The 72,089-nt window shown below is 45.1% G+C and overlaps 1 protein-coding gene across 1 annotated transcript; it reads right to left on the bottom strand.

The window, feature by feature from the left end:
• Nucleotides 1-14,914: 14,914 nt before the first annotated feature.
• Nucleotides 14,915-49,619, bottom strand: LOC116985493 (NFX1-type zinc finger-containing protein 1-like). Its single transcript, XM_033040261.1, is given in 14 exon segments — nucleotides 14,915-17,047; nucleotides 19,143-19,238; nucleotides 20,192-20,302; nucleotides 21,492-21,637; nucleotides 23,485-23,639; nucleotides 26,740-26,879; nucleotides 27,832-28,070; nucleotides 28,800-28,959; nucleotides 39,975-40,109; nucleotides 41,633-41,781; nucleotides 42,605-42,733; nucleotides 45,877-47,121; nucleotides 47,124-47,444; nucleotides 49,604-49,619. Coding segments are annotated over 14 exon segments (5,175 nt in total).
• Nucleotides 49,620-72,089: the final 22,470 nt, after the last annotated feature.

Below are 72,089 nucleotides of genomic sequence, written 5' to 3'. Positions count from 1 at the left end.
CATTGGGCATTGTGACATCACACAATGGAACGTTCACCAAGTGCTTGTGCTCCTGCAAAGGCATATGTAAATGGATCCATTCCGATTGGACATCTGTGAGCATCAGGCATTGTGACATCACACAATGGAACGTTCAGCAGGGGCTGGGGCTGAAGCTGAATCTATGAGTGAGAAGCCAGTTTAGTTTTGAAATATTTGGGGGGGGGGGGGGGAAGGATTTGATTAAAAACATGTACTTAAACACGACGGAATGTAATGAGGAGCGGATACTTAGAAAGAAAAGTGAAATCTCTACCGAAATGGAAAATATGTCGGCGATTCTGCGTCCGGTTTCGGAGTTGCAGGGAATCAATGGAAGAAATGTGGCCGGAAGCCAGGCCGGAAGCCGTACATGTAAATGGATCCATTCCGATTGGAATTCTGCGAGCCTCGGGCATCGCGATTGGACGTCTGCGAGCATCGGGCATTGTGACATCGCACGGCGGGAACGAATCGAAAGGCAGGCAGGCAGCCGGACGGATGTCGGACGGATGGGGCGAGAGTTTTATAGAATAACTATGGCAACGATGTCTTTGAGCATCGGGGCTTGTGTGGGTGATAAGCCAGTTTAGTTTTGAAGTATTGGGGGGGGGGGGGGGGGGGTATGTTATCCATTAAAAACGTGCGCTTAAACACGACGGAATGAAATGAGAAGCGCATACTTAGAAAGAAAAGCGAAATCTCTGACGAAGTGGAAAAGCCGGGGGCGGTCCTGCGGCCCCCAATAGCCCCCAAGGGGGGGGGGGGGGGGGGCCTCACACACACTAACCACCCCCACACACAGAGTTTGAAAAGTGCATAAAGACCGTTCCCTACCTGTAGCCCCCAGGGGAGATTTGGTCGTCGAAGTCGGGTCCCTGCCGTCTTAAAATAGCGTATCTTGAAGTCGTCGAAGTCGGGTCCGTCTCGGCAACGCGTGGGGGGGGTGGTGGGGGGGTTCGCGGTGCGGCATCACACACACGAAGCTTCGACACACACAGAGCCTTAAAAGTGTAAATGCCCGACCTCTTTTCCGTTTTTTCTCTAATTTAATTAAGATGTGCAGGTGGTGTTCTTATCGAGGTTCAGGGGTGAATGACGTAAATATTTTCACACAATATGGGAACATCTCATGTTGTCTTGAAGGCTCCTCGGCCCACATCTGACTCTCTGTACTGTCACTATGGCAACGATGTCTATGAGCACTGGGCATTGTGACATCACACGATGGAACGTTCACCATTGGCTGGGGCTCCTGCATAGGCATATGTAAATGGGTCCATTCCGATTGGGCATCTGTGAGCATCGGGCATTGTGACATCACACGATGGAATGTTCAGCAGGGGCTGGTGCTGGTGAGGCTTGTGTGGGTGAGAAGCCAGTTTAGTTGTGAGATTTTTGGGGGGGGGGGGGGGGGGCGGGTAAGGTTTTGATTTAAAACGTGCGCTTAAACACGACGGAATGGAATGAGAAGCGCATACTTAGAAAGAAAAGCGAAATCTCTGCCGAAGTTGAAAAGACGCGGGCGGTCCTGCGTCCGGTTTTGGAGTTGCGGAGAATCAAAGGGAGCGCGCCAGCAAAGGGAGTGGGCCAGGCTGCCGGACGGACGGCCGGACGGAGTTCCGTTTCGGAATCTGGGGCGAGAGTTTTATATAATAATAGATAGATAGATAGACTAGACCAAGTGCAGACCCGTTGGGTCTGTTTCCCCAGCGGCGTTTGCGGGGGGGGGGGTTGAGAAGAGGGGAGGGAGGGGAGAGGAGGAGGAGGAAACGGGATAGATTTGGGAGGGAAAGGAGAGCGGGTAGGGGGTGAGAGATGGGGAGAGATGTCGGGGAGGGGGTTGGGGAAGATGGGGAGGAGGGAGAGAGGTGGGGGAGAGAGGGCAAAGATTGGGAAGGGAGAGTGGAGGGGAAGGGGGAGAGAAGTGGAAGAGTGGGGAGGGAGGGAGGGAGGGGTAGGGAGAGTGATGTAACTGCCTTCTCTCCATACCCCTTGATCCCTTTAGCCAACGCAGCCGTTCCCTACCCGTAGCCCCCACTGGGGGGGGGGGGGGGTTGGGGGCGGCATCACACACACTAACCACCCCCACACACAGAGTTGGAAAAATGTATAAACACCGTTCCCTACCTGTAGCCCCCAGCGGAGACGTGGTCGTCGAAGTCGGGTCCCGGCCGTCATAAAATAGCGGGGAGCATTATGGAGTATGGTGAGCATAAAAAACTTAATGCTCACCATACTGTAAAATCCATCTACTTGGAGTGCATTGGCCAAAGTAACCCCCCCCCCCCCCCCTATATAGGAGGAGGAGGGGAGACCTGATAGAAACAAATGTAGGGAGAGATAGATCAGCCACAATTGAAGGGCCCAGTAGACTTAGAAACATAAAAACATAGAAAATAGGTGCAGGAGTAGGCCATTCGGCCCCTCGAGCCTGCACCGCCATTCAATATGATCATGGCTGATCACCCAACTCATTATCTTGTACCTGCCTTCTCTCCATACCCCCTGATCCCTTTAGCCACAAGGGCTACATCTAACTCCCTCTTAAATTTAGACAATGAACTGGCCTCAACTACCTTCTGTGGCAGAGAATTCCACAGATTCACCTGTGTGAAAAATGTTTTTCTCATCTCGGTCCTAAAAGACTTCCCTCTTATCCTTAAACTGTGACCCCTTGTTCTGGACTTCCACAACATCGGGAACAATCTTCCTACATCTAGCCTGTCCAACCCCTTAAGAATTTTATAAGTTTCTATAAGATCACCCCTCAATCTTCTAAATTCTAGCGAGTACAAGCCGAGTCTATCCAGTCTTTCTTCATATGAAAGTCCTGACATCCCAGGAATCAGTCTGGTGAACCTTCTCTGTACTTCCTCTATTGCAAAATACTGCTGATAGATGCTGCTGCACCCGCTGACTTTCTCCAGCATTTTTGTCTACCTTCGATTTTTCAGCATCTGCAGTTCCTTCTTAAACATTGTACTATTCAATATCTATGTTCTATAATCCTATAAAATTCTCCAATCACAAATCATCCAAAAGGCCAACGATTGCCAGTATGTGCATGATTTTATTTTATTTGTGCATTAACAATTGTACAAAAGTGGAATCGTAAAGTTTGTCATTACCTTGGGAAGGAGATTTTGGACTTTATTTTCAGGAGCATGTTTTTTTTTGTATACATGCTACCATCTCCCTTAATATCTCCTTTTGATTTGTAATACAGTTTGTCTCCAGCATTGGATGTGAGAAATGTGAGCAATGTTCCCCACTTAAATACATAGAGTACTGTGAATTTGGAGTGCTGTTCTGGTCACCCAGTTATATGATCAATGCCATTGAGTTGGAAAGCGTGCAGAAGAGATTCACTTGGCTCACAGGTTTGAGTTTTCGGGAGAGGTTGGATAGGCTGGGACCTTTCATTTGGAGTGTAGGAGGCTAAGGGGTCACCTTATTGAGGTGTAGAAGATCATGAGGGGTGGGGATAAAGTGAACACTCACAGTCATTTCCCCTGGGTGGACGATTCTAAAAGTAGAGAGCTTAGGCTTATGGCGAGAGGGGAGAGATTCAAGAGGGACTGAAGGGGGCAACGTTTTCACTCAGAAGCTTACAAAATTCTTAAGGGGTTGGACAGGCTAGATGTAGGAAGATTATTCCTGATGTTGGGGAAGTCCAGAACAAGGGGTCACAGTTTAAGGATAAGAGGGAAGTCTTTTAGGACCAAGATGAGAAAATCATTTTTTACACAGAGAGTGGTGAATCTGTGGAATTCTCTGCCACAGAAGGTAGTTGAGGCCAGCCCATTGGCTATATTTAAGAGGGAGTTAGATGTGACCCCTGTGGCTAAAAGGATCAGGGGTTATGGAGAGAAGGAAGGTATAGGATACTGAGTTGGATGATCAGCCATGATCATATTGAATGGCGGTGCAGGCTCGAAGGGCCGAATGGCCTACTCCTGCACCTATTTTCTATGTTTCTATGTCTATGTTTCTATTTCTTGAACAAACTTCCAGACAAAACCATAGGAGTGGAGGCAATTATGACTTTTAAAATATATTTGGACATTTCTGTAGATTGGAAGGGTTTAGCGAGCTGTGAACTAAATATATGCAAATGGAACTAGCCCTGTATGCCAACTTAGTCAGCATGGACAGACAAGGCGTGCTAAGGGGCTTGTTTCCGTGCTGTATATAGGTCGAGAGTCATAGAGTCGTGCAGCACAGAAACAGGCCCTTCAGCCCAATTCGTCCATGACAACCAAGATGCTCCATCTCAGCTAGTCCCATTTGCCTGCATTTGGCCAATAGGCCTCTAATCCTTTCCAAGCCATGTACCTATCTAAGTGTATTTTAAATGTTGTTATAGTATCTGCCTCAACTACCTCCTCTGGCAGCTCTTTCCATATAACTCCATCTTCTGAGTGAAAAATGTCCATATGCCTCCCAAAACAGCTGTATGTCATGAGTTTCATTCCGATTTACTGCTGGGTCAATGATTCCATCCCTTTCCCCTCTCAATGTGTAAAGCTGAATTAGGCAGATCCACTAGTCAATCTAAGCTAGGTTTCCAACTACAAACATTGTCCAATCATTCTTTGTTTTGCATACCATTCACAAGGTATGCAAAGATTCGCCACATAGGGCATTGACACAGTTACAAAGTACTTATAAAGTTCAGTCTGAAGAAGTGTTTTGGCCCGAAACGTTGCCTATTTCCTTCGCTCCATAGATGCTGCCGCACCTGCTGAGTTTCTCCAGCACTTTTGTCTCCCTTCGATTTTCCAGCATCTGCAGTTCCTTCTTAAATACAAAGTACTCATTATAGGCCACAGTGGTCTCTCTTTGTTCCCAGCAGCCCCCACGCTGGGTCCCCCTTCGTTCTTGGTGCCTCCCCCCCCCCTCCATACCAAGGGAAATAAATTAAGAACATTTTATATTTGTCAAATTAAAACCACTTTGGAAATACATAAGCAGTATTAAAACATCTTTTTACGGCTTCTTAAACAACGTTTGCAGACTGACATCGGTCTTTGATACATCTAATTTGTAAACCTGGTTTTTATACAAGGTTTTGGACAACAGTGCCCTCTGCTGGATAGATATCTTCCTGCAATTGGATGATTTCAAATTAGAGTTGATAAATGTTGTTTGATTGTAATGTATTGGCAAACACGTCTTTCCCCTCCTCTCAGATAGTTGATGAGGTAATTGTGGCGTACATCTACCTAATTTGTGGTTGAACAAGTTATCCTAATGCCCCTGTCCCACTTAGGAAACCTGAACGGAAACCTCTGGAGACTTTGCTCCCCACCCAAGGTTTCCGTGCGGTTCCTGGAGGTTGCAGATGGTTGCTGGAGGTTGCAGGTAGTGGAAGCAGGTTGGGAGACTGACAAAAACCTCCAGTAACTGCTCTGTAACTATCATCTGAATATCAGTGAGGAGGCGTCTTTTATTGGTTCCAAAAGAAAATATCTCACCATTACAACAGTAGATTGTTAATTACTTAATTACTTCAGAGTTTTTGTCTCCCACCTCTTTAACTGAAAGTTACTTCAGGTATCAAGAACTGTTTATGTTTGTGGTTCCCACGCTACAAAAGCTTCTCGCTGTACCTCGGTACACGTGACAAACCAAATAAATAAATAAAAAGCTAAATTGGTGTCATATTTTCATAAACACGCATGATCCGGACTTGGAGACGACCCTCGCTAAATCTCTGCCAGGGGAGAGAGGGTGGGTGAAATCTCCCTCACTAGAGTAGGAGACTGGAGATCCAGTTGAATTGAAACATTGTTTTCTGCGTCAGCTGTCAAGTCCATGGTGCCGTTGCCAACTGAATAGGGATTAAATAATTAAGACCGATTTGAGCCTCTTGTTACATATTGTGCCAACAGCTACAATTCAATGGGGGCACAGCGGTAGAGTTGCTGACTTGCATCGCCAGTGTCCCAGGTTCGATCCTGACTATGGGCGCTTGTCGGTACGGAGTTTGTACGTTCTCCCCGTGACCTGTGTGGGTTTTCTCTGGGTTCTCTGGTTTCCTCCCACACTTCAAAGACATACGAGTTTGTACGTCGATTGGCTTGGAATAATTTTAAATTGTCCCTAGTGTATGTGTGTGGGATAGTGTTAGTGTGCGGGGATCGCTGGTTGGTGCGGAGTCAGTGGGCTGACTCTGTATCGCTGAATAATCAAATTTGTGATTAAATCTTGAGCGAGACAAAAATTGCCGGAGGAACTCAGGGGGTTCTGGAGGGAGTGGACAAATGATGTTTCAGTTTGGGACCCTTCTTCTGAACGATGGAGTCTGAAGAAAGAGCCAGACCTTAAACATTGTCTGTCGATTCGGCCACAGTTGCTGCCTGATACGATGAGTTCCTCCAGTACTTTGTGTTTTGCTCAAGATTCAAGCATCTACGTGGTTTTGGGCATCTCCATTGCGACCAAATATCATTGTTCTGCAATTGCAGTTTAATTTTACATTGATGCGAAATAATTGTATACTTGAAGTAGAGATGAATATTAGCCATGCAAATATTGATTTTGATGAAACAGGTTTGGGGGGATTTGATCAGTGAGCTTTATTATATGGCAATGGAATAAGTTTGCATTTCTCTGGTCCATTTATAACTGACATCTACATTCCAAAATGTTTGGTTATTAAAATTAAGAATTTAGTTTTAAATTATGCAATGGCTCTGTATAGAAGAGAGATCGAGCAACTGTCCAGATGGTGCCAGCACAATAACCTGGCCCTCAACACCAGCAAAACCAAGGAACTGATTGTGGACTTTGGAAGGAGTAGGATGGGGACCCACAGCCCCATTTATATCAATGGGTCGATGGTTGAAAAGGTCAAGAGCTTCAAATTCCTGGGCGTGCACATCTCTGAAGATCTTTCCTGGTCCAAGAACACTAATGCAATTATCAAGAAAACTCATCAGCGCCTCTACTTCCTGAGAAGATTACGGAGAGTCGGTTTGTCAAGGAGGACTCTCTCTAACTTCTACAGGTGCACAGTAGAGAGCATGCTGACCGGTTGCATCGTGACTTGGTTCGGCAATTTGAGCGCCCTGGAAAGGAAAGACTACAAAAAGTAGTAAACACTGCCCAGTCCATCATCGGCACTGACCTTCCTACCATCGAGGGGATTTATCGCAGTCGCTGCCTCAAAAAGGCTGGCAGTATCATCAAAGACCCACACCATCCTGGCCACACACTCATCTCCCTGCTACCTTCAGGAACAGGAGCCTGAAGACTGCAAAAACCAGGTTCAGGAATAGCTACTTCCCCACAGCTATTAAACCTGGCTCAGACAAAACTTTGATTATTAATAACCAATTATCTGTTATTTGCACTTTATCAGTTTATTTATTCATGTGTGTATATATTTATATTACGGTATATGGACACACTGATCTGTTTTGTAGTCAATGCCTACTATGTTCTGTTGTGCTGAAGCAAAGCAAGAATTTCATTGTCCTATCGGGGACACATGACAATAATCTCACTTGAACTTGAACTTGAACTTGTATCCTGGGGTTAAACACTGCAAAACTGATATACAGTATGGAAACAGGCCTTTTGGCCTGCCAAGTCCGCACTGACCAGCAATCCCCCCACATTAACTCTATTCTACACCCACTAGGGACAATTTACCAATACATCAAGCCAATTAACCTACTTATGTATTTGGAGAAATTAATGGAACTGAGAAGCAATACGTTCTCAAGACTTCATGATCTGCATGTTCAGATCCTGCATGAAGTAGCTATGGAGGTAGTTGATGCACAACTTGTCATATTGCAAAATTTCACCAGGTTAAGTTTAATTCCCATAATCTGGAAGGTAAATGTAACATAGAAACATAGAAAATAGGTGCAGGAGGAGGTCATTCAGTCTTCCTAGCTAGCACCGCCATTCATTGTGATCATGGCTGATCGTCCCCAATCAATAACTGCCTTCTCCCCATATTGCTTGATTCCACAAGACCCTAGATCTCTATCTAACTCTCTCTAAAATCCAGTGACTTGGCCTCCACTGCCCTCTGTGGCAGGGAATTCCACAAATTCACAACTCTCTGGATGAAAAAGTTTTTTCTCACCTCAGTCTTAAATGACCTCCCCTTTATTCTAAGACTGTGGCCCCTGGTTCTGGACTCGCCCAACATTGGGAACATTTTTCCTGCATCTAACTTGTCCAGTCCTTTTATAATTTTATATGTTTCTATAAGATTTCCCCTCATCCTTCTAGATTCCAGTGAATACAAGCCTAGTCTTTTCAATCTTTCCTCATATGACAGTCCTGCCATCCCAGGGATCAATCTCGTGAACCTACACTGCACTGCCTCAATCACAAGGATGTCTTTCCTCAAATTAGGAGACCAAAACTGTACACAATACTCCAGATGTGGTCTTACCAGAGCCCTATACAACTGCAGAAGAACCTCTTTACTCCTATACTGAAATCTTCTTGTTATGAAGGCCAACATTCCATTAGCTTTCTTCACTGCCTGCTGTACCTGTAAGCCAACTTTCAGTGACCGATGTACAAGGACACCCAGGTCTTGCTGTACCTCCCCCTTACCTAACCTAACCCCATTGAGATAATAACCTTCCCCCTTGTTTTTGCCACCAAAGTGGATAACCTCACATTTATCTATATTATACTGCATCTGCCACGCATCTGCCCACTCACTCAACCTGTCCAGGTCACCCTGCAACCTCCTAACATCCTCTCCAAAGTTCACACAGCCACCCAGCCATCCGCAAACTTGCTAGTGTTGCTTCTAATTCCCTCTTCCAATCCAATTTTCAATTTCAATTTTCAATTTTCAATTAAAAAAACTGTATTGGCATGATAAAAACATTGTTATATTGCCAAAGTATAAAACATGACATGCATATTTAAAATGCATAAGTATAAATACAAGTATACAGTGCATGGATAGATATGTCCCTGTACATAAACTCGCAATAGGCCTATAGCCCTTTATTGATTGCTACACGTTCTTGCAGCTGTAAGCAGTACAACACAATAGCAAGTTTAGCAATTCAATATTAATTTCTTGGTGTCAGTTAATGTCAATTAGTGTGTGCGTACATATGTGCATGTTGGTCATTCACCGTCTCTCAGGTTATGGCATGTGTTACGTATTGTGCACCAAGATGTGCCGTATTTCCTTCGCCAAGGATTATTCTTAGTTTTGATGTATCGTCTCGTTCTTTAAAATCAGGGGTTGCCTCACTGAGTTTGTCAAAGTATGCTTTCCTTTTTTTGTCAATTTTTTTTGCATTTTAGGAGGAAGTGCACCTCTGTTTCAACCTCATCTGTCGAACAGTGGCCGCATATTCTGTTTTCTCTTGATTGCCAGAATCTCTTCTGTCTTCCTTTTTCAACTGCCAAATAGTGGTCACTTAACCTGTATTTGGTGAGGGTCTGTCTCTGCTTTATGTCTCTAACAGTTGAGAGATAGTCTACCAATTTATAATCTCTTTTTAGGGCACGGTAACATTCTAATCTGCTTTGGCTTTTGTTTTTTTTATCCCAATGTTCCAAATATACGTTTCTTTACATTGTTTGGTAATTTGTTTCACTCTAACTGGTGATTGGGGGCCAGTATTGATATGGGGCCGGTCAGGGTTTAACTGGATAGGGTTTAACTGAATAGGGGTAGTTAGTCTCAGTACCAACTGACAAAGGGAACTCTTTTCTGGGCTCCCCTCTTGTGTTTGAAGGGCTTTAAACTGGAGGGTATCTGGGAGGCTAGATTTAAGGTGATTCCAAAAATTTAGTGCTCTTTTCTGGATATTTATTATCAGTGGGTATGTGCCTAATTCCGTCCTACATGCGTTTGTTGGTGTTTTCCTTTGGATACGGAGGATGGTCCGACAAAATGCCGCATGCAGGGCCTCCGTTGTATGTTTTTCCAATTTACTATAACTATGGTGACTGAGCGGACTGAAGGTAATACTTCATTACCATAAAGCGCAATAGGCTGGATTACACTGTCAAATATTTTAAGCCAGATTTTAATTGGAATTTGGATGTTGTAGAATCTTCTTTTTATTGCGTACAGAGCTCTTCGAGCTTTCTCTTTTAGTGCATTCACTGCCATATTGAAGTTCCCTGATGCTGAAACAGTTAGACCAAGGTAAGTATAGCTCATAGTGTGTTCGATAACAATATCATTGAGAGTAAATTTGTATTTATCTTCCTGACATCTGGGTCTTTTCTGAAAAATCATGATGTTGGTTTTCTTTAGATTTACTGCCTGGGCCCAATTTTGGCAGTACTTATGAAGTAGGTCCAACTGTTGCTGCAGTCCCTGTTCTGTGGGGGACAGCAGAACCAAGTCATCCGCATAAAACAGGGATTTTACCTCTCCGTCCAGAAGACAGAGGCCCGGCGCTGTGCTCTGATCCAACTTTACTGCCAAATCGTTGATATATACATTAAACTGTGTCGGGCTCAGATTGCAGTCTTGCCGGACGCCTCTTCTCTGGGCGAAGAGATCAGTGCATTTGTCCCCAATTTTAACGCCACATTTATTATTCAGATACATTGATTTGATAAGGTCATATACCTTTCCTCCTATACCACAGCTAAAAATCATTAATATATATGGTAAACAGTTGCGGCCCCAACACCGAGCCTTGCGGCACTCCACTGGACACTGCCTGCCTTTCTGAAAAGGACCCGTTCACTCCTACTCTTTGCTTCCTGTCTGCCAACCAATTTTCTATCCACGTCAACACCCTACCCCCAATACCATGTGCTCTAATTTTAGTCACCAGTCTCCCATGCGGGATCTTATCAAAGGCTTTCTGAAAGTCTAGATACACTACATCCACTGGCTCCCCTTCATACATTTTGCATGTCGCATCCTCAAAATATTTCAGAAGATTAGTCAAGCCTGATTTTCCTTTCATAAATCCATGCTGACTTGGACTAATCCTTTTATTGCTATCCAAATGCCCCATTATTACTTATTTTATGATTGATTCCAGCATCTTTCCCACCACCGAAGTCAGGCTAACTGGTCTGTAATTCCCCATTTTCTCTCTCGCTCCTTTCTCTCGGAGCTTCAAGCTGTGAGCGCGTTGCAGATTTACCATCCCGGAGCCAGCCGGGGATCCTTTGCCGAGGATCATCACAAGAACTCCGACCGTGGGGTCTGTGGACTTCAACACCATGAATCTCGCAGTTTTGGGTATAATGTGGCTGACTCAGGAGCTCCAACATGGAGTGTTCCAATCCGTTCCGACGCCGGAGTTTCTATCTGCCCGACGAGAGGGCCTGGACATCGGAGGAAGATGACTGAACTTTATTGCCTTCCATCACAGTGAGGAATGTGGATTCCACGTATTATGTTAAATTTTATTTTAAGTGGGTATTGTGTTTACACTTAGTATGGCTGTATGGTAACTCAAATATCACTGTACCTTCGTGGTGCATGTGACAATAAATGTGAACTTGAACTACAACTGGGTGATAGGCTGGGTGAGTGGGCAAATGCATGGCAGATACAGTATAATGTGGATAAATGTGAGGTTATCCACTTTGGTGGCAAAAACAGGAAAGTAGACTATTATCTAAATGGTGGCCGATTAGGAAAGGGGGAGATGCAACGAGACCTGGGTGTCATGGTACACCAGTCATTGAAAGTAGGCATGCAGGTGCAGCAGGCAGTGAAGAAAGCGAATGGTATGTAAGCATTCATAGCAAAAGGATTTGAGTATAGGAGCAGGGAGGTTCTACTGCAGTTGTACAGGGTCTTGGTGAGACCACACCTGGAGTATTGCGTACAGTTTTGGTCTCCAAATCTGAGGAAATATATTGTTGCCATAGAGGGAGTGCAGAGAAGGTTCACTAGACTGATTCCTGGGATGTCAGGACTTCCATATGAAGAAAGACTGGATAGACTCGGCTTGTACTCGCTAGAATTTAGAAGATTGAGGGGGAATCTTAACGAAACTTCCAAAATTCTTAAGGGGTTGGACAGGCTAGATGCAGGAAGATTGTTCCTGATGTTGGGGAAGTCCAGGACAAGGGGTCACAGTTTAAGGATAAAGGGGAAATCCTTTAGGTCCGAGATGAGAAAAACATTTTTCACACAGAGAGTGGTGAATCTCTGGAACTCTCTGCCACAGAAGGTAGTTGAAGCCAGTTCATTGGCTATATTTAAGAGGGAGTTAGATGTGGCCCTTGTGGCTAGAGGGATCAGGGGGTATGGAGAGAAGGCAGGTACAGGATACTGAATTGGATGATCAGCCATGATCATATTGAATGGCGGTACAGGCTCGAAGGGCCGAATGGCCTACTCCTGCACCTATTTTCTATGTTTCTAACTGCTGATGGTAGTAGCATAATGAATTCTGATTCTGAAGTGTACAGACACAACCTATCTGCTCGTTCAAATAAATGCCTCAAAACTCATTGGCCGGCGGTTCATTCTACAGCAAGACAATGATCCCAAACATACTTCCAAAGCAACAAAGGAGTTTTTCAAAGCTAAAAATCACCCGATCTGAACCCTATTGAGCAAGCCTTTTATATGCTGAAGAGAAAACTGAAGGGGACTAGCCCGTTCGTTGTTTCGACTTTTTTTGGTTTTTGTGTCCAAAAGTATGTTTTAGTGTTTCTCTGTATGTCTTGTGTGGTGGAAAAATAGGGGGAAACGGTTTTCAGGCATCTACCTTGACGGTGATGCGACTTTCTTCCTTGTCACTTCTTCACCCCCGATCCTCGTGGCCTTACAGCTGGTTTGGTGCGGCCTTTCCCAGAGTCGGGCCCAGAGCTTCAACGGTGGTGCAACAGGGACAAGAGGCAATAGGTGCAGGAGTAGGCCATTTGGCCCTTCGAGCCAGCACCACCATTCAATGTGATCATGGCTGATCATCCCCAATCAGTACCCCGCAGTACATCGCGGACCCCCTTACAGGGGTCGCCGGAGAAACGATCCAACCGCTGGCCTCCGACCTACAACATCTTGGAGCCTCGGTCTGTGTAGCTTCTGGTGGCAGGCGTGGAGCGGACCTTTCATCGTGGAGCGGGTGATGCCTCGTCAGAGGTCGCCGGAGAAGAGCTCCGACCGCCGGCCTGCGACATCTGGAAGCCGCGGTCACCGGTAGGGAGATGACCGACGGAGCTCCAGGCCGTGGGGTGTGCTCGACCTGTGCCGACGTCGGTGTTCCGACCAGAGGGCTTGAACATCGGGCCATCCGTAGTGGCGACTATGGAGGGTCAGGTTCCCGACCACGAGTGAACAAGGGAGGAGGAGGACTGTCTGAACTGTACATTTCACTGCACCTTATGGTGCATGTGACAAATACATTTGAACTTGAACTTGAAGACAAGCATAAGCTCGAGATGGCTGCAATACAGGCCTGGCGGAGCATCACCAGAGAAGGCAACTGGTGATGTCCATGAATCGCAGACTTCTAGCAGTCTTTGCTTGCAAAGGATATGCAGGAAAATACTAAACATGACTACTTTAATTCACATGACATTGCTGTGTCCCAAACATTATGGTGCCCTGAAATGGGGGGAGAGGGGAACTATGAAAAAACACTGCTGTAATTTCTACATGGTGAAACCAAAATGTATAAAAATGGCCTTTATTAAATTCTGACAGTGCACTTTAAACACATATGATTTTTTTCTATTACTAATCTCAAATCGTGCAGTACAGAGGTAAATAAATGACAGGTCTTTGTCCCAAACATTATGGAGAGCACTGTGAGCCTATTCTACATTGAATATGCAGTTTCGCTTAAGAGTATTATATTAATTCTTTATTACAGCTCCTGAAAAACCTGAATTATACATCAATTATATTTTAACTTCAAACTGAGCACATGGCTCTTTCAAACAGAAAAGCATTTTTTTTGCAAAATTACAAAATTGGAACAAGAGATATTGTCTGAAGGCTTGTTACATTTGCACATAGAAAACTCAAAATATCTGTATATTAAGAGACATTTTATTTCATCACATTCTCAGTCAGTGATGCTGAATATCAGAAAAGAAAGAAAATCCACCAATGGAACAGCTAAAAAACAATGTTTATGTCATGTCAGCAAAGTGCTCTAATTCGGTTAACATTTTGCACTGAGCATTATTAATAAACAATGAAGTGGCACGTTATTGCTTCAACCTTGCACTATTTTTGACCAGTTGCTGCCTGGATTAGAGGGTTTCGGCTACAGGGAGAAGCTTGGATGGATGGAAGTCAGAGTTTGAGGGGGGACGATAGAAGAATATAAAATTATGATAGATAGGGTAGACATTCATAACCGTTGTTCCAGAGTGGTCAAAGACTAAAGAATATAGCTATTGGGTGAGAAGGGGAAAATTTAATGGAGATGCGTAGTGCAAGTTTTTTTAAACACAGAATGGGGGGGGGTTGGGGAGTGGAACACATTGCCAGGGGTGGTGGTGGAAGTAGATAAGATACTGGTTATTCATGAAGCTTTGAGATAGGCACATGGAAGTGCAAGGAATAGGGGGATACGTAACATGTACAGGCAGGTGAGATCATTGTGGGCCAACGGACCCATTCCAATGTTGTACTGTTCTATGTTTAATGCAAAATGGCTGCCAATTAACCCACAATTGGTTGTCCTTTAATTATTTTGCAACATCGCAGACGAGCACACAGATTTGCTCAACCCACTTGAGAGGTTATGCAAACTCAGCTGATCGTAGCTCCCCCACCTCCTCCATTGGCTGCCTGAAACCTCATTCTCAGAGGCAATTCTGGAAGTTTCCATCTACAAAGCTGCAACTTCTCCCCATGAATCCCAGAATTATAATTGAACACTTGCTGAACCAGATGTTATAAAATGTTTAATTTGTCCAAGTGACTGAGTCGGACTCAAGTTGGGATGCATCATATCAGATCGGCATATTTACTCTTCAATCTGTTAATTCTTTCTTCCTTCCTTGCTTTGTAATTTACAACTCCTGTAAGAGTTTCCAGAATGGTTGCGGTGCTGAAGGGATTGCTTTGCTTTGGATTTTGAATGAAGTATAGTTTGTTCTGTTGTTTCAGTGTGGTGATCTCTCTTTCGATGTCTTCAAGCTCTGGACTGGTGAACTGAGATCTCTTTTTTGTAATCTTCTCTACTAACAGGTCAATTTCGTCTTGCATCCTTTTTCTATGATAAATAACCAGTTCTCTTTCTTTGGATTTCAGATTGGCAACTTTGGATAGGAGGTTAATCTTATGTCCAAGGGTGGTCAGCTTATGCAGACTTATATTGGATTCTTGTAGATGAGATTGTAGCTCCAGGGTTTCCTGAGGATAATATTCATATAATTCTTCCTTTTCTTCCAGAAACATTTCAAGGCATGCCCTGCGGCATCTGACCTCTTTCTCATCTCCCATGATCTTGACTTTGAGACGCTCAATCTTAGCCAGAACATTTTTAATGAGGGTCCCGTAGCGGACATTGTTATGGATTGGGGTCAAGCATTTGGGGCAAAGAGGGAGCTTCGATGCTGAGGATTTGTCGGCTTTTGACTGTTGCATCAATGTGTCAAACTCTTTCACCGCAAAAATGTGCCGGCAGTCTTGCAGCTGCAGGAACCTGGTTTCAGGGTCGTCTTCCCCACCAAAGAATATCTTGGTGACTTTCTCCACGTGGCACACGCGGCACTTATTGGGGCAGGGCTCTCCGCACAGGCCGATGCAGGGATGGCCGCAGTCGAGCGTCAGGTGGCAGGGCTGGTCGCAAGGTGCCCGGGCACAGGGCTCGTGGCACAGCCGGGTGCACTTGGCATGGGGGCAGGCCCAGAGGCAGGGTTGCTGGCAGGGTTGGCAAGGCTCGCCGCAGCTGCTCGGGCACCTGCCGTGCGGGCAGCAGTTGCCACAGGGCAGGGCGCAGGGCGGGCAAGCAACACCGCAGATGCCCTTGCACGGGTGGGAACAGGGCAGTGGGTGGGCGCAAGGAACGGTGCAAACGGCGTGGAATGGCAGGCCACTGCATTCGAAGCAGCGGGCTGCGCAGGGATGATCGCAGGATAGCGGCGCCCCACAGATCGCGAGGCAGGGCTCGGGCTCGGCCTCAGCCTCCTCCCGCTGGTGACACTTTATCATTCTCGTGTGGCCGCACGGCAGTGCCATCTCGACCCTGCTGGGGCACTTCTCAGTGCAGTTATCCCCGCAGCAGAGCAGGCATCGGTGGCTGCAATCCAGGGTCTTCTCGCAGGGCTCCTGGCAACAGAAGCGCTTTGGATTCACAAAGCAGGGCACCTGCTGTCGGTGACCACACCCGGGGATGACCTGTTCCACCTTCACCGTGCAATCGCCGCAGGTCTGCCAGCAAGCTTTGTGGCAGGGGTGTCCCACTTTGCATTTGGTCTGGCAAGGTCCCGGGCACCGGTACTCAACATGCTTGGGGTCAAAAGGATGGCAGGGCAAAGTGCACTTGTGGCCACACGTCAAGCTGAACTCACAGGGCACCAGGCACCCGCCTTTGGGAACCTGACTGAAATCCTCAGCCGTGGACACGAGGGTGTCTGTTCCCGGGTGGTTCTGGCAGCACAGCCGCAGCGAGGGGCCAATCTGGTTGTTCTCACGGAGTGTCCCCACAATGTTTGCCCACAGAGGGACCTGCTTTGCCAGCATGCCCATGTTGCCGATGCAGTAGAAGCCCTTCTTCGCCCTCGACAGAGCCACGCAGACTCGATTTGGTATCCGCAGGAACCCGACCACGCCCTGCTTGTTGCTTCGAACGAGAGACAGAATCACAATGTCATTTTCTTCCCCTTGATACTTGTCGACCACGCAGACCTTGACTCCATCCAATATCCTTTTGGGCATTATATTCCTCAAGCAGAACAGCTGACCAGAGTATGTGGTAAGGATGGTTATCTGTGATGGCTTATACTCCTGCTGGATGAAATATTCGCAAAGTAACTTGACAAAGTTCGCTTCATGGGAATTTTGGAAGCTTTTTCCTTCCTTGATATTGTCCTCTGGCTCCTGGTGTTCAATGAAGTAGAGGTTTGTGGAGATTCCCTGATTTAAAACAAAACACACAGTTAAGGAATCTTGATAATAAGGAGGGATTTAAATTTTGGGCAAAGCACAATGAGCTGGAGGAACTCAGCGAGGTCAAGTAGCATCTGGAGAGGGAATGGGCAGATGACAGCTTGGGTCAGTACCCTTCTTCAGACTGATTACCATTTTGGATTTGGTTATGTGGATAGATTCATACGTCTGCATTTTTAGCTAACACCCATTAATACCACAAAGACTGCAGGGAGGATCCAACGGAGATTTACGAGAAAGGTAACATGGATTAAAAAGATGTTTTATTCACAATAAATGGGTGACATTGAAATTTTTTTTTTTCAAATCCAAGACTCAATTTTGAATCCAAGATCTTGAAGAGTTAAGGGCCTGTCCCACCAGCATGCGACCTGCATTGAATTTTTTTTTCGATGTCACCCATTTATTGTGAATAAAACATCTTTTTAATCCATGTTACCTTTCTCGTAAATCTCCGTTGGATCCTCCCTGCAGTCTTTGTGTTGTTAATGGGTTTTCTCGTAAACATGTTCCCGATGTTGGGGGAGTCCAGAACCAGGGGCCACTGTTTAAGAATAAGGAGTAAGCCATTTAGAATGGAGACGAGGAAACACTTTTTGAGAGTTGTGAGTCTGTGGAATTCTCTGCCTCAGAGGGCGGTGGAGGCAGGTTCTCTGGATGCTTTCAAGAGAGAGCTAGATAGGGCTCTTAAAAATAGCAGTCAGGGGATATGGGGAGAAGGCAGGAATGGGGTACTGATTGGGGATGGTCAGCCATGATCACATGATCACACTGGCTCGAAGGGCCAAATGGCCTACTCCTGCACCTATTATCTATTGATGCTGTCTGTATGGAGTTTGCATGTTCTCCCTGTGACTGCATGGGTCTGGGTCTATGCTGAATCTCTTAACGAATGTAATAAATAGAGATTGGCAATAGTTACATATTGATCAGAGGCAAGAAAAAAGGTTTTCAACTCATGTAATAGGACTATAACATCCAATCCAGGAGATGTCATTATAGAACCCTGTTTGATTCTGCTCTGCAGTCTTAATGGGGATTTGATGCTCAATTCTCTGGACCCGATCTCTCAGAATCAGAATACACAAAATAAAGCTGGGAAACAAAGACCAGGATTTGAGTATAGGAGCAGGGAGGTTCTACTGCAGTTGTACAGGGTCTTGGTGAGACCACACCTGGAGTATTGCGTACAGTTTTGGTCTCCAAATCTGAGGAAAGACATTCTTGCCATAGAGGGAGTACAGAGAAGGTTCACCAGACTGATTCCTGGGCTGTCAGGACTTTCATATGAAGAAAGACTGGATAGACTCGGCTTGTACTCGCTAGAATTTAGAAGATTGAGGGGGGATCTTATAGAAACTTGCTAGAAACAGGCTAGATGCAGGAAGATTGTTCCCGATGTTGGGGAAGTCCAGAACAAGGGGTCACAGTTTAAGGATAAGGGGGAAATCTTTTAGGACTGAGATGAGAAAAACATTTTTCACACAGAGAGTGGTGAATCTGTGGAATTCTCTGCCACAGAAGGTAGTTGAGGCCAGTTCATTGGCTATATTTAAGAGGTAGTTAGATGTGGCCTTTATGGCTAAAGGGATCAGGGGGTATGGAGAGAAGGTAGGTACAGGATACTGAGTTGGATGATCAGCCATGATCATAATGAATGGCGGTGCAGGCTCGAAGGGCCGAATGGCCTACTCCTGCACCTATTTTCTATGTTTCGATGAACTGCAGATGCTGGTTCAACAAAAATAGATACTAAGTTTTGGAGTAACTCGGAAGGCCATGCAGCATCTCCGGAGATTATGGATAAAAGACATTTTGGCTCAGAACCCTTCTTCAGACTGATTGTAGTAGGGGGGAGAAAAATGTAAAAGAAGTAGGGTCGGGTCAAACCTGGCAAATGATATGTAGATGCAGATGAGGGGATGGGGGGTTTTGCGGGGACTTGCATCATGATGTGGAAAATTAAACAAATCTTTTTTTTAAAAATATGCTCGTGGAGGTTAACAGTACACAGCGACTCAAATCCTAACTATTTTAGCATATTAGAATAAAATAAAAATACCTTAATGTTTTCATACTCCTTCACAGACTCAGTGTTTTTCAGTTTGTCATAGATGTGTGGTGTTATCAGTTTTGCGATTTCAGGGCGCATTCGATGCTAAACAGGAAGACAAAGCAAGGATATTATTTTTAAATGCCGACATGCATAAATCAATAAAGAAGGATAAGGGGAAACTAAAACACAAAGCTGTTGATATTTAAAGATTAAAAGCTTGTGTATTGAACATTTCAGAAATATTCTGTCAGCTCTATCCAGCCCTCTCCACTCTGCAACTTAAAACACTTGTGCAGGAAGGTGAAGTGAGAACACAACTTGTAGCCCTGTCCCACGGTACGAGTTCATTCCAAGAGCTCTCCCGAGTTTAAAAAAAATCAAACTCGTGGTAAGCACAGAGAATGAACGTAGCGGGTACGTCGGAGCTCGGGGACGTCTCTTAGCGCTAACGGCAGGTATTCGGGAAGACTTTTTAACATGTTGACAAATGTCCACGAGAGCCCCGAGTACCGACGAGTGGCCATTACCGTAAATCTCGGAGTTCGAATCAGGGCAAACTCGGGAGAACTCTTGGAACAAACTCGTACCGTGGGACTGGGCTTTTAAAACTAACTGGTTTTCTCACTTTTTCAACTCTGATAAAGAACCATTGACCCGACACATTAAACCAGTTTCTTTTTCCACAGACGTTGCTTGGCCTGCATTTTCTGCTTTAATTGCATACCAAAAGCATCCTTTGACTCAAGTAAGAAATAACCCTACAATTTTATAACAAGCCAGCACAATTTTGATTTGACACTATTTTGATTTGGTACATGGGACCTTATCAAATCCTTTGACTCAATGTCTCTCTACCGCTCCCCACCCACTCACCCCCTGCTACAATCCGTCCCAGACCCCTTTTTAAATTGAAAACATGGCAAGGAAAGTTAAAGGAAGAAAGACATATCAATAGTTTAATAGCGAGGGGAGAAGCAAACATTTATCACAAGGTTGAATTCAAATATATTCGCTTAATTGCCATACAACAGAAACTGCCATCATGAGAAACTCACTTGGTAATCAAGTCGGACAAAGGGCACTTTCATTCGTATCAGCCGCTCAAATAAGGAGACTTCCAAGTTGAACTTTCTTGCCAGCTCATACACTGTTGCACTTGGACGCAGCTAAAAATAAAAGATGGCACGGCAGTGAGTCACCGAATGTTGAATATGCAGTGCAGTTTCAATTTGTGTGTTTGCAAAATGTTGCTAAACCCAGGTGAATAGTTGTGTGCTAGCCACAGAAGCAAATCTATAATCACATATTACAATCATTATAGACTCCGTATAGACTCGGCTTGTACTCGTTAGAATTTAGAAGATTGAGGGGGGATCTTATAGAAACTTACAAATTCTTAAGGTGTTGGACAGGCTAGATGCAGGATGATTGTTCCCGATGTTGGGGAAGTCCAGAACAAGGGGTCACAGTTTAAGGATAAAGGGGAAATCTTTTAGGACCGCGATGAGAAAAACATTTTTCACACAGAGAGTGGTGAAGCTCTGGAATTCTCTGCCACAGAAGGTAGTTGAGGCCAGTTCATTGGCTATATTTAAGAGAGAGTTAGATGTGGCCCTTGTGGCTAAAGGGATCAGGGGGTATGGAGAGAAGGCAGGTACAGGATACTGAGTTGGATGATCAGCCATGATCATATTGAATGGCGGTGCAGGCTCGAAGGGCCGAATGGCCTACTCCTGCACCTATTTTCTATGTTCCACATACCTAGCACCCTTTGTTTAAAAAAGTTGCCCCTCAAACTCCAATGAAATCTTCCACCCCTCATACCCATGTCATCTGGTTCCTGATTCCCCAACTGTGGGTAAAGGTCTCTGTAGTAGTTGCTTCGTACATTCATAGGCCCGAGTATTGTGTTGAGTTTTGGGCACCATGTTATAGGAAAGATGTTGTAAAGCTGGAAAGGATGCAGAGAAGATTTATGAGGATGTTGCCAGAACTCGAGGGCCTGAGTAGGGGAATCAAGAGCCAGAGGACTTGAGTTGAGGGTGAGGGGGGAAGATTTAATAGGAATCTGAGGGTTAGCTTTTTCACACAAAGGGTGGTAGGTGTATGGAACGATCTGGCAGAGAGAAAGTTAGACAGGTACATGGATAGGACGGGTTTAGAGGGATATGGGCCAAATGCAGGTAGGTGGGACTAGTGTAGATGGGACTTGTTGGCTGGTGTGGGCAAATAGGGCCTAAATGCCTATTTCCATGCTGTAAGTCTATCTATCGTCAATAGTGAAGATGGTTGTGAAGAATTGCAGCAGGATCTTGATCGGTTGGACTGGTGGGCCTTAACCACAATAATTCCTACCTGCTGATGGTCACCAATTAAAATGAGATGTTCACAGGCAGAGCTGAGAGTGGTGATGATGTGGGCTTCCAGGACTTCAGCTGCCTCCTCTACAATGACAATCTTTGGTTGAATATCTTGCAGCAGATTTCTGTATTTTGCAGCCCCTTCAAAAGAAAACAGTGGACATTCTTTTAATAAACCACTCTGAAGAAGGGTCTCGACCCAAAACGTCACCCATTCCTTCTCTCCAGAGATGCTGCCTGTCCCACTGAGTTACTCCAGCATTTGGTGTCTATCTTCGCCTTTAATCTCTGTCAGAGGAGTGGTGGAAATAATTTCCTTTGTGTGGGTAGTTTTTCAGCAGGAATAAGCTGAAATTATTTAAAAAGTTACCCAAACTCGTATCCCAAGACGCTGTGGGGCACTCAATCACATGATGAACTTTTAAAATAGCTGTATATTGAAAAGAGATATTTTACCATACTAATCATATGCTGAATGATCATGGTCATATAGCAGGAATCTGAGGAAAGACATTCTTGCCATAGAGGGAGTACAGAGAAGGTTCACCAGACTGATTCCTGGGATGTCAGGACTTTCATATGAAGAAAGACTGGATAGACTCGGCTTGTACTCGCTAGAATTTAGAAGATTGAGGGGGGATCTTATAGAAACTTACAAAATTCTTAAGGGGTTGGACAGGCTAGATGCAGGAAGATTGTTCCCGATGTTGGGGAAGTCCAGATCAAGGAGTCACAGTTTAAGGATATGGGGGAAGTCTTTTAGGACCGAGATGAGAAAAACATTTTTTCACACAGAGAGTGGTGAATCTGTGGAATTCTCTGCCACAGAAGGTAGTTGAGGCCAGTTCATTGGCTATATTTAAGAGAGAGTTAGATGTGGCCCTTGTGGCTAAAGGGATCAGGGGGTATGGAGAGAAGGCAGGTACAGGATACTGAGTTGGATGATCAGCCATGATCATATTGAATGGCAGCGCAGGCTCGAAGGGCCGAATGGCCTACTCCTGCACATATTTTCTATGTTTCTATAATAGGTTGAGCAAGTTGAGGATAGTACAATAGTTATGTCAATTTATCACAGGTGACATTTTCAATTGTCAAATTATAAGGGATTATGAAACTGATCATCAGGGAGAGTTCTGCACAAACTCACCTAAAATTTAAAAAAGTAATACATAGAGGAAAGCCTTTAAGGCAACAACCGTCAAACGTAATCACCAGTACATAAATAGGTTAGGACTTCATCCCTTGGTGCACAGGGGATAATAGATGTGTATAAGATCATGAGGGGAATAGATAGGGTTGATGCACAGAATCTTTTACCCAGGGTAGGGGAAACCAAGAATCAGAGGACATAGGTTTAAGGTGAGAGAGGCAAGATTTAATAGGAACCTGAGGGACATCATTTATAACTCGCACGGTGGTGGGTATATGGACAAAGTAGTTGAGACAGGAATTACAACAGCTTGTAAAAGACACTTGGACAGGTACATAGATTGGAGATGTTTAGAGGGATATGTGGCAAACGGGACTGGCTTAGATGGGGCATCTTGGGTGGGATGGACAAGTTGGTCTGAAGGGCCTGTTTCCCTGCTGTATATGACACAATAACTCTATGACTGACTGCACAGTGTTAAGTTCCGCTTGCAAATCTACAGATAATTAAGTGGTAAACACCCTTCAGTAAGACTTGGAGAGACAATTAGCTAGAAATATTTCCCACACACAAATGGCAACCCAAAGATCAACTCAATTTAAAAAAACGGACCTACTCCTCATAACATTTAAATAATGGAAAGTGAAGGGTATTAATATATAGCATTGTCTATGATGTCCTTACAGAAAGACAAAAAATATCACATCAAAATAACCTTAAAAGATAGATGCATTTTTTTGCATTTTAATGCAAATAATAAATGAAACAAATTAAGAATTTCATTTATAATATCCAAAAAACAAGCAATCCAGAACTCAGAACAAGCTTTGTGTACCTGTGGTGGTCATTCCAACAACTTTTGACTGTCGGAGTATCATTATTTCTTCTTGTGTTCTCAGCTCTGCAAGACGATTGACGATTTCCTGGTATTTCTGCTCATACTTCAATATTTCATGTTTGATTTTAACTTGGTACTTTGACAACCACAACCTATAAAAAGATCACCCCATCACACCAATATCCAGACAGATATAACTGATGAGCACGGCCCTAGTTCACAGGCATGAATTTGAAATTTGTGCTATCACTCCACTTTACTATGTTAACCATATAACCATATAACCATATAACAATTTCAGCACGGAAACAGGCCATCTCGGCCCTACAAGTCCATGCCGAACAACTTTTTTCCCTTAGTCCCACCTGCCTGCACTCATACCATAACCCTCCATTCCCTTCTCATCCATATGCCTATCCAATTTATTTTTAAATGATACCAACGAACCTGCCGCCACCACTTCCACTGGAAGCTCATTCCACACCGCTACCACTCTCTGAGTAAAGAAGTTCCCCCTCATGTTTCCCCTAAACTTCTGTCCCTTAATTCTGAAGTCATGTCCTCTTGTTTGAATCTTCCCTACTCTCAAAGGGAAAAGTGGTCTCTCTCTAACTTCTACAGGTGCACAGTAGAGAGCATGCTGACCGGTTGCATCGTGGCTTGGTTCGGCAACCTGAGCGCCCTGGAGAGGAAAAGACTACACAATGTAGTAAACACTGCCCAGTCCATCATCGGCTCTGACCTTCCTTCCATCGAGGGGATTTATCGCAGTCGCTGCCTCAAAAAGGCTGGCAGCATCATCAAAGACCCACACCATCCTGGCCACACACTCATCTCCCTGCTACCTTCAGGTAGAAGGTACAGGAGCCTGAAGACTGCAACGACCAGGTTCAGGAATAGCTACTTCCCCACAGCCATCAGGCGATTAAACCTGGCTCGGACAAAACTCTGAACATTAATAGCCCATTATCTGTTATTTGCACTTTATCAGTTTATTTATTCATGTGTGTATATATTTATATATAATAGTATATGGTCACACTGATCTGTTCTGTAGTCAATGTCTACTATGTTCTGTGTGCTGAAGCAAAGCAAGAATTTCATTGTCCTATCAGGGACACATGACAATAAACTCACTTGAACTTGAAAAAGTCACATTTCTGATATGCAACGGGATATAGAACCAATATCTGGGGGCGTATGATTTCCAGATTTCCGACTGTCCTGCACATGGAAGTAAATAAGAGTACTGCCTTTTCAAACAGTGTCACACTGTAAGATGCAATTATTTACCTTTTACAAGGAACTCGGTTGAGTGATATATTTGTGGACTTGTGAATTTACTGGAGAGTTCTTTTTAGAAACATAGAAACATAGAAATTAGGTGCAGGAGTAGGCCATTCGGCCCTTCGAGCCTGCACCGCCATTCAATATGATCATGGCTGATCATCCAACTCAGTATCCCGTACCTGCCTTCTCTCCATACCCTCTGATCCCCTTAGCCACCAGGGCCACATCTAACTCCCTCTTAAATATAGCCAACGAACGGGCCTCGACAGCCCTCTGTGGCAGGGAGTTCCAGAGATTCACCACTCTCTGTTCTATTTGCTTGGATTAAAAATGGCCCTCATGGTGCAATTAGAATTTGGTGCATGATGTCTTTGAAATAACTGACACCATGATTTTCATTGGTCTACTGGACCAAGTGGGGGGGGGGGGGGGGGGGGCGTGGAGTTGGAGCTCACCTTGGAGACAGGCGCCCTCCAGAGCCAATCACCCCCCACAAGGAAAGTTATGCAATTTATGGAGGCAAACAATCATCCCCACATGGGGGGCAGCTGAGGGGGGGGGGGGGGGGGGGCAAGAATCAAGAGTGTTTTATTATCATATGTCCCAGTTAGGACAATGAGATTCTTGCTAGCTTGGCTGTAGGGATGAAGCTGTTCCTGAACCTGGACGTTAGTTTTCAGGCTCCTGCACCTTCTTCCCGATGGCAATGGTGAAATGAGTGTGTGGCCAGGATGGTGTGGGTCTTTGATGATGTGGGCTGCCTTCGAGCGAGGGTGGTGAAATGAGTGTGTGGCCAGGATGGTGTGGGTCTTTCATGATGTGGGTGCCATTTTGAAGCGGGGGGGGACGTATAAAACCCAGGGGGGGGGGGGGTGGTGTGGTGAAATGAGTGTGTGGCCAGGATGGTGTGGGACTTTGATGATGTTGATTGCCATTTTGAGGCAGCAGGGTGGGGGGGGCTGTGAATAACCCAGGGGGCGATGGTGTGGCACTTGGCAACTTGAGAGGCCATTGTGATTGGTGCACTGAGAGTGGCATTGTGATCTCATCATTGGAAGCTCCTGGAAAAAAAGGCTGCCTGTGAGAAGCTGCAGTTACCGTTGGCAACGTCCCATTGTGATGTCATTTGTAAATGAGATCCATTGTGATTGGACCTCTGCGAGTGGCATTGTGACATCATCATTGAATTCTGCTGGAAAAAGGCTGTCTGTGAGAAGTGTCTTTTGGCTTTATGGTTAAATTTTAATCATGAATAACTTGCGAAATATAGCATGAAATGTGAAGGGAACCCATTTATAGCATCGTCCGGGTTAACGCGAGTAATAATCTGTAAACATTTCAACTGTAGCAGGTAATGTTTTGACAAACGTAGAAAAACACATACGGAAACACACACACACATACATACAAGATGAGTGTTTATGCATATATATAGATAAATGTCATTTAGGAAGAGAAATGTATTGTTCTTCGCCAATCTAACTTACACATGACATCTGCCCCAATAGATAGGCATGGGGCTAACTCCAAAATAAACTAGTAAGCCACTCAGTTGTATAGGTATTGGTGAGGCCACCTTTAGAATATTGTGTTCAGTACTGGGTTCCATGTTATAGGAAAGATGTTGTCAAGCTGGAAAGGGTACAGAGAAAATTGACAAGGATGTTGCCAGGACTCGAAGTTCTGAGCAACAGGGAAAGGTTTAGTAGACTGGAACTCTATTCCTTGGAGGGCAGGAGCACGAGGGGTGATCTATAGAGGTGTATAAATATAGAATGTTCCAGTATCCTTCCACACTCTACAGACGCTCAGGTTTGTAGGATAATTGGCTTCGGTAAAGATTGTAAACAGTTCCTAGTGTGTTGGATGGTGCTAGTGTACGGGGATCGCTGTTCAGCGCAGGCTCGGTGGGACGAAGGGGCTGTTTCTGTGCTGTATCTCTACTAAACCAAATGATCTAACCTGTACAGTCGCCAGCGATCAACCATGTCAAGATCCCAGATATTGACTCTTTTTGTGGCTTCATCTTCTGACATGATGTCTGTGAGTTGCAACTGGTGATTCGTCTTTCCTTTCATTTTCGCCATGCTTTCTTTGGTGACCTTTACAAAACAGAAAAAAAGGGACTTGTGAGGTGATCATTTTGTCAAACAATGGCCACACATTTAGTTTATCTTATTATTATCATGTGTACGGAGATACAATGAAAAGCTTATGGTTGCATGCTATCCAGTAAAAACAAACTGTACAGTAAACCCTTGTTATTACAGATCTCTTTATAGTAGATTTCAGTTATAGAGGATGTATCTGCAAAGCTTCACTGCCAGGCCAGACTGCCTCCCTGACCCCTTTTAGGCCGGGCCGCCAATGCTACTCTCGGCTCAGCCCGCACAGCCTCTCTGCTCGTTTCTAAGGCGGACCTACCAACCTTCACCACCAGGCTGGGTTGCTGACACCAGCCTTCACCGCCTCTTCAAAGGTCAGACCTATGGCCACAAATGCTGGCCCACACAGTTCCCTCAGCCATTTCATTGTTATCCTGGACAATATTTATTTGCCTGCCCTGCAATACTAAAGCTGATTCTCATCTTATTCTCACAGCAATGTGTGTTTGAAGGACCTCGACCCGAAACGTCACCTATCCATGTTCCCCAGAGATACTGCCTGACCTGCTGAGTTCCTCCAGCACTTGTTGTCCTTTCGTGTTTGAACTCACTATGCTGAACTTGCCTGCCTCCTTTACCAGAGCATAACACTAACAACATTGTATAATTGCTAATTATAATTAGTAATTATACAAATTTGCTGCTAATTAGCGACTACAGTTGCTAATGTAGCTAATTATAGTTGATTATAACTACCCAGCCCCCCCCCCCCCACCACAACCGGGCATTGGAGGAACAGACCCAACGGGTCTGCACTTGGTCTAGTATATATTATAACTCTAGAGAGCATATGTAGCCTCTCCCTCTACATGACTTTCCTTAAAGTGCAACATTGTGTGTCAGCTGTTTGGCAATGTCCACGACCTACAAATGAATCCAAAAATCATACCTGCCATTCACCACCATCTTGGTTCTTAGACTGGGATTTCAAAGGGGGTGCATCCTCGTTGGGATTGAATGCCAGAAATTGTTTTTCCAACGAAGCCCGGCGTGCACGTGCATTTTGAATTTGTTTCTGCAGGTCATCCTCATCAATCATTCTCTCCGCTTGTATCAGTTCCGCGTCCACAGTCACCTTAATCAGCTCATCATAGTCACCCCCCTCATCAATCAGGTCACTGAGGTTTCCTGCAATCAGCAAAGATTAGCAGGATCAAACTTTTAGTGGGGAAACAAATTATTTGATAAAACTGAAAAAAAGTTCACTAACCGAGGAGAAAACAACATTGAGAGATGTTTATATGTAGGAAGGAACTGCAGATGCCGGTTTAAATCGTAGACAAAATGCTGGAGTAACTCAGCGGGATGGGCAAAGAAGGAATGGGTGACGTGAATCTGTGGAATTCTCTGCCACAGAAGATAGTTAAGGCCAGTTCATTGGCTATGTTTAAGAGGGAGTTAGATGTGGCCCTTGTGGCTAAAGGGATCAGGGGGTATGGAGAGAAGGCAGGTACAGGATACTGAGTTGGATGATCAGCCATGATCATATTGAATGGCGGTGCAGGCTCGAAGGGCTGAATGGCCTACTCCTGCACCTATTTTCTGTTTCTATGTTTCGGGTCTTCAGACTGATGTCGGGGGAGAGGGAGGTACATGGATGCATAAGGCATGAAAACAGGATAAGGGATGAGGGATGGAAAATGTACAATAGATCTTTGTTAGCAGGGAGACGGTAACAACAAAGCAAACAAGAGATAAAATGTACTCGGCAGACATGTTTATAATAAATGCATTTAAAGAGTTTCAATAACTTCCATGATTAACATTTTTCTACTTATAATTCTAGAAACACTATTGTTTTTAAGTTGTATTTTGATCAGAATTACAATCTTGTTCAAAGTTGGATGTTCTATTTACCTAGGTCTCCCTCAGTAACACTTGAGGCAGTCTCATCCCAGTCATCTTCTGTGGACTGTTGTTGTGTCGCTTTGGTTGCGAAATAAAATTCGTGTGCTGAGGTCAACTTTAACCATTCCAGAATATCATATCTCTTCGATGGATTATATAGAGAGCCCACCTTAAAACATAAATCATCTCCTTATGTTAACACTTAATTTCCCTTTCATTTTCCCCCTGATTCGGGAGGCCATTGGGTCCATGCTGGCTATCAGACATTCACATCCATCCCACTCCACACTTATTCTCCTCTAACCTATTCTCCCTCACATGCCCATCAACTCCATTTTGATTTTCCTACCACACTCGAACACCAGGGACAATTTACTGCAGTCAATTAGTTTTATTTTAGGTTAGTAATACAGCGTGAAATAGGCACCGAGTCGCTGCCGATCACCCGTTCACACAACTTCCATGTTATTCCACTTTCCTTACGCATTAGGCCAATTAACCTACAAACTCGCACATCTTTGGGATATGGAAGGAAACCGATGCGGTCACCGGGAGAACGTTCAAACTCCACACAAACAGCACCCGAGGTCAGGATCAGTCCCGGGTCTCTGGCACTGAGGCAGCAACTCTACCAGCTGTGCCACTGTGCTGCACAGTAGCTCTTCCCACTTGGTCACAGAAAAAACATACAAACTCCACAAAGTTTTCAGTTGTCTCTGTACTGAAAACATACAAACTTTCCGTTGTCTCTTTACTGTAACTTTTCATTGTCTCTGTACTGTACACTGCACAATGACAATGAAGATTTAATCTGAATCTGAATCTGACATACGACAGCTCCTGAGGTCTGGATCAAACTCTGTGGCTTGAGCTATAAGCCACAGCACTACTTGCTGAGCCAGTGTGCCATTCATTAGCAAATATCTATATTACTGAAAGTCTGTTATTGACCGGTTTTGGCTTTCTGTGCTGTGATTTCCGAGAGTACGCCGCCACCTACGGCCGTCATTTTTGGTCACCTCGCTCAGAGCCCCCCTCCGCCGCATGTGTGCCGAGGATTTTTCCCGTCGATAAAAATTGACAGAAATATTAATGTTTTTACAAAATTCCCCATTCTCTCTATTGCCCCTGCTGGAGGGAGGGGGAAGGACTATAAAACCAGGAAGTGGTATGCCTCAATCAGTCTCTGCAAGTGGTGTGCCTCAATCAGTCTCTGCAAGTGGTGTGCCTCAATCAGTCTCTGCAAGTGGTGTGCCTCAATCAGTCTCTGCAAGTGGTGTGCCTCAATCAGAGCTCTGAATGACCCTGACAAATGTCTACTGCACTGTGAGTACCCTTAATTTGATTTGAAAATAAAAATATGGTTAGTGGTAAAAAAAAGCACTGCCTGCAAATGGTTGTTTGTGTTTGGGTTGAAGTAAAAAGGCACTCTCTCTCTCCCCCCCCCCTCCCTCCTCTCTTCTCCCCCCCCCCCTCTTCCACCACCCCCCCCCCCTCTTCTCCCCCTCCCCCTTCTCCTCCCCTCCCTCTTCTCCCCCCCTTCCCCCCTCTCCTCTCCTCTTCTCCCCCCTCCCCCTCTCCTCCCCCTCTTCTCCCCCCCCTCCCCCTCTTCTCCCCCTCTTCTCCCCCCTCCCCCTCTTCTCCCCCTCCCCCTCTTCTCCCCCCCCTCTTCTCCCCTTCTCCCCCCCTCTCCCCCTCCCCTCCTTCTCCCCTCACCCCTCCGCCTCTCTCCCCCCTCTCCCTCCTCCCCCTCTCCCTTCTCCCCCCTCTCTCTTCTCCCCCCTCTCTCTTCTCCCCCCTCTCTCTTCTCCCCCTCTCTCTTCTCCCCCTCTCTCTTCTCCCCCCTCTCTTCTCTCCCCCCCCTCCACTCCCCCCCCTCTCCTCTCTCTCCCCCCCCTCCCTCTCTCTCCGCCCTTTTTCTCCTCCTCCTCCCCTCCATCCCCTCCCCCACCATCCCTCCCCTAAACCCCCCCTCCCCTCCACACACCCCTACCCCCTTCCCTCCACCCTCCCTCCCCCTCACTGCTCCCCACCTTTCCCCCGCCCCTCATCTCACCCCCCTCTCAGCACTCCCTCTCTCTCCCCCTCTCTCCTCCCCCTCTCTCACTCCCCTCCATTAGCGTGAGTGCGGGGGGGGGGGGTAGTTAGCGTGTGACGCTGCATGCCGCCTCCCCCCCACAACCGCACGTTGGGGGAACAGACCCAACGGGTCTGCACTTGGTCTAGTTTTCACTAAAACTGTCATTTAGTGAAATTGGCTTTAGATCCTTTCTTTCTCCAAAGGGTTCATTCAGTTCAGTTTATTGTCACGTGTATCGAGATACAGCGAAAAGCTTTTGTTGCGTGCTACTCAATCAGCAGAAAGACAATACATGATTCCAATTGAGCCATCCACAGTGTACAGATGAATGGGAAGTGAATAACATTTAGTGCAAGATAAACCCAGTAAAGTCCGATCAAAGATAGTCCGAGGTATCTGAGAGGAGATTGAGAAGTAAGAAATGTTGGTGTCGGAGTAGAGATTTAAAAGTGTGGAGCGATTGTAATGTGTGATTGCAGGTCCGTTTTGGTGACTAGCACCTGGGTCAGAAATAGTCACCTGGGTTGGATGCCATCTTAGAAGCATCTTACATAATCACATAGCCATAGATTAACATCCAAATAGCAGCTAGATAGATGGCCCTGAGAGAGCTAATCACCATCAAACAAGTGAGCAAGATCAGTTTAACACTACGGGTGAACAGTAAGGAGTTCGAGATGTTTTTAACAATGAGATTGGTAATGTATATTTTGCATGAAAAATTATAACTTGGGAAGAGCCAAATTCAAACCTCCGTGCTCAATGGCCTATGTTGGCTATGAATGGCCAGAGATTTGAACAGGAGGAGGCCAATTCTGGAGTATGGTGTACAATTTTGGTCGCCAAATTATAGGAAAGATGTCAACAGAATAGAGAGAGTACAGAGGAGATTTACTAGAATGTTGCCTGGATTTCAGCAACTAAGTTACAGAGAAAGGTTGAACAAGTTAGGTCTTTATTCTTTGGAGCACAGAAGGTTAAGGGGGGACTTGATAGAGGTCTTTAAAATGATGAGAGGGATAGACAGAGTTGACGTGGACAAGCTTTTCCCACTGAGAGTAGGGAAGCTTCAAACAAGAGGACATGATTTGAGAATTAAGGGACAGAAGTTTAGGGATAACATGAGGGGGAACATCTTTACTCAGAGAGTGGTATCTGTGTGGAATGAGCTTCCAGTGGAAGTGGTGGATGTAGGTTCGATTTTATCAGTTAAAAATAAATAGTAAGATTAAACGAGAACTTACCAGTTTGAAGTTTGATCGTTATTTTATGAGGAGTAACGTTGAGGGATTACGTGAAGAACCCCGCCAGGACGCATGCGTGTCATTCTTCAAAGCAGTGGTGTGAAATCACAGATAACTGTAATGACTAAACATAGTAAGATTAGAGAAGAGATACCAGTTGAGTATATTATCAAGGGTGGGAGCGGAGGGCACGTATTCCATCAAAGTTACTCCTCATAAAATAACGATCAAACTTCAAACTGGTAAGTTCTCGTTTAATCTTACTATTTTACTTCGGAGTCACGTGAGTGACTACGTGAGTGACTACGTACATTGTTTATGAAGCTCTGTGATTTCATGCCGTGGAAACGAGTCCATGCATCACATCTGCCTTGATTATGGGGAGAATAGTGTTAACATCATTAGACATCAATACGATATTGAAAAACCAATGATAAATATATTAACACCAAATTATAGCCCCTATTTATGGGGTAAATTATATTACAGAACTTAAAATTGTTTCTGCAAATGTTCCAGGTTCAATGACTGGTTTGTTATAAAATCGTTGGAAAGTTTTCTTCGTTGACCATCCTGCTGTCTTGAGGATTTGGTCCATAGGAACATCCAACTTCATAGCTGCCGATGTAGCTGCAGCCCTGGTGGAGTGAGATTTAAAAATGCTAGTGTCTACTCCAGCCTTTATTAGTCTGTTTTAGCCATCTCGAGATGGTCTGGACTGTCATTTTTTTGTGTGGCTGTTTGTAGCTGATTAAAAGTGACATTTCTTTGCCTCTGATGATCTTAGTATACTCCATATATAATAGTAAATGTGTTACAATACAGAGACGACCATCTGTCGGGTAGGCCCTGAATTCTGTTTTTAGGCCTGCTGACCCCTGTCTGTTCTGTTTGACTAATCAATTGATGTGAAAAGTTAAATTTCCAGATGAAATAGTCATGTTGTCCAGCCTTAGTTTCTGTAGCGACTGGACCCTTTGTGCCGTGACCAAGGCCATCAGCATGACTGTTTTCATAGTCAGTTTCTGTAGGGACAGAGCTGTAGCTGGAGACCAGTTTCTTAACATGGTCAGTACAATGCTCACATCCCATATTTGGGAGTACCTGGTTCTTGGGGGATTAACATTAAAAATGCCCCTCATGGGTTTGGTTACCAGGGGGTGTGTCCCAACAGAATGCCGCTCTGTTCCTGGCCACAGGTATGTTGACAGAGCACTTCTGGTGCAGTTGATGGCACTATGACTGAGCCTCTCATCGTAATGGAGGCTTGCCAGGAATTCCAGAACAGACGGGATGTTCATAGATCTGTGGGTGATGTTATTGTTGTGACAGTACATTTCCCATTTCTTGATGTACACCAAGTACTGTTTTTTGGTGGACTGTCTGTGGGCCGCTGAAATAATATCCACTGTTCGGTCCGTCAGTCCCAGGTGTAGTAGAGGTGCTTTCAAACTCTACAAATTAATAGGTTTATATAATTATGACATGGGTAACTTTCCCTTGTTGCGGAATGAACCAGTAAATTAGGTCTATGATGGATGGTGATGCATGGTTCTAATACCATGTCGAGTATCACCGGGAACCATGGTTGAGTAGGCCAATCGGGTACTATCAAAATACCAGTCTTGCTGCATTTTCCTTAATACCCGACTGATGAGGCAGAAAGGAAGGAATGCATAAATAAACAATATCGCCCAATGCAGCGAAAATGCATCTGTTGCCGCTGCCCCAGGGTCTGGTTCCCATGAAACATAATTAGCTAACTGGTGATTGAGCCTGGATGCGAATAGGTCGATATCTGGTGTTCCATACCATGCTGTAATTTCAGCAAATACATTTTTATCCAACATCCATTCAGTGTTTTCATTGAATTTGTGTGACCTGGTGTCTGCCACTAAATTTAGTTTACCTGGTAAGTAGGTAGCTGATATCCAAATATCTCTCTGGATACACTATTGCCAAATTGTGTTGGCCAGATTGTCACCTGATGTCGATTTGTTTCCACACATATGGTTGATATATGCTACCACGGTGGTGTTGTCAATTTGTAGTCTAACATATATCCATATAACAATTACAGCACGGAAACAGGCCATCTCGACCCTTCTAGTCCGTGCCGAACACGTATTCTCCCCTAGTCCCATATACCTGCGCTCAGACCATAACCCTCCATTCCTTTCCCGTCCATATAACTATCCAATTTATTTTTAAATGATAAAAACAAACCTGCCTCCACCACCTTCACTGGAAGCTCATTCCACACAGCCACCACTCTGAGTAAAGAAATTCCCCCTTATGTTACCCCTAAACTTCTGTCCCTTAATTCTCAAGTCATGTCCCCTTGTTTGAAGCTTCCCTACTCTCAGTGGGAAAAGCTTATCCACGTCAACTCTGACTATCCCTCTCATCATTTTAAAGACCTCTATCAAGTCCCCCCTTAACCTTCTGCGCTCCAAAGAATAAAGCCCTAACTTGTTCAACCTTTCTCTGTAACTTAGTTGCTGAAACCCAGACAACATTCTAGTAACATGCTGGTGGTATAACCCAGAACAATATGACTTAAGGCCATGGAATGCACTTAACATTTCCAGGTAGTTTATGCCCAGTGTTTGTAATAATGATGCCTCCTGTGCATTCCATCTCCCCCACAGCTGGAGATGGAATTGGTAGCACCCCAACCAAGTGCACTGGCATCAGTTTGTAGTACCATAGACGGGTTGCTGATAATGATAGGATTGGAACAATGCCTAATGTTAACTTTCCACCATTTTAGTTCCATTATGGCCTCTGTTGGTAGCTTCATTGGTCTGTCAAAATGACCACCATAAATCTTTGAGTGCTCGTATTTTAGCCCTCTGTAAATTTCGATAATGTAAAGGTCTGAATTGTGTGGCTGGAAACGCAGCCACTATTTTGCCAATTATTCTTGCTACCAGTCTGATGGATGGTTTAGTGATGTCAATGATTTTGCTGCAAGCCTCTATTAAGACTGTACCCTATTCTTTCGGCAACGTCACTGACATGTAAACTGAGTTAAGGGTGAACCCCAGATGATCCATTGTGTTAAATTAACATCTGTGGTCACCTCTTATGGGTACTGTATAGTAAGCATCTTTTAAATCGATGCTTGCCATGTAGTAACCTTAGGAAATCAATTACTTAGCAGTAACAAAGGTTTCCATCTTGTAATGAATATATTGTAGCAATGTTACAAAATTTTGAGATTTTAAAAATCAAGTCTGTAATTAAACCCATCAGATAAAGCATAAAAACAAGTTTAATTTGACACCTAATTCACTTTCATATCTCAAGTATTTAAAAAGTTATGGCCATTTTCATACTGGGAAATGAGCATCTTGTTCCCTATTGATTTTCTATGGACATAACAAAAAAGCTGTGATCGTGAACAGTCAACAGCCCATAACTTTCTTAAAAATTAAGAGAACTGAATGAAATTTTCAATTATCATAGATTGAAGCATTCTGAAACAAATATAAAATAATCTTACTTGGATGACCTGAAATTAAAGCATATAATTAGTTAGTTACCTAATTGTAGCTAATTTCAGACTTCAATTACTAGATCTAAACATCTATCCATTTCTTAATAAATGATTAACATTTTTAAATAGCCTAAATGTCCAAATAATATTCACAAATAATTCACAATAAAACATGATTTTTAAATCTCATTTACATTAATTTATAGGCCAAATGGAAGGAATTTAGTGTTTAATTGCTGTAAATAAATGCCCATTTAAATCAGCTTTCCAGTGGGTTCCTGTGGAACGCGCTGGTTTAGAACGTTCACATTGCGGTAGATTTGTGCCCCAAATGCCGAGAAAAATACTGCGCGATATAATGGGCCCAAATTGAGCTACTCGCAATATTAAACTTAGTATAAAGGGATCTTTAGAAGCCCTTTTTAATGTAAAAATATACAACCTAACTTCTGCTATTTGCTTTATGAGACCCTGCGGTTGCTGGCGGTCGCGGGTTTAGAGATTGATTTTTAAACTACTATAACTATTATTCAAGGCCTTTAAACCTAATAATAGCTTTTGCGACGGGGTCTTCCAGCGATTTTTCGTTAATAATTAACTAGGCTGAACATTTTCGATTGGAACAGCTTAGAGAAAATCGCGTTTTAAACCCGCCCCCTCTAAACGGCGCCAAAATCGCGCACACCCTCAGCAGCAGATCTTCAACGACGCTTCAGGTAGGCTTTGCAACATACCTATATATTGTACGAAAGTATTCAAATTAGTCAAATCGATGATGATGCGGCAACCACCATCTTTCTTGTTTATGATAAAGATTTTGGACACGAATTCCTGTGATTACTCCTTTTTCTAAGGCCACTGTAGTTCAGCATGCGCTTTTGATTTTTCTTTGCCTGTAAGCACGAACATTCGGTTCGGTACATGCTGAACTGGAGGGTTATGTTTTTGTATAAATTCTATGGTATAACCCTATACTGCTTAAAATATAAGTGTCGGTAGTTAACTTATTCCATGCATCCAGATAGAATTGTAATCTCCCACCAACCTCCATGCTCCCTTTAATTCGTAAGGAACCAGACCCACCTACCTCCATGGTTACTAGTGGTAGGTTTGTTACTTTTTCGGCATCCTCCGTGGACGTTGAGGCGCCGGTGTCTGGATCTGTAGTTGGGTCGGTGTTGAGGGTTAGCGCATTTCCCAGGAAGGCCGGTCTGGGCCATGGCCTAAAAACGACCGATGTTGAGTGTTCCTGGCCTTCGAGCTTTCACCAGTTTGTCTTGGCCGACTGGTGGTGCGTAGGGGTGCTGTTTCTGGCCAAAGTAGTTTTTAGACGTTGCTTTAATGAACCCCAGGGTTTTACCCTCTTCGTCAAGTTCTTTTACCTGTTTGGATAAGTCACCTCCAAATAGTAATATTGGTGGTTTGGAGGTTACAGGTTTGCACAGGCCTGCAAATTTGGGGTCTAAAGCCGGTTGGATGGCACTCTTCCTAATGCTATTTAACTCGTATTGGGAGTTGCAAAATAAAGCCAGTGCATCGCGGTGATCTTGTGTCATGTCTTTTTTGTTTATTGTGCGGGCGAAAGCCGTAATTCCTGCTGTTAGGACTTTCAGAACTTTCTGTAGTTTCAAGTCCCTGGCTCTGATAGATGCCCCGACATCTTTCCAAATACACTGGTTGACACTGGGAACATTCAGTGATTTGCAGTTCCCTGGTGGTAAGTGTCTTGCTGTGGTGTCCAATAATGCCTGTCCCTGTAGCTGGTTGAATGACAAGTGATCGATACTTGCAGCTATTTTGGGGTCCAGGTTTTGGCCAGTTTGGTCGGGTTGAATAAACTGGGACACCATATCCAATAGGTTTTCTTGCACCCCATGCGCACTAGGGGTATGTTCAGCACCCCTCTTCAGGGTCACCCAGAATTGACCCCCTGTTCTCCCCTCTGATGAGGGAGAAACACTGTGCAGCCCCACAAGAGGTACTGCTGTAGGACTTACTAGCTGCCCACTGTGACTAGTCTCCATCTCCCGGAGCCTGTCACTTTGGAGTATTTGCTCCAACAGCCGCTCCAACTGGCTCCAATGCTCTCGGGCACTGGCAGCTCGCGGCTGATCCTTAAGCTGCTCCAACCGGCCCCTATGCTCACGGGCACTGGCCGCTCGCGGCTGTTCAAAGTCGGACTCATCGGAGTCAACGACTCTGTCTGTTTTTTGCTTCGCTTTACCGCCCGGTGCGGGAGCGATTTGGCCGGTGCAGGAGCGAAGTCGGGCACAGCTGTTCCCATTACGGGAGATTGGTGTGCCGTTGGCTGCTGCTGCTGGCTGCCCGAAACTCCGCGGTTCTCCCCCGCCAGCTTTTTCGCAGCCTTCGTGGATCTGTCCATGCCTCCACCTGTGAAGTAAGTGGAAAGAACGCAGTCTCCTTACCTGCTGTTCCCGGCTTTCAAATTCTGCCGCTTAGGGGAACATCGTTCCCCCTGCTGTGACTCGTTGCAATGCGTGTAGCGATATGGCACGCATGCGTCCTGGCGGGGTTCTTCACGTAGTCACTCATGTGACTCCGAAGTAAAATTGGATAGGTATATGAACAGGAAAGGAATGGAGAGTTATGGTCTGAGTGTAGGTATATGGGACTAGGTGAGAATAAGTGTTCGGCATGGACTAGAAGGGCCGAGATGGCCTGTTTCCGTGCTGTAATTGTTATATGGTTAAATGGTTACATGTAAAAGTCTGCTTGCAGGATGATACAATTGAAACTTAACGCAATGTCCAAAGGGAGCAAGTGACCCAGAATTTCCTTATGCCACTCTGGTGGGTGTGCTACACCCACTTTATTGTGTCAAGCATCCTGGTCACAATGTTCTATCATGACATTACCTGCAATGGACAGGCTTTGCCCATAATAAAAGTCGCAAAAGATCTTTCTTTAGCATTGCAGGGCTAGCAGAAGATATCAGGTAGGCCAAGGGTGACCTCAACCCCAGAAGTAGTGAGGGGTCAGGAGCAGCGTGTGACAATGGAGGATTAGACTAGGAGGAGATTATGGAAATGGGCACGGTCAGGAGAAAGGACATATTAGAGGAGTAGAACACATGATTGTGTAGCGGTGGAAGTCTGGGCCAGGATACAAGAAGACAGTAATAGTCAGAGGTTCATTCAGGATCTAAAGAATATTCTTAGCGCAAGCTATGGGAGCAAACTAAGACAAAGGCTTGAAAGACGCCTCATTTGACAGATGATCAAAGCCTTGGATCCACAGCCATAGAACAAGCGATGGCACGGTGGCGCAGCACCGGAGACCCAGGCTCGATCCTGACCACGGTTGCTGCCTGTACGGAGTTCGTACGTTTCCCCCTCATGACCATGTTGGTTTTTTCCAGGTGGTCCAATTTCCTCTCACATTCCAAAGACGTATAGGTTTGTAGGTTAATTGGCTTTGGTAAGAATTGTAAATTGTTCCTAGTGTGTTGGATAGTGTTAGTGTACGGGGTGATCGCTGGTCGGCATGGACTCGGTGGGCAGAAGGGCCTGTTTCCGTGCTATATCTCTAAATTAAACTAAAGTAGGTGAAATTGAGTCCCTTTTAAATTATTCAGAACCAGACATCAATATTCCTGCTTCAGACATGCTTTCATTAAATACTTTATCTTGGATGTTGCTTGTTACCCAAGCAACATCAGAATGTGAAATGTTTAAGTAGAAACTGCAGATGCTGAAAAAAAGTCGAATGTAGACAGAAATGCTGGAGAAACTCAGCGGGTGAGTCAGCATCTATGCTGTGAAGGAATAGGCGACGTTTCGGGTCTGAAGAAGGGTTTCGACCCGAAACGTCGCCTATTCCTTCGCTCCATAGATGCTGCCTCACCCGCTGAGTTTCAACAGCATTTTTGTCTACCTTCAGAATGTGAAATGTACCCTTTGGACATACGCTTCTGAGATGCCCAACAGCTTCTGAGTTTAGAAGCTACACAATTCCTAATTGTGATTTAGGTAAGATTTCTTGAGGTTTGATTTTTTAACTCTGTGACTTTACAAGAAGTCAATAACTTGATCAATGAATAGTTGCGACTCATAGTTTTGAGTTATTTTGAGTTATCTTGGCTGGTTTGTTGGAAAAACAGGTAGTGGAGAATCTGGAAGAGCAGAGAATGGAATTTTGTGTGGATTGAAAAGTGCGGAGTGAAATCTGACATGACTGCAGAGTGACGGGGAAGAAACATGGTGCACAGTATAAAGGGAAAAGGTGAATGATAAAAGAAAATATGTGGTAAAATATAGGCAGTAATATATGTCTCCTGGTAACTCAAATGATATTCCTGCTCGTATATGTAGATCTAAATCAGGAAACAGCATTCTCACCTGTAGACTCTTCAAGTGATTCGGTCGAATGTATTCCGATAAGATGCATAACTTAAGAACTCCCTTTGCACTTGCTTCCAAAGACACAGCCAATGATTCAATATCCCGCACGATCGCTTTGCTTTCTTCAATCAGCTGCAAGAATAAGGATTTCTGAGGTGAAGACATTTGGATCATAACGTGCAATGTGCTTTTCCCATTCTTTCCGAAATGCCAATGACTTTAATACCCATGCAATTCCGCCAGCCATCAAGAAAGGAGGTAAATAACAGAAGCATAGAATATATGAGAGGCCATTTGGCCCATCATGCCTCTTCCAAATGAAAACAAATTAACTCAACCTTAATCCCGTCTTTAAAGTCAAATACAATTTAAGTGCACTTTAAATATGGGAAGTATTTCTGCTTCTATAAAGGGCCTGTCCCACGAGCATGCGACAAGTGCGACCAAACCGGAACCGGGGGCTGCGCGGAGGTCGAGTGATCCCCGTACAGGGCCTGCCCCACCAGCATGCGGCGAGTGTGACCAAACCGGAAGCGGGGGCCGCGCGAGGTCGAGTGATCCCGTACGAGTTTACGTGAAGTTCGAGCGAGGTCGAGGCGCTGCGTACGCCCTCAATGTGGCTGCGGGCCGACAGGCCGTTGGGACAGTGTCAGTTTTCCGCAGCCCAGCCTCGCACAACTCCATACGGCTCCGGCGATCGAAGTGGGACCGGCCCTGCGAGGCCGTACGGCTCAAGCGACCACCTTAGGTTGCGCTTGCCGCATGGATTCGCATGCTGGTGGGACAGGCCCTTTACTCTTTCAAGCAGTCAATGCTTGACCATGACCCCATACAGTGGGATGCTGAAGAATTGACTCCTTGGAAGAGTAATAGAGGCAGAAATCCTTTCTGTATTTAAAATGCCCTTAAATGTTCCCCCACTGTATGGATGAAAACATTGTTTTCTTGTACTTCTAACAATGATGTCAAATCTATGCCTCTGCTTTTTGTTTCTCCTGTTGAGGGAATACGTTCTTCCCAGTTATTCTTTCAAGACTCCTTATAACACTGTGCACCTCAGTTACATCACTCCTTAGCTTACTCTGCTCCAAAGGAAAAAAAAATACAAACAAGTTAGTCAGGTTCACATGTTCCCTCAACAAATAGTTGACCATCCATCCCCGAATATTCTTTGTCTTTCTAAATGAACATTAATCCTGCCCAATAATTTGTCAAAGCATACACAAGCAGAAAATAAGCGAGGTCTGAAATCAGGGAATATTAATATATAACTGACCGAAGAATCAAGGATAATATTGTTTATTGTCATGTTTACCAAGGTACAGTGAAATGTTTTAACTCACAACTGGATATTTTTTTAAAAGCTGTAAAAAGATTTGAAAACAGCAATGGCAAGAACATTGGATAAACACTCAAAAATGAAACAAACTTGGAGGAGTAAGAAGGAAAAGATTAGGACTAATTGAATATCACTTTCCAAAAGCCAACACTAGCACAATGGCTGAATGGTTTCAACCTGTGCTGCAAGATTCTACAAGGTCAACATCTCTCCACACACTGTACTGTACTCCTCTTCTGAAATTCAGTTTCATTTTAGCTATTTAATTTCTTCACTAAAATAAGTACAAGTGTAAACATTTCCTTATCAAACCTACCATAGGATACATGCATTTCATATACTTGGGGAGATTTCTCCTGAAGGCAGTCTCCTTTCTTAACGCGTACATAGTAAAATCAGCTAGAATTTTACTGTCGCTCCTTCCTCCAACTCTGACCAGCCCAGTTTCCAGAAAGGTGCAGATTCCTAAAATAACAATATAGTTTCATTAGCACTTTCTTTTGAGCTGGTAGATGGCAAGTTGTGGAATTGATCATCTACACATTTTGCTGCACTATGATGGTGAAAAATACATGCTTAATTAAATTGTTGCATCCATCCAACATTGAAAAGATGATGAAGCAATCTATACTGTTACTAAAACTCTCTTCTTGTCCTCTTCCGGTTTGCAGTTTTTTAAAATTTGCGCAGAAATGGTACCCTATATCGCTAGGATTTTTTCGCCACCGTATTCACCCCTCTCCTCCGCTCCAAGCGCACTAAGTTTTGTTCTGATCGATGGACTATTACAAAAGTTATGACGGTTTAAAAAAACATGAGATCAGCAGATTGGTCTTCTCGCCTGTCAGTCACCATGAAGGCAACGCCTCTTCTGGCACCCGCTGTCAATCACCAGGGCGAAGAGAATAAAGTCCTGGAGGCGGGGCTCAGTCCACAAGGCATGCTGATTGAGTCCACAAGAGTGGAGTCGGGTCAGCCGCCGTGTGGAGGTGGGGAAGCCGCTGAGGGGAGGTGCGTCCAGTGGCTGCTGAGTCACCCCCCCCCCTCCCCACACTCCAACACTCCTCTCCCCCTCCCTCTCCTCCCCATACAACCCCCTCCCCCCCCCACCACCCCATCCCCCCCCCCCCCGAAACATACAACCCCCTCCCCTCCCCCACACCACCCCATCTCCCACACCATGGTGGAATATTGCATTGGGGAACAGATAGTGTTGGGGGACCAGGTGTCCCATGTGACTGGGACCCAATGGGCCCCACTTAGTCTAGTATATATTAAACCCACTAACCTTCCAAAAACTGGTCCAATGCATGATTTGTGTAGCAGACCACCAGTATAGGGGAACCAGTAGCGGACTTCCAAATATCAATGTTGGACAGGAGAACGCTGACAATTTTCAGTCCCAAAAATGTCTTTCCTGCAAGGTGAGAATCAAGTCATTAATAAATGATTTTTTAAAATAATGATTAGGTAGGTAAAACATAGGCTAAGGTAGTTTTCCTGCCTCAAGCTTTATTTTATCAGCTGGAGAGGGGGGGGGGGGGGGTCAGGTATGAAAAATGCGAAGGGTGGCTATCCGGTGGGAACAGGTGCTATCATAACAGAGTAGGTTGAGAGGGTTTAGGTCAAGTATAGAAGGGGCAGAAAAGAAACACTAAGGGGCAGAAAACGCTGGTGGGTGTTGTGTACAGGCCACCTAACAGTAGTAGTGAAGTTGGAGATGGTATCAAACAGGAAATTAGAAATGCGTGCGACAAAGGCAAAACAGTTATAATGGGTGACTTCAATCTACATATAGATTGGGTGAATCAAATTGGCAGGGGTGCTGAGGAAGAGGATTTCTTGGAATGTATGCGGGATAGTTATCTAAATCAACATGTAGATGAACCAATGAGAGAGCAGGCTATTTTAGACTGGGTATTGAGTAATGAGGAAGGGTTAGTTAGCAGTCTTGTTGTACGTGCCCCCTTGGGCAAGAGTGACCATAATATGGTTGAGTTCTTCATTAGGATGGAGAGTGACATTGTTAATTCAGAAACAATGGTTCTGAACTTAAAGAAAGGTAACTTTGAGGGTATGAGACGTGAATTGGCCAAGATAGACTGGCAATTAATTATAAAAGGGTTGACGGTGGATATGCAATGGAAGACATTTAAAGACTGCAAGGATGAACTACAAAAATTGTTCATCCCAGTTTGGCAAAAGAATAAATCAGGGAAGGTAGTACATCCGTGGATAACAAGGGAAATCAGGGATAGTATCAAAGCGAAGGATGATGCGTTCAAATTAGCCAGAAAAAGCAGCCTACTGGAGGACTGGGAGAAATTCAGAGACCAGCAGAGGAGGACAAAGGGCTTAATTAGGAAAGGAAAAATAGATTATGAAAGAAAACTGGCAGGGAACATAAAAACTGACTGCAAAAGTTTTTATAGATATGTGAAAAGAAAGAGATTAGTTAAAACAAATGTAGGTCCCTTGCAGTCAGAAACAGGTGAGTTGATCATGGGGAACAAGGATATGGCGGACCAATTGAATAACTACTTTGGTTCCGTCTTCACTAAGGAAGACATAAATAATCTGCCGGAAATAGCAGGGGACCGCGGGTCAAAGGAGTTGGAGGAATTGAGTGAAATCCAGGTTAGCCGGGAAGTGATGTTGGGTAAATTGAATGGATTAAAGGCCGATAAATACCCAGGGCCAGATAGGCTGCATCCCAGAGTACTTAAGGAAGTAGCTCCAGAAATAGTGGATGCATTAGTAATAATCTTTCAAAACTCTTTAGATTCTGGAGTAGTTCCTGAGGATTGGCAGGTAGCAAACGTAACCCCACTTTTTAAGAAGGGAGGGAGAGAGAAAACGGGGAATTACAGACCAGTTAGTCTAACATCGGTGGTGGGGAAACTGCTAGAGTCAGTTATTAAAGATGGGATAGCAGCACATTTGGAAAGTGGTGAAATCATTGGACAAAGTCAGCATGGATTTACAAAAGGTAAATCATGTCTGACGAATCTTATAGAATTTTTCGAGGATGTAACTAGTAGCGTGGATAGGGGAGAACCAGTGGATGTGGTGTATCTGGACTTCCAGAAGGCTTTCGACAAGGTCCCACATAAGAGATTAGTATACAAACTTAAAGCACACGGCATTGGGGGTTCAGTATTGATGTGGATAGAGAACTGGCTGGCAAACAGGAAGCAAAGAGTAGGAGTAAACGAGTCCTTTTCACAATGGCAGGCAGTGACTAGTGGGGTACCGCAAGGCTCAGTGCTGGGACCCCAGCTATTTACAATATATATTAATGATCTGGATGAGGGAATTGAAGGCAATATCTCCAAGTTTGCGGATGACACTAAGCTGGGGGGCAGTGTTAGCTGTGAGGAGGATGCTAGGAGACTGCAAGGTGACTTGGATAGGCTGGGTGAGTGGGCAAATGTTTGGCAGATGCAGTATAATGTGGATAAATGTGAGGTTATCCATTTTGGTGGCAAAAACAGGAAAGCAGACTATTATCTAAATGGTGGCCGACTAGGAAAAGGGGAGATGCAGCGAGACCTGGGTGTCATGGTACACCAGTCATTGAAAGTAGGCATGCAGGTGCAGCAGGCAGTGAAGAAAGCGAATGGTATGTTAGCTTTCATAGCAAAAGGATTTGAGTATAGGAGCAGGGAGGTTCTACTGCAGTTGTACAGGGTCTTGGTGAGACCACACCTGGAGTATTGCGTACAGTTTTGGTCTCCAAATCTGAGGAAGGACATTATTGCCATAGAGGGAGTGCAGAGAAGGTTCACCAGACTGATTCCTGGGATGTCAGGACTGTCTTATGAAGAAAGACTGGATAGACTTGGTTTATACTCTCTAGAATTTAGGAGATTGAGAGGGGATCTTATAGAAACTTACAAAATTCTTAAGGGGTTGGACAGGCTAGATGCAGGAAGATTGCTCCCGATTTTGGGGAAGTCCAGGACAAGGGGTCACAGCTTAAGGATAAGGGGGAAATCCTTTAAAACCGAGATGAGAAGAACTTTTTTCACACAGAGAGTGGTGAATCTCTGGAACTCTCTGCCACAGAGGGTAGTCGAGGCCAGTTCATTGGCTATATTTAAGAGGGAGTTAGATGTGGCCCTTGTGGCTAAAGGGATCAGGGGTTATGGAGAGAAGGCAGGTACGGGATACTGAGTTGGATGATCAGCCATGATCATATTGAATGGCGGTGCAGGCTCGAAGGGCAGAATGGCCTACTCCTGCACCTATTTTCTATGTTTCTATGTTGGTCGGTGTGGGCAAGTTGGGCCAAAGCCTCTGTTTCCACGCTGTATGACTAGTTGCTAATCTTGCTCTTTGTTTAGCATATGCTTGCAAAGAGATACATTAGCTAGCACAGAGGAAATAATACAGATGTGAGTGAATTAACTAATGGAAACTGTTTTACCTCAGTGCTCACTAATTGGAGCTTGCTGTTTTTCAAGCAATAATGAAATACTTTAATACCTCCAGAGAAAGCGAAGAGCTTTTTAAAATTCATTGACTATATTTAAAGCAAAGAGTTCAAGTCTACTTTACCTGTTCCTGGAGGCCCCTGGATGATAGCAAGTTCCTTGGTTAAAGCTGTCTGCACAGCCCGCATTTGAGATTTATCAAATTTTAATCTCTCCTTAGAGGGCCATTTTGCAAAGTCAAATACATTGAAATTATTACTCCGGGACAATGGTTCCAGGGTGTAGTTTTGAGAAGTGCGTTTTAGATATTTTGGTTCTGCAATATTAGTCTGGCACTGAACTATGTATTTCTGAAAGGGTATCTCATCGTCTCTGATCTGTTTAAAGCCTTCGAGAACATGGCGATAGGCTTCAAAGTATGCAATTGATTCAACCATCAGAAAAGAATCCGTCGGTTTTACGTCCACCAAGTCCAGCCGACTGTCTTCCGTGAAGCTGAGTGTGATAATACCGTTCTTCAGTTCCCGAACATTTCTGTGTGCCACTGTTGCAAACAGCATTGTTTCAAAGTTGTCTTTTGAGAGACAAAGTAAAGACCCATACAGTAGCCGCTTGGAGCTCTCCCACTCAACAAACTTTAACTGTTTCACATTAAATCTAACCCGATAGTAGACACCGGTGTGTGTACACATTGGACCCAGGACTTGGGCATTAAAATAAATTCTGATGTCATCTATTTGTCCTTTCCGCAAATCCTGTTGGTTACAGCTCAGCAAGTTGGAAATACCCTCTCTTAGAGGCCGAACAAAGTCTTCACGCAGCAGGCGAAATTGTATGTCCAGGTATGTGGCAGTGTCTGGATATTTTTCATTGATTATATTTGGTCTCACAAAAGGCTTGTCGATTAAATGGATGTCAGCATAGGTCGGGTATATTGAAATGTGTCTAAATTCATTCCCATCAGGTTTCACAAAGTAGGTGTAGGTATCTGACTTCAAGTTCCCATATTGCTGTCTCTCCTGCAAAAAAGCAACCATCTGGTGCAGGTTCTCCAAGCTCTTCCCAGTTTCCTCTGAGACGGGGAATCCAATAGATTTCATGTGGTTAGACGTGGATTGCACTAACGTAGCTAGAAGAGACACTTCCACAAAAGCGCTTGCAGGATAGACAGTGATCAACTGACAGAGCAACTTCAATGTATAACCAAGATATTTAGAAGTCTCCAAATGTGCCTTGGGCAGGACTTCCGTCAGAGCACTCATGACGAATTTTGGCAGGGTGATTTTCAGAAACCTGGATTTCTTGATTAGCCCCAGCAGATAATGCAAACTGTGCTGGTTGGATTTGCAATTGAATGTCGCACTAAGATTTTCAGAAAGAATGCGATCAATTTTTTTTCAGTATTTTCCTCCTTTAAGAATTCGATGAGCCCACTTATTGGAGAGGCCAACTTCATTACAATGTCCACTGGTGCCATTGCTTCCAGCTGCATGAATTCTTCTTCATCCAGAGTTGCCGGCTCAAGATGATTAGGTTTACTGAATTCCTTAGCAGCTGGTTTAGTGTCCTGGCGCTGATGAGCGTTTCCACATTTCCGTGGAGTCCACGGGCGTTGGTGATGTTGCTGTGAATCATTTTCAGATCTAATCGGAACGTAATTCTTCCCCTTTCCCTGTTGGAAAGGCTGTCTCCCTATAATGACAACATTAAAGAGAAAGTCAAAATATTTTGCATTCACCAATATTTGTAGTCTTTAGTAAGCCACGATGCTCAACATCCATGATCATATTGAATGGCGGTGCAGGCTCGAAGGGCCGAATGGCCTACTCCTGCACCTATCTATGTAACATGTCTCTATCTATGTAACATGTCTATTTAGAGAGAAACAGTCCACTCAACTGACAGCACATTCACCAGTTTAAAAATCCACTCTCTCCTATTGGTGAAGCAAGTGTAAAATCTACATGATGCAATGAAGCAATTCACCGAGGATTATTAGGCTCAATCTGAGAATTCTATCACTCAGGGAAACAGGACCGAACCATCCTTCCCCAACTAGAGAGCAGTCCTGAACCACTATCTACCTCATTGGAGACTCTCGAACTATCTTTGATCGGACTTTACTGGATTTATCTTGCACTAAACTTTGTTACCTTATCATGCATTTGTAAACTGAATGTCTTGCTAGTAATTATGTGTTGACTCTCCGCTGATTGGTCAGCACGCAACAAGTGGCTGCACGAGACCATCGTTTCAAAGCTTTCCTCCAAGTCACATGGAGTTGTCATCGTTACTTCACCAAGCTAATTCACAATGTCAAATTTCCCTGCCCGTTAATATTAGTTTAGTTTAGAGGTACAGCGTGGAAACAGGCCATTCGGCTCACCGAGTCCGTACTGACCAGCGATCCCTGCACATTAACACTATTATTCACACACTATGGACGAATTTTACATTTACACAAACCTACAAACCTGTACATCTTTGGATTGTGGGAGAAAACCAAATATATCGTAGAAAACCTATGCAGGGCACAGGGAGTACATAGAAACTCCATACTGACATACACCTGTAGTCAGTAGTGAACAAGTGTCTCTGGGGCTGTAAGGCAGCAACTCTACTAATGCGCCACCGTGCCACTTTATCATGGGAACACCTTCACAATATGGACATGTGTTTCAAGAAACTTTCAGCCACAACCTATCCTGGGGCAACCAGATACAAAATATGTATAACTGTACCTTAATTGGTACATGTGACAATAAAATACCTTTGAATACCACATCAGAGTGTGGAAACAGGCCCTTCAGTCCAACTTCTATTGTGGATGTCCCAGCTACACATCCCACCAGCCTGCACTTGGTCCATATCCCTCCAAACCTGTCGTATCATAGAAACATAGAAAATAGGTGCAGGAGTAGGCCATTCGGCCCTTCAAGCCTGCACTGCCATTCAATATGATCATGGTTGATCATCCAACTCAGTACCCTGTACCTGCCTTCTCTCAATACCCCCTGATTCCTTTAGACACAAGGGCCACATTTAACTTCCTCTTAAATATAGCCAATGAACGGACCTCAGCTACCTTCTGTGGCAGAAAATTCCCAAGATCCACCACTCTCTGTGTGAAAAATGTTTTTCTCATCTCGGTCCTAAAAGATTTCCCCCTTATCCTTAAACTGTGACCCCTTATTCTGGACTTCCCCGACATCGGGAACAATCTTCCTGCATCTAGCCTGTCCAACCCCTTAAGAATTTTGTAAGTTTCTATAAGATCCCCCCTCAATCTTCTAAATTCTAGCGTGTACAAGCCGAGTCTATCCAGTCTTTCTTCACATGAAAGTCCTGACATCCCAGCAATCAGTCTGGTGAACCTTCTCTGTACTCCCTCTATGGCAAGAATGTATTTCATGTATCCACGTACCTGTTTAACTGGTTATTAAACGTTGGGATAGTCGCAGCCTCAACTACCTCCTCTGGTGAGGAGATGTCCTGATTTTCCCGAAAAGTTGAAAGCGTAAACTCACACAAGTAGACAATTAGATTAAATGAAATAAAGATCTTTATTTCCCAGCAATGGTTCAATGGACACACTCACTCAGTGCACATTCACCAGCTGGAATTCCCTGGGCTCAGTAACTGGCACAGAATCAGCAGGCACAGATTTCATGGGCACAAAGCTGGATTCAATGGTATGGATTTCCCAGTCTGAAAGCTGGAATAACTTGAGGTGCAAGCTGCTCTCTTTGATGCCAGGAAGACTCCTAATACACAGCAAGAAAGTCCCATGGCCAATATTCTACTGAGTCAAAGGCTGCACCATAACCTCACTTGTCCACTCATGACTATACCCATCAGCACATCCATTGTAGAAGTCACCGTAAGATTTACCTCAATGCATTACTTCTTTGAAGTGGCAACAGAATCAAGCTCTCATAAGGTCATAAGTGATAGGAGTAGAATTGGGTTATTCAGACCATCAAGTCTACTCTGCCATCCAATCATGGCTGATTTTATTTACCAGTACACATTATAACTTTATAAATATAAATCAAATGAAAAACAAAATTATCAGCAAGATTAGCATTACCTTTATCCTTGGAAACCTTCCTATTGCTATTGATGTAATGAAGAGGCAGCCATGATCCCAGCATCCTCGCTGCCTAGCGTGGGATTGGCCAATTTGCATCTAACCTCAATGTCAAACGTGCATTCATTGGACAATTACTACTCTTTCTTAAAAATGTGCAGGTTTTGGTCTTGACGAGTTTCAGGTATGATTTATATAATATTTTTACACAATATGTTAAAAATTCAGATAGTTCTGTGAGTTGGGTCACAAAACTAAATGAAAGAGCTCCTCGGCCCACAGCCTACCTATGATCTTAAGAGGCACAGTTGTTTGCTTACAATAGAGAGATTACATGTAAATAGCTTTTTTCCCCTCTTTACTGTTTATTCCCCAAGGCAGCTTTTCTCCTGATTGTCAATATGCAAAGTAACTTTTAAGTGGTTCTCTGGAATATGATAGCAATCAAGTTATAACCTTTATCACCATGTCCCAAGACATGAAAGGTGCTGTGCCAGTCCCTAGTTTTAAACTGGTTGGCATCCAGAGTTATAGGCCATTGATCCAGGTACAGGAGTTGTAATAAAAAGTAGCCAGTCACATGAATGGTAACCATGAAACAATTGGATTATTGTAAACATTTCTCTCTTGCACCAAATTCTTGTAAAGAAGGAAATCTGCCATTCTTACCCAGTCTGGCCTATTTGTAAGCCCACACATAGTTTAGTCTCAATTGCTTCTCACTTCAGACCAATTATTGATGCTCAAGAGCTTCTAGCATTCCTAATTATATTCTCCCATGAACGAATTATAACTTTATAACTTATGTCAAAAATTATCATCATTTTAAATGACCCCACAGATATTCCCCGCGCTCAGACTTCCAAGATACGTTGCATGGTTTCTCTAACCTCCAGGTCTCTGCTGCTTTTCTGTTCCATTCATGGTATTACTTTCTCTGGCAATATCCGACATGGCCATGGGAATTCTCCTGCGAGGTTCAGACTGATCACGGTGCTTGATTCTGTCCTTCGCACATATAGTCTGGGATCTTTTTTGCACATGTTTGAATTGCTGCTGAGGCGGCCTCTGATGCTGCCCGCCTTTTGCTCCTGAAGTTTCAAAAATAAGAGAAAGAGATGGTTTATTACATGGGAAAGAAGGGCCTACTGTAAAGAAGAGTCATCAACACTCTTGTGTCTACTTCAGTTTATTCATACGGTACATACATTACTGCACTAGCTGTACGTGGTCTGTCACGGGAACTAGAGAGAGAGCAGTGGGTGGGGAGGTTGTAATTATACTTGTGATATGGGGAGTGGTTAGAAGTGGTGAGGTCACTATGTTAAAGGTGCATGCACATATCATCTACATCCTTCCCCTTAGAAACAAGAGGCAACAAGGTAGTGACAGGGCGACCACGTCTCATGCGCTACGAACAGTTACGCAAAGTCGCCATAGCGGACGGGCGGCTTGACAACGCGCCCCGACCGGGTTCACATCTCGCCATCTCCCCTCCCTGCAGGAGAAAGAGGAACCGGCGCAGGGGCAGGAGACCGAACCGGGACGGGGGACCCGGGAGGAGAGGGAGAAGACGGAGAAGGAGGAGGGGAAGCAGGTGCAGCAGCGGGCAGACGGGCAGGCGAGGGAGGATGAGCTGGAGGAGACTTAGGCTGATAGAGCTGAGACGGCAGGGTCCGAGGCATGCGGGGAGCGGCGGGCGGCGTGGTAGAGACCAGCGGAGGAGCATAAGGGTCAGCGGGCGGTGGTGGAGGCTCGTTGACTAGCCACAGGTGCTGGCGGGACCGGCGGTAAACGGTGCCGTCATAGTCGACTAGATAGTAACGCGGCGAGCCCGCAGTACCGACGACGGTGGCGAGCCTGGAGTGGCCGGAGGAGGACTGCATCCGGACGACTTGACCAGGGAATAGACGCGGGAGTGGGCGGCACGACTTATCGTGGGAGCGCTTCTGGATCTTGTGCTTAAGGGCAATGCGCTCCTGGACAGCAGCGGGTTTGTGGACGGAGGGCACGAGGGAGCGCTGGGCCACCGGGATCGGGGGCCTTGTGGTTCGAGACATGAGCCACTGTGCCGGAGAGCCCATGGCAGTGTCGCGGGAGATGTTGCGAAGGTTAAGGAGGGCCAGGTAAAAGTCAGAGTGAGACAATCGACAATGTTCAAGCAAGTCCTTAGCACTGCGGACAGCGCGCTCTGCCAGGCCGTTGCTCTGCGGGTACTGGTGAAGTGACGGAAATTCCAGCTGGCAGCGAAATCCCGAAACTCGGCGCTCGTGAACTGGCAGCCGTTGTCCGATTGTAGGCTGGCCAGGGAGCCGAAAGTAGCGAAGTGGCGGCGCAGCTTCCCGATAACGGCCGAAGACGTGAGTGAGTGCAGCTGGTCAACTTCGAACCAGCTGCAGTAAGAGTCGACAAGGACCAGGAAGTGCTTGCCACGCCACTCGATAATGTCAGTGGCAACCGCCATCCAGGGCAGTTCGGGTGCAGGCTGCTGCAGAAGCGGCTGACGTTGCTGGTGGAGAGCGAGGCTGTTGCAGGTGGAGCAGGCGGAGACCCTCTCCCGGATGTACTGAGCCATGCCGGGCCAGTAGAACTGGCTCTGAGCGTGAGACAGAGTGGCCTCGGCCCCAGGATGACCGCGGTGGGCGGCCTGAAAATAGTGGTCGTGCAGCGCAGCGGGCACAACAACCTTGTGTCCCTTCACAACCACGCCGTCGTGCAGCACAAGCTCATCACGGACCAGGAAGTAGGGCACGGCACCTGCCGGCAAAGCTCACCGTAGACCAGGATGTCGTCAACGATGATGGCACACGGTAGACCAGCAAACAGTTGCTCCATCGTCCGCTGGAACTCCTCGCTGGCAGAGTTGATCCCGAATGGCATTCGGAGGTATCGAAACCTGCCGAAAGGGGTGCTGAAAGTTGTCAGGTAAGAGGATTGCTCGTCAAGCGGTATCTGCCAGAAGGAACTCTTGGCATCGAGAACCGAGAAAACAGTGGCCGGGCCAACCTGTGCAGCGACGTCCTCCACTGTTCGCATGGGGTAGTGCGGGCGTTTGATGGCAAGGTTCAGATCCTTGGGGTTGATGCAAATGCGTATTTCACTTTTATCCTTTTTTGCGGCAACAACCATGGTGGAGACCCACCGGGTGGGATCGCTCACCTCTTTCAGGATGCCCATGGTAACCATGTTGTGGAGCGTTGACTCAACTTTGTCCTTCATGGCGAAGGAGACCCGGTGTGGCGGACGGATCACAGGCTCGACATTGAGGTCGACAACAATCTTGTAGCTACAGGGCAGCTCGCCCAGCTCGTTGTCAAAACGGTCAGGATATTCGATCAGGGGTTCATGAGGGTCTGCACCTGGTGGATGTCACGGTGGAAAGAGACCAGGCCCAGGTCTTGGCACGCTCGGATGCCCAACAGGGTGATGCAGTTATTATCTAGCAGGAAAAAAGTGAGGGGCCGAGAGGCCTTCAGTATCTTGCAGTGCAGGGTGGCCTTCCCCACAGGAACGAGCACGCCTCCCCCGTAGGCATGCAAAAGGGAGCGATCAGGAGTGACTTGCTCGTCAGTTCTTATCTTCCTGAAAAGGCTTGTTGACATTACATTTGCAACCGCCCCCGTGTCGATTTTTGCGGTGAAGGTCGAGACGTTCACAGTAACACGAACTGAAGGGTCCATTATCAGAGCAGGTGCATCCAACAGTGAAAATATGCTGGTCTCCCCCTGGGAGGAACCCGAGTCAGACATAGGGAGTTCGTCAGGGTGGTGCTGGGAACCAAGCGCGCTATCAGCTTGTACCAAATTGTTTAACATGCTCCGCTGAGCAGCAACAGGCTTCCCACGGGAACGGCAGGCTGCAGAGAAATGGTTTAATTTCCTGCAGAAATTACACGCTTTACCCAAGGCAGGGCACACATTGAATTGATGAGAGGCAAAGTTGCAATTGGGGCAACGCTGCGGGTTTCTTACCCCGGGCGCAGGGGGACCCCATTGTCGTTGCGGGCCCGTGTTCCGCCGACGGCCAGCAACACTGGCAAAGTTAATGTCATGATCAGCCGGTGACACCGCCGAGGTGACAGCCTCTGCCATACGGGAGGCGTGCAGAGCCTCGTCAAAAGACAGGTCGGGCTTGCGCAGAAGTTCAGCCCTCAGCTTCTCATCTCGTAGTCCATAAACCAGAATGTCCCGGGTCAATACATCGGGGGTCAGCGTGTCAAGGCGGCACCGCCTGGCCAGGTGTCGCAGCGCAGCGACATAATTATCAACTGATTCGCCTGGGTTCTGACGCCGACTGAACATTTTAAAGTGCTCTAAGATGCAGTTAGTGGGGATGTCGCACATCGCGGTAAACTTAGCCACTAGACATACCGGGTCCCGAGCATCTTCATCCGCAGCATAGACGAACGATTCAGACCATTCCCGGGCATCGGGACCAGCCAGGTTGAGGAGCAGAGAAGCCTTGATCTCAGGGGTGGCGGCAGGATGAGCGATCGTGACATAATGTTCGAAGTCACGTCTAAAGACATTCCACCGATGGGCAATGTCTGAATCGAAGACAAGCACATCGGGCTTGCGGCAAGAAGAGGCCATAACGAGGAAATAGAGAAAGGGAACAGGGAACTGGGTCAAAAGGAAATTAAAACCGATAAACAGGAGGCGCAAGGGTCGATTTATGACACCATGTAAAGAAGAGTCATCAACACTCTGTGTCTTTACTTCAGTTTATTCATACGGTACATACATTACTGCACTGGCTGTACGTGGTCTGTCACGGGAACTAGAGAGAGAGCAGTGGGTGGGGAGGTTGTAATTATACTTGTGATATGGGGAGTGGTTAGTAGTGGTGAGGTTACTATGTTAAAGGTGCATACACATATCATCTACACCTACTGGGGGATTATTTCAGTGTGTCCTCCCTTTAGAAACACTACCTGAAAAGGAGGACATTGGTGGTGCCAAAAGAGCATTGAAATCTGGAGACCCCTCCCACTCAACCCTGAATATTGTTAGTAAATGAAAATTTCAGGCACATGATTGTTGAAACTTATTTTAGGTTGATACGGCACCAGCTGGTACAGGGGAAATGGGGTAAACAGAGTTAAGGCACAGATCAACCAAATTCTGACTAAATGGCAAACAAAGGTTGAGGGTTTGAATGGTTTATTCGCTTTCTCCCATATTGGCCTGAATAAAAAGACAGCAAAGAATAACCCCACATTTCACAAAGAAAATGTCAGGCTGATCCCATCAGTAAGACACTGGCAACAATAAAGAGAGAGAAGGGGTTCACTGAAGCATATTACTGCGTGGAGGGAGATCTCCTGCAATATAGCAGTGACCTGCTGGTTCTAAAACCATCTTAATACTCTTGTGTTCTCATATGTTACTGTATTACTTAGATAAGCAATATCGGTGCCAGACAAAACTGTTCAGACTTCGGAGATACAGTGCAGAAACAGGCCCTTCAGCCCACCTTACACTCAGGCCCTGCCGGTCAGCGATCACCCCGTACACTATCATAGTCATAAGAGTGATTCAGCGTGGAAACAGGCCTTTCGGCCCAACTTGCCCACAAATTTGACCCATACACATCACTCCAAACCTGTCCCATCCATGTACCTGTCGAACGGTTTCTTAAATGTTGGGATAGTCCTCAACTTCCTCGTCTGGCAGCTTGTTCCATACATCCACCACCCTTTGCGTGAAAAAGTTACCCCTCAGATTCCTATTAAATCTTTTCCCCTTCACATTGAACCTATCCTCTGGTTATCGATTCCCCTACTCTTGGCAAAAGACTCTGTGCGTCTACCCAATCTATTCCTCTCATGGTTTTGTACACCTCTCATTCTCCTGCGCTCCAAGGAATAGAGACCCAGCCTACTCAACATCCCCCTATAGCTCACACCCTCTAGTCCTGGTAACATCCTCGTAAATCTTCTCTGAACCTTTTTAAACTTGACAATATCTTTCTTATAACATGGTGCCCAGAACTGAACACAATATTCTAAATGCTGTCTCACCAACGGCTTACACAACTGCAACATGACCTCCCAACTTCTATACTCTCTGATGAAGGCCAAATACCTTTTGACCGCCTTATCTACCTGTGACTCGACCTTGAAGGAACCATGCACCTGCAGTCCCAGATCCCTCTGCTCTACAACACTCCCTAAAGGCCTACCATTTACAGTATAGTTCCTGCCCTTGTTAGACGTCCCAAATTGCAACACCTCACATTTATCAGTATTAAATTCCATCAACCATTCCTCAGCCCACCCGGCCAATCGATCCAGATCCTGCTACAATCTTTCACAACCATCTTCACTATCTGCAAAACCACCCACTTTTGTATCATCAGCAAACTTGTTCCGATCCAAATCATTGATGCAGATGACAAACAGCAATGAGTTCAGCACCCAACCCCCGAGGCACACCACTAGTCACAGGCCTCCAGTCTGAGATGCTACCTTCCACCATCACCCTCTGCTTCCTTCCATGGAGCCAATTTGCAAACCATTCAGCTATTTCTCCTTGGATCCCATGCGAACTAACATTCCAGAGCAGCCTACCATGCAGAACCTTGTCAAATGCCTACTGAAGTTCATGTACACAACATCTACAACTCTGCCCTAATCTACCACTTTGGTCATGTCTTGTGTGAGGCACGACCTTCCACATACAGTGCTGACTATCCTTAATCAGCCCTTGCCCGTCCAAATGCCTGCATAACCTATCCCTCAGAATACTCTCTGGTAACTTTCCAACTATAGATGTTAAGCTCACCAGCCTATCCTACATACATACTAGTGGTAATTTACAAAATTTTTTTAACCAATGCCAATTAACCTAAAAACCTGTATGTCCTTGGAGTGTGGGAGGAAACCGTGTGTGGGAGTACCCAGAGAAAACCCACGTGGTCACAGAGAGAATGCATGAACTCCGTACAGGCAGCAACATAGTCAGGATCAAACCCGGGTCTCTGGTGCTACAAGGCTGCACCACTGTGATGCCCTAGTTTGAAGACATTTCGCATTTTAGGCTTAAGATCATCTCATTACTTTTGAGTTTCCAGATTGGTTGTTTTAAAATTTTGATCTTTCTCCCCATTTTCTCCTGTTATAACATGCCACAGATTATGGTTAATGCTCAATGAAATTTATATTTGTTTCAGGATGTTGGTTCATAGCAAGATTTCAAGATTTGAGTATAGGAGCTGGGAGGTTCTACTGCAGTTGTACAGGGTCTTGGTGAGACCACACCTGGAGTATTGCGTACAGTTTTGGTCTCCTAATCTGAGGAAGGACATTGTTGCCATAGAGGGAGTACAGAGAAGGTTCACCAGACTGATTCCTGGGATGTCACGACTTTCATATGAAGAAAGACTGGATAGACTTGGCTTGTACTCGCTAGAATTTAGAAGATTGAGGGGGGATCTTATAGAAACTTACAAAATTCTTAAGGGGTTGGACAGGCTAGATGCAGGAAGATTGTTCCCGATGTTGGGGAAGTCCAGAACAAGGGGTCACAGTTTAAGGATAAGGGAGAAATCTTTTAGGACCGAGATGAGGAAAACATTTTTCACACAGAGAGTGGTGAATCTCTGGAATTCTCTACCACAGAAGGTAGTTGAGGCCAATTTGGTGGCTATATTTAAGAGGGAGTTAGATGTGGCCCTTGTGGCTAAAGGGATCAGGGGGTATGGAGAGAAGGCAGGTACAGGATACTGAGTTGGATGATCAGCCATGATCATATTGAATGGCGGTGCAGGCTCGAAAGGCCGAATGGCCTACTCCTGCACCTATTTTCTATGTTTCTATGGTTCTATGATGACAGGTGTACAGAAATGGTTTCAGAGCATAAACACCAACCTCTGACACACACGATATATCAAATCTTTGTTCAATTTTTTCAGTAATTCACATTGACTCTATTAAATAAAACACTTAATCAAAACATGTAAATACATTTGCAAGACTCATCATGTGCCAATGGAAATCTAGCAAGGAACGTGTTAGATTGAGGAATTGTATTGAAGATAAAACCTCCAAGGTACAGATGATACTACCATATTGACATTTGTTCCTTTCCCATATCTTTGGAAGTTTGTGGAGCTCAGCCAAAACTCATGGTGTCACGGATAAAAAGTGCCAAATAACTAAATCAAAATAAAGCAAGTCAGCAGCCGAAGCGGTGGGAAAACAAGGATTGAAAAACAAATTAAAGGAAGTGGGGAATGTTGCTGAATGTGCAGAAAGGCAAAGAATTCAGGAAAATAACCAAAATATTTCCAGTCTTCAGGCATAGAAGAGTCTAGAGTGAGGTCAACTTGCTGAAGAGGTCCACAGGATCTGAAATGTGCTGAACTCTTTTGTCCAATATTTACACTGTGATCTTGGTGTACAATGTGTATTTTTTGGTTTAGTTTAGTTTACAGATACAGCATGGAAGATATATTGGTCCACCGAGTGAGTCTGCGTTCTCCAGCGATCCCCATACACCAACACTGTCCTATATACACTAGGGACAATTTACAATGATACTAAGCCAATTAGCCTACAAACCTGTACATTTTGAATGAGGGAGGAAAGCAGAGTTAATCCACGCAGGTCACGGGAAGAATGTACAAAAAGCGCCTGTAGTCAAGATCGAACCCGGGCCTCTGGCGCTGTAAGGCAACAACTCTATCACTGCACTAGTGTGCCGTCTTTAAATGTTGTTGACTTATGCATAATCAGGATGAAGGGGATTGTGAACTCATCTTTAATCAATGAATTACTCATTTGTCACTCGGAATCATTAATTTTACTTCGGAGTCACGTTAGTGACTACGTGAAGAACCCGCTCAGCGCGCTTGCGCGGCATTACGCCAGCAGTGCAGCAGCGGCAGCGGGAGTCAGGCGCTCCCGCTACGAGCCTGACGGAAAGGAACGTTAGGTAAGTACTTACCTTCAAAGTAAAGTCGGTCTTTGCTTTTGTGTTTGCTCCAGGGGGAGCAAAGCAGCAGAGGGAAGCGGCCCCCGTTCGACTCCAGGGAAGGAGCCGACAGTGGAGGGGGGCGAGGCGGCAACGGGACCGCACACGCTGCGGTCCACAGACACGGGTGCTGCACTGATGCTCAGTCCGCTAAACAGCTGTCTGACCAACAGCAGCGGACTGGAGGGAAATTTAAAAACTGGCCAGGACCCCTGCAGACTCCCGACAAGGAGACTCGCCGCCCGAGAACCGCTGAAATGCCGCCCAAAAACGGCAGACAGCCTCTCACAGCATGGTCAGGACCAACCTCAGGCTGGAGACAGACATGGAAGATGGGATCAGCACTTCAAACAAGAAACAAGAGTATCTGTTTCTCCAAACCAGTGGAAGGTCATGGAGCTAAAAACTCCAGCGAGACTACCTCAGGAGCAGGGGCAAGTCCGCCAAGGGAGCTAACAGTCCCACTCCAGTGCCTAACAGCACTGGCCATCTCCCTTGTCGAGGGATCGATGGCGACCAGGGCTGGGCTGGTCAAGAAGAGGGGTCATTGGCTGAACAACATCGGGAGTATGCTTGAGGTACAAGATCAGGAAGAGCTGCTGGGTGTGGCCGCTATGTGGCTCCACCACTAGCGAGATGGCTTTTCAGTCTCAACTGATGGCCAGCTTACTACCTGTTCTTTTCAAAAATCTCCAAGACAGGTAGTCATGAGGCGTTGGATTTCATCACGCTTCCCCTAAATTGCATTTACTCAAAGTGCCCACCATTATTGGAGGGTACATTGAGCATCGCTTTTAAAAAAGCCAAATATCTAAAAATGAATTTGATATCCCTGACGTCGGTTATCATTTTCGCATGCTCTTTCCAGAAGGTCAGGGTAGTATGGCAAAACACCTGACCTACTGTTCGCAGTGCTCCGCAACTTCTCAGGAAGTTATAAAACCTGCTCTCAACTGAAAATGTTTTTACAGGACAATGAGAACGCCGACCTCACAACCACAGATCCTGCTGTCTGGCTAAGTTACCAAACCAAGCCTAAAAAACTGGACGAAGTGTCCAAAATATCGGCGCAAGAGGGCAGGGTCTGGAATGAGCACCACACGTAAACCAGTCAGCAGTACCTCTAACGCGTCCACCAGGAGGGTCTACCTCATGGTACTGGTGAAAGCTCGGGGCCTGCATGCCAATCCCGTAAGCCTTTCAGGCCAAGGCCCAGAGCAGGCCCCATGGAAAATGCGCCACCCCCCAACACCACCACCACGTCAGACAACATGCAAGACTCGTTGGACCGGCAGGAAACAGAAGAATACCCATAACCATGGAGGTAGGTGAGTCTGGTTCCTACCAACGTATAGAAAATAGGGGCTTAATACTAACAGGGGGGAGATTACACCTGTTTTAAGAAGCACGGGAGTCTATCACAAGTGATCAGTATATACTCAATGGCTTTAGTGGATACAAAATACAATTCATACTAGAAAAATTGTCACCAGTTCAACATTTACCCCAGAGGGTATTTTCCCTCTCCGTTAAAGAAACGAGAGGGACAAGCTGTACTGGTGAGACTAATTACAAAGGGTATCATGGGAAACATGAACCCTTGGAATTCGTATCAAATATTCGTCACTGAACCCAAAAAGATGGTGGATGTCGCATCATCATTGACTTAACTTCACTAAATATGTTTGTTAAGTATATACATTTCAAAATGGAAACAGTTGTTACTGCCAAACAACTAATTTCCAAAGGATACTTCATGGCAAGCATTGATCTTAAAGATGTTTACTATTTAGTACCATTCACAAGGATCATCGCAGATACCTGAAATTTACCTGGATGGGGCAGCTATGGCAATTTAAAGCGTTACCCAATGGGAAAATAGGCAAGACCATGGAATTGACTATGTTAGCTGTATCAGCTACCAAACAGTTATTCGAAACCCAGGGATTGTCTTACATCCAGATAAATCTAAATTGAAGCCATCCACAATCATGGACTACTTGGGCTTCACAATTAATTCAGTCTACGTGACTGTAACTTTGCCAAGAGACAAAACAGTTGAATTGGCACAATCATGCAACAATTTAATGGTCCACGTACTCCCAACTATTCGACAAGTAACAGAGTAATTGGGAATATGGTAGCAGCATTTCCGGCTACACAATTCAGACCTTTGCACTGTCAAAACTTACAAAGAGCAAAGGTATAGGCACCAAAACGACATACAGGTCATTATGATCGTGTCATGAAGTCACCCACTGAAGCAATATCATAACTACAGTGGTGGGCAAAAAACGTTTGGCATAATTTCAACCTATTATCATCACTAACAAGTAGTAGATGGACTAACCCAGAATCATCGTTACCACTTACACTGGGCATTAATTATCTACAGATGTTGTGTGACTTTTATGGTTTAAAAGCATATGCACAAATATGCATCACTTGCATGTACGGTTACAAATAGATAATACTACGGTGGAGGCCTACATTAACCATATGGGCGGCATAAAATCGTATCATGCGACAAGTTGGTCAACACAATTTGGCAATGGTGTGTCGAAAGACATATTTGGCTATCAGTAACTTACCTGCCAGGTAAGCTACAGTGGCAGACACCAGGTCACGTAAATTTAATGACAATGGATGTTAAACCCCAAATAATTTGCAAAAGTTATCATGCAATATGGCACGCCAGATATCGATTTATTTGCATCAAGGCTAAATCACCAGGTACCTATGTATGTCGCTTGGGAACCAGACCCTGAGGCAGCAGCGGTAGATGCGTTCGCGCTGGATTGGGGAAATTCTTCTTCTATGCATTTCCTCCCTTCTGCCTCATCAGTTGGGGACTACGCACAATACAAATGCACTCTGCTTCAGGTATTTTGATAGTACCCGACTGGCCATGGTTCCCAATACTCCATGACATGGTTGTTGAAACTCCGATGGTATCCCCAGTGACCCAGAGTTATTAACACCCAGTGTCGGGCACAAGCCACCCGTGCCATGGGGGAAAAAAAAGGAAAGGGAAAAAAAAAAAAAAAAAAAAAAAAAAAATAAAACAAACTCCTGGGTTGCAGATTCTGCACAAACCACTTCTGGGACTGGGATTATCAGAACAAACCACCGACACCATGTCAGCATCCCTTCGAACATCCACTAAAAAACAGCACTTGTCCAGCATCAAGAAATGGGAGAAGTACTGCTTGGATAAAGGGACCACCTACTCAACCGCTACAGTTACCAACGTACTGGAATTCCTGGTGAACCTTCACCACGATGAAGGACTCAGCTACAGAGCCATCAACACGGCTAGAAGAGCCATGCCTGTCTATTTAAAACCAGGTCCAGGACAACAGGCCATGGGGTCCCATCCGCTGGTGGTCAAACTAATGAAGGGTATTTACAACTCTAACCCCCTAGACCAAGGTACACCCATACATGGGATGTCAGTGTGGTCCTGACATACCTCAGGGGATGGCCACCAGCCAGATCCCTTAACCTGGAACAATCTATGCTCAAAACACTCATGTTGATGGTACTTGTATCTGCACAGAGGGTCCAGTCACTACACCTATTGCGACTGGACAACATGATCACAGCTCCAGACCAGATCTGTCGTTATCCAGCGACTGATCAAACAGAGCAGACCAGGAACACCTAATCCAGTCGTGGAATTCCGGGCTTACCCACCAGAACCACGGTTATGTGCCATGACCCACCTACTATCCTACATAGACACAACCAAAATATTCGAGGGAGATGAAAAGCCTTGTGGGTCAGTCATAAAAAACCTTATGGTCGGGTGACGAGCCAAACCATTGCGAGATGGCTCAAGCAGGTGCTAAAAACTGCTGGGATAAACACTAACATGTACAAATTTTATTCCACCAGGGCAGCATCCACGTCGACGGCTAAAAGAATGGACGTGCCTATAGACCACATCCTGGGGGGAAAGACCGTTCAGAAATTTTATAATAAGCCGTTGGCAAAACCTGGTTTATTTGCAGTAAAGATTTACGGACTGCAAATATTTAATTTAAGCCCAGGGGAGCAATTTAATTTCTTTGTTGTTATTGTTAAAAAATACCATTGTGTTTTTCTACAAACAGATTCATTGGTTGATTACGATAACACTTCCTCCCTCAAGAACTTCGGCAGTGAGTGAAATAAAACTGTTACACGGTTTGAAATCACAGAGCTTTGAAGTCTTCACGTAGTCACTCACGTGACTCCGAAGTAAAATAGTAAGATTAAACGAGAACTTACCAGTTTGAAGTTTGATCTGTATTTTATGAGGAGTTACAATGAGGGATTACGTGCCCTCCGCTCCCACCCTCATAATATGGGTCAAACTGATAACTGATGTCTCCTTTTCTTTACTATGTTTACTTCAATAACTGTGTCTATCTGTGATTCCACACCGCTGCTTGGAAGTATGCCGCGCATGCGCGCTGAGCGGGTTCTTCACGTAATCCCTCATCGTAACTCCTCATAAAATACAGATCAAACTTCAAACTGGTAAGTTCTCGTTTAATCTTACTATTTTCCCCACATGCAACAGACTGTAGTCTTACCTGCTGATTTTGGCCGAACGCTTTCTTCCTGAGCTTCCTTTGGACCACTTGTTGAATGGGGTGGTTTTCTTTGGTTCCTGGCACCTCCAGGAGCTTGATGCGCATGGTGGACTGCAGGATGATTGTGAGCCTTGTTTGCAGGTTTGGGGTGGCTTTCAACTGCTTTAAATGCCAAAGGAGTCTGTTTATTCCCAGACTTTTGGTCTTTTGAATGTTGCTGACTTGCCTGTTTGCTGGTTGAATGATGAGGTCTTCTCATTTGGCTTCCAGGTGGCTGCACCTTTTGGACCTGGGAACCTAGAATAATACGAGTTTTGTCTTGTTATGTCAACTGTGGCATGGTAAACAACGACTATTTATTTCCTCATTCAAACTGTCCGGTGTTTGAAAAGGACCGGGATAAAACATATATCTTGCGTTTGTGTGATAGTGGAATGTCATTATTAGAAGTAGCTTCTGTACATTCTTCACATTGAAATCAGTGGAAACATTAACATCAGGAGAGATGGAAAATGGGTTGTCAACTCTCTTTACACAAACATACAAACTCAAGACCAACCTCTGCTCATTAAATGCAACAGTTTAATGATTAAAAATCTGATAAACAAAAAAAGTATTGCTGTGTATGCAAGTAGATTGTATCAAGGATGCAATGTTACTTTTCCCAAATAGATTTTGTTTTTAAATAATAAATTAATTATATCGTTCTTGATTTTAAACATATCTTTCCCCTCTGCTGATGCAATGAGAGGTTTCCACTTCTATGTCTATTGAAGAGATGCAATTTGAAATACAAGCAAGGCACAGAAACAAGCTATTTTGGCTCACCTCATCCATGTCAACCATGATGCCAATCCATATTAGTTGCCACTATTGGACCCATAACTCCCTAAAACTTTCCTATGCAAGTACCTGCCAAAATGCTTTTTGTACCCAACTCTACATCTCCTACTCTGGCAACTCTTTCGATATATATTCACTATCCCCTCTGTGGCAAACATTATCTCTCCTCTCATTCCTTAAACTAGTGCTCTTCAGTTTTAGACACTTGTTCCCTGGGAAGAAGACCCTGACATTAGAGAAAAAAGGTTTAAAAGATTGACAGTGTCTTGGGTTTTTTAATTGCCAACTGAAATACATTTAACAATTCACATGTAAACAAAAGATGAGACCTATCAACCTGAAAATAATATGTACATGTTTGTGGACTGAAGCGTGCTACGTTTTGACAACTTCTTCTTTGTGCGTATGGCGTGCACAGCCTAAAGTTGTAGGACAACTTGTTCCATTTGATCTTATTTGATTGTGCACGCCAGGTTGATTGCATTCATCGAAACAAGGCGGACCACGTGAAGGTTGCAATCTCCCACCCCGTTTTGACAACTAAGAAACAGATTATTAAATGAATTGGGAATTAAACACAGAAAATGCTGGAAACCACAGCATTTCATGCAGTATCTGTGGAAAGAGAAGCTGAGATATCTTCAAATTAAATCCCTTTCATCCACATTAGAAAAATAATGAGAAATTAGTCAGCAGTCAGTTGCAAGTTGTAAAATGGATCGATCGGACAAGCAGTTAATCTCTCACAGAATGAGGGCAGGATTACTGTAATGTGTGATTTTATGAAGCCATCAGGTTCATAAACAGCAATTCCCCTTGACAACTCTGTCCGCATTCATTCGAAATATTCCCTTTGTCCTCTCCATCCCTCCCGCTATTTTCACTACAAATTAAAACTTGTTTTCTCACTTTCATGATTCTGACAAAGGGTCTTCAACATGATACGCAAACTCTTTTCATTAAATAATTTGTTCATTATCAGAATCTTAGTTACAGCTAAAGAAGAATGACTTGTTTTTTATCAGTTATTGGAGGGTCAACTGGACTAATTCATTTGGTACCCTGGTGTTTAAAGTCTACCTTTGGTCTACCCTGCAAGGTGCTTATTTGCAACAGTGCTCTTTAGCCTGAACACTTACTGGTACAACAAAAAAGATATCTACTCAGGCTGCAGCCTTAATGCTGCTGCACCAGCATCCTGGCTAAATTCCTACTATCCTCACTAGTGTGCTGCCCTGCTGAGCTGTGAAATTTGACACAAATCCCCTTCCCTCCACCGACACTCCCTCAACAACGTATTAGAAACATAGAAAATAGGTGCAGGAGTTGGCCATTCGGTCCTTCGAGCCTGCACCGCCATTCAATATGATCATGGCTGATCATCCAACTCAGTATCATGTACCTGCTTTCTCTCCATACCCCCTGATCCCTTTAGCCACAAGGGCCACATCTAACTCCCTCTTAAATATAGCTCATGGCTCAGTACAGATAGGCTGCCTGTGAAGGCTGAGATTGAGGGAGGGGCAGTGCGGGACTGTGATGTGGTGCTCAGACGTGCACGCGGGTTGTTACTGTGAGTGTGTATCATTGCAGGGGACTGGCAGCTACTGGTCCACATTCAGTTAAGTGTCACATGTACCGAGGTATAGTGAAAAGCTTTTGTTGCAGGTTCACCAGTCAGCGGAAAAACAATACATAATAGTAAGATTAAACGAGAACTTGCCAGTTTGAAGTTTGATCTGTATTTTATGAGGAGGAACGTTGAGGGAATACGTGAAGAACCCGCTTCCAACGCATGCGTGTCATTCTTCAAAGCAGCGGTGTGAGGTCACAGAAACTATAATGACCTAACATAGTAAGATTATCAAAGAGATATCAGTTTTTGATATGATCATAGGAGGGTGGGAGCTGAGGGCACGTATTCCCTCAACGTTCCTCCTCATAAAATACAGATCAAACTTCAAACTGGCAAGTTCTCGTTTAATCTTTCTATTTTACTTCGGAGTCACGTGAGTGACTACGTGAAGATTTCAAAGCTCTGTGACCTCATGCCGTGGAACGAGTCCATGCTTCACAACTGCCTTGAGTATTGGGAGAAAGGTATCGTTAGCAATTTTTGAACACACCCATACAAAAACTTGTGTGATATTACGAAAAATAAATTGATTAAGTTGAAATAATAGCCCTGTAACCTTTCGGGCAAATTATATTATTGAACGTAACATGCTTTCAGAAATTGATGATGGATCCAAAACTGGTTTGTTATAAAACCTTTGGAAAGTCTTTCCCGATGACCATCCTGCCATTCTGAGGATTTGGTCTGTGGGCACCTCCAGAATTTTTGCTGCGTACGTCGCCGCAGCCCTGGTGGAATGAGATTTAAAACATTAGTGTCTATTCCTGCCATCTTTAGGACATATTTCAGCTACCTTGAGATAGTTTGGGTCGTGACCCTTTTGTGCGGTTTCTTGTAAGAAATTAACAGAGCCATTTCCTGACCTCGAATGATCTTGGTATTTTCCATGTATAATAGGATATGTTTGGCTATACACAGGCTTTCGTCATTTGGATATGCCATAAATTCAATCACTTGCCCCGATGAACCTGGTCTGTTTTGTTTTATTAAATCATGTATGACAAATACCAGTTTCTCGGGTGAGATCATCAAGCAGTCCAGCCTCAGTTTGTTTAATGACTGGACTCGTTGTGCGGTAACTAACGCCATGAACATAACCATCTTCATGGTCAGTTTCCGAAGTGATAATGATGTTATGGGCGACCAACTTCTCAGCATGGTCAAAACGACACCCACATCCCAGATTCTGTAGTACCTGGTTTTTGGGGGTTTTGCATTAAATATGCCTCTCATAAGTTTTGTTACCAGGGGGTGCGTTCCCACCGTGTGCCGCTCCGTTCCTTGCGATAGGTAATTGGAGAGTGCACTTCTGGCACTATTAATGGCACTGTAGCCCAATTGTTTATCACAATGGAGGCTTGTTAGAAATTCCAATACGGCCGGAATGTTCTTGGCTCTTTGGTCTAGGTTGTTGTCAAAGCAGTATATGCCCCATTTCTTGATATGTCCGAGGCACTGCTTTTGTGTTGACAGTCTTTGTGCTGATGTGATGGGATTCATAGTCCTGTCTGACAGCCCCATGCCGTGTAGTGGGTCTTTCAGACTCTACAAATCAACAAATCCATATTCTTATGGCATGGGTGACTGCCCTCAGTCACTGGATGAATTAGTAAATTTTGGCTATGTCCAGTAAGGGAACATGGTTGTAACACCATCCCCTGTATAACCGAAACCACGGTTGAGTAGGCCAATCGGGTACTATGAGAATCCCAGATATCGAATCTTGTTGAATTCCTTAGTATCCGATTGATGAGGCAGAACGGAGGAAATGCATAAAAACACCATTTACCCCCCAATGCAGTGAGAAATCATCTGTAGCTTCTGCCCCAGGGTCTGGTTCCCAGGACACATACCTTGGTAGTTGGTGATTCAACCTGGATGCAAAAAAAAATCAATATCTGGCGTACCATATTTTGCTGTAATTTCAGCAAATACTTTTTTATTTAACATCCATATAACCATATAACAATTACAGCACGGAAACAGGCCATCTCGACCCTTCTAGTCCGTGCCGAACACATAATCTCCCCTAGTCCCATATACCTGCACTCAGACCATAACCCTCCATTCCTTTCCCATCCCACGAAACCATTCCGTGTTTTCGTTAAATTTGCGTGACCTGGTGTCTGCCACTGAATTTAGCTTCCCTGGTAGGTATGTTGCCGATATCCAAATGTTTCTTTGGATACACCATTGCCAAATTAATTTTGCCAATTGATCACAAGATGTCGATATATTTCCACCACTGTAGTTCAATTATAGCTTTTGTAGGTAGCTCCATAGGCCTAGCAAAATGACCCTTGTTAAATTTGAGTGCTCTAATTTTTGCTCTTTGCAAATTTTGATAATGTAATGGCCCAAATTGTGTGGCCAGGAATGTAGCCACAATCTTCCCCATTTATCCGGGCTACCCGTCTAATGGAGGGTCTGTTGGTGTTAAGAAGCTTGCTGCAGTCCTCCTGTAGGGCTGCGGCTTTATCTCTTGGTAAAGTTACTAACATATTGACCGTGTTAATGGTGAATGTATGTTCCACCTTTTAGTACCATGGTGGCCTCTGTTGGTTGCTTCATTGGTCTGTCAGAATGATCCATAAATTATTGAGTGACGCGTGTTAGCGCTCAGTAATTTGATTATGTAAAGGTCACGATATCATGTGGCTGGCACACACAGCCCCTAATGCCAATATTCTACTCCCAGTCTGGTGGATGGTTTAGTTCCCTGCAAGCATCCCTTAAGGCTGTACCCTTCCTTACGGCAAAGTCACTGCCAAGTGAACCAACCTTCTTCCTGCCTTAATTTAGTAAGAACCAGACTTCCTTAGTTGCCAGTGGGTTTCCGTTTCCTTCTGGATCCCCGAGGCCGTGTGTTGTGGGTGTATACATCTTCCAGCATAAGGCGATACCTTTGAGGACGATGTTTGGACGTCTAGGTGAGCTCCAGATTGGCTTAATCGTCCAACTCCTTGACCTTCTAGCTGGGTCACCTCCAAATAAAGGGTTTTGCTTGGAGGTTTGGGGTTAACACAGGCCCGCGTCAATCCCGGTTGGATGTTCCAGGAGCATAAATAAATGGTTAGCACATTCATGGATTTACAATCCTCGGTGGCCAGCGACAGCTATGGCTAATGTTAGCCCCACCAGTTGATAGCAAGCCACGTGGTCTATGCTAGCTTCTAATCTGGTTAATAGATCTTCCCCAGTTAGCTTTAACTTATCCCTGTTGATTTCCCCTGAAACATAAAACAGACACTCCCTTGTGACTGCCAGATGAGGATGGAATATGCCATCAATTTTGGCCTGCTAAATCCTTCATCTCAACATATAATTCCTGTATTTCTATCAGGAAATGACCAATAATGCACTCTATGACTTGGTGACTAAGAATGGCATCACCTCATAATTACAGCAATATATCTATTACCTGTCCAGGACTTGACCCCAGCATTCTTCTGATAGAAGAGTCTGCTAGGGAGGGAGAAAGCATGATATAGCCCTATAGAAGGTGCTGCTTTCATCTCCTGGATCTGTCATTCCCTCAAGCACTTCCCTGTAGTAATAGAAGTGAGCTACAGCCCTGTAAAAAGGTGCTGCCACGGGACTTACCCACTAGAGGCTTTCTTCTTGGACCTGCATCCCTCCAACGAGGTATGTTCTCCCAGGTGTAGGTCCTGCAGTGCCAACGCGGTGCAGTGTTCACGGCCCCTGTGCCGTCAGTACTTCCCTGCGGCGCTGCAACTGCAATTCCAGCGCGGTGCAGTGCTCACGGGCACTGTGCCGCCCGCACACCGTTGGCCTGAGCGTCCCTCAGGGAGTTCCAACATGTTTCCTTTCACCCCAGACTCACTGGAGGTGAGTAGTTCTGCGGCCCGTTCAGGGTCTGCCCAGAACTGATCCTCCGTGTTCTCCTCTGATGAGGAAGAGACACTGTGCAGCCCCCAAGGGGTACCGCTGTGGGGCTTATTGGTTGCCCACTGTGGCAGCCTCCATCTCCCGGAGTCTGCCACGGAGGATCTCCTTGAGCAACCGCCGACCCCGGTGCTCACGGGCACTGGTTGCTTGCGGTTGTTCTCCAGTCGGTCAAACCTGCTCCAATGCCCGTTAGCTCCAACCGCTCGGGCCGACCCCGGTGCTCACGGCACTGGTCCCTTGCGGTAGTTCCGCAGCCGGTCAAACCGGCTCCAATGCCCTCAGCATTGGCCGCTCCCGGCTGCTCGTTAATCTTAAACCGCTGGGACCGACCCCGGTGCTCACGGCATTGGTCCCTCTGCGGTCGTTTTGCAGCCGGTCAGACCGGCTCCAATGCCCTCAGCACTGGCCGCTCCCGGCTGCCGTAGGGACCCCTCGGACCAACCCCGGTACTTACAGCACTGGTCCCTCGTGGTTGTTCCCTGTCCTCAAGCTGTTTCAACCGGCCCCGGTAATCTCGGCACTGGCCGCTGGCGACTGCTCCAAGCCAGACTCGCTTGAGACTGGCATATGGGACGTCTTTTGCTTCGCTTCCCGCCCGGCCGAGAAGTGAATTTTGCCGGTGCGGGAGCGAAGTCGGGCACAGCTGTTTCCTCTCCGGAAGTTTCCCGTGCCGTTGCTGCTGCTGCCGGCTGCCCGCACTCCGCGGTTCTCCCCCGCCAGTTTTCCGCAGCCTTCATGGATCCGGTCCATGTCTCCACCTAAAAGGTAAGTGGAAGGAACGCAGAGTCTCTTACCTGCTGCTCCCGACTTTCAAATTCTCCACTAGGGGAACGTCGTTCCCCCTGCTGTGACTCGTTGCAATGCGTGTAGCGATATGACACGCATGCGTTGGAAGCGGGTTCTTCACGTAGTCACTCACGTGACTCTGAAGTAAAATTAACAATCAGGCCATTCACAGTCTATAGATGCATGGTGAAAGGAATAACACTAATAATGTTTAGTGCAAAATAAAGCCAGTAAAGTCTGATCAAAGGTAGTCTGAGGGTCTCCAATGAGGTCGATAGCAGTTCAGGGCTGCTCTCTAATTGTGGTAGGATCGTTCATTTGCCTGATAAAGCTGAGAAGAAACTGTCCCTGTACCTGGAGGTGTGCGTTTTCACACTTTTGCCCAATGTTAGAGGAGATAAGAGGGAGTGGCCATGGTGCGACTCGTTCTTGATTATGCAGAGAACACCTGGATCGTAAAGGATGCAGTGTGATTGGAAAAAGGCTGTAGAGTGTAATGTTTGGTGCTGTTCCCAATATGGTATCTTTGATATCGTCACATGATGAAGATCAAATCCACTGATCCTCCAGATGTGGTTTAAACACACATGTGTGAACAGTTGTGATGCAACAAAGAGCATTGTCCAACTAAATCTGGATTCAATAACACAGAACACCTGTAGTAAACACACAAAAAGTCTTCTTCAGATATGGGTGTTACTGTAAATACAGCACTCCTGTAGTGAAACTGAAGGTCTCCAACTCTCAGGCTAATTTCCTATTTTTTATGTAATATCATTTCATTTCCTATTTTAAGTAGTATAAATCATGGTGTTTAGACAAAATAATGAGGTGAAGCAAAAATAAATAAATCTGGTTTTACAAAGAGAAATATCAGATCTGTCCATGTGTTTTCTTGCCTTTTTTTGAGACATTTTTCCATGCAACCTTAAGGGCCGGTCCCACGAGCGCGACCTAACGTGGTCGCTTGAGCCGTACGGCCTCGCGGGGCCGGTCCCACTTCAATCGCCGGAGCCGTATGGAGTTGTGCGGGGCTGGTCCCGGCATCGCGCGGGGCTCCGAAAAACTGACACTTTCAAAAAATTCCGCGCGGCAACGGCCTGCCGGCCCGCGGCCGCATTGAGGCCGGACGCACCGCCTCGACGCCGTACGCAGTGTTCGACGCCGTACACAGCGTCTTGATGCCGTACGCCTTCGCTCGAACTTCACGTCAACTCGTACGGGATCACTCGACCTGCGCGCGGCCCCCGCTTCCGGTTTGGTCGCGCTTGCCGCATGCAGTCGCATGCTCGTGGGACAGGCCCTTTAGGCTAATTTATACCAGAAAGATCACGTTAATTTTGCAATTAAATAACTAATATCCACAAGAGTCTAAAGCAGGTTTTTTTAGATGTTGATTTTTCTTTTTCTTTTAAATACATTATTATTAGAGGCATCTGCATATCATAATCCAAACCAGTACAGACTATGTTTAACGGTTACATATTAAGTATCCAGGTTTCCAGGGACCCAGTTACC

The sequence above is a fragment of the Amblyraja radiata genome, chromosome 2, assembly GCF_010909765.2.
Source record: "Amblyraja radiata isolate CabotCenter1 chromosome 2, sAmbRad1.1.pri, whole genome shotgun sequence".
Lineage (NCBI taxonomy): Eukaryota > Metazoa > Chordata > Chondrichthyes > Rajiformes > Rajidae > Amblyraja > Amblyraja radiata.
The sequence above is the reverse complement of the archived record's forward strand: the minus strand, read 5'-3'. Positions and strand labels throughout refer to the sequence as shown.